Genomic DNA, 72,089 nt, shown 5'->3' on the forward strand with positions numbered 1-72,089 from the left:
TCTTGGAATAAGACAGGATCGGTTGCAAAATCTGTTTTATTTACAGGAAACGACGAGTTTCGCCATTTTGGGGGCGTCATCAGATTGGCGCAAAAATTAATTTGGAAAATTGACGAAACGCATCAATAGTGTAAATGAAAAAGATTTTGTAAGCGCCGGCCGCTGTGGCCGATCGGTTTAGGCGCTTCAGACCGGAACCACGATGCTGCTACGGTCGCAGGTTCGAATCCTGCCTCGGGCATGGATTTTTGTGATGTCCTTAGGTTAGTTAGGTTTATGTAGATTTAAGTCTAGGGAAATGATGACCTCAGTTGTTAAAATATAAAGTCCCATAGTGCTTAGAGCCATTTCAACCAGTTTGTAAGCGAGCCTGTTTTATTTCAATAAATTCGTAACCTGTTGCCGTATCAAGCCCCGAGTATGGAACGCAATCAATTTTGCAATGCAAGTTGTCACACAGCTCTCAGTGTATGTGCCGTGTCGCTCGAATAACACCAGGACGAGTTTACCGGACCACCAAACTCCCCGGAATTAAACCCTATCGAGAATCTATGGGACCAACTCGATCGGGCTGTTCGGGCCATGGATCATCAACCGAGAAACCTAGCGCAGCTGCGCAGAGCACTGGAGTGAGCATAGTTACACACCCCTGTCGGTATCTTCCAGAACCTCACTCACTCTCTTACAGCATGTATCACGCAAAAGGTGGTTATTCAGATTTGTGACTGGTGGTCACATTAATGTGACTGGACGGTGTGTATCCTATTAGGCCTGGTAACAGAACACTAAACACGCGCAGCACTGACGCACTCACGTGGTAGTCCTCGCTGTCAGAGGGAATTGCAGCTATAACCATTTACCTACCCGCCTATAGCGTGTGCCAACGGCCTTGCCGCAGTGGTAACACCGGTTCCCATCACATCACCGAAGTTAAGCGCTGTCGAGCTTGGCTAGCACTTGGATGGGTGACCATCCGGTCTGCCGAGCTCTGTTGGAAAAGGGGGCTGCATTCAGCCCTTGTGAGGCAAAACTGAGGAGCTACTTGCTTGAGAAGTAGCGGCTCCGGTCTCGGAAACTAACATACGGCCAGTGTACTGACCACATTCCCCTCCATATGCGCATCGAGTGACACCTGTGGTCTGAGGATGACACGGCGGCCGGTCGGTACCGTTGGGCCTTCATGGCCTGTTCTGGAGGAGTTTAGTTCTATAGCGTGTAGGTATAGCAAGTTACATTGACATCCGATTGTGACTACTGCGTGCTTCACTTCTTTCATCATGCACAACACATGTATGATGTTACGTACTCACGATATTTAACAGTAATCTTGTAAACGGGTGCCAAGTGTTTTTTGTCTATCTTTTAGCCATTATGCTCCACTTAACGATATTTAAAGCAAGCTGACTTGCATTGGATCGAAGTGTCGATTAAGGGCAAGACGGATGCCCAACGTTTTGGCTGACGGTTCGGTGACAGAGGAGAAAGGCGAAACAAGACAGGAGCGCAGTGGCGGATTATCGCTGAGTAGTGGAACACCGCTGAGCGAGGCCCTCCATCGAGCATCCTGCTGACCCCCGTGTGCCGGGGAGAGCCGGTGCTTTCTCCGTACGGAGGAATGCTCGGCTCATCTGCCGGCCCGGCTGGCTTTCCCACAGGCCCGGGGCCAGCAGGCGCGCGCGCCTTTCCCACTGCGGTCGCCTCTGGCCACTGCTTGCAGTCCCGCCGGCCGGCAACGCACCGCGCAGCGCAGCACGGCGGCGCCGAATTGCATTCGACTCGGGACCTCGCGCCGACCCACATGCTGCGCGGCGGCGGGCCAACGTACCGCTGCCCTAGATAAACGGACCCGCGCTTCGGCCGTCGCCTCTAGTGCAGTGGTTCCCCATCTTTCTTAGACCATTACCCCTGAGTGCAATCATACATTAGCTAATTAAAACTGTGTGCCGGACCGAGACTCGAATTCGGGACCTTTGCCTTTCGCGGGCTAGTGCTCTACCACTCGGTAGAGCACTTGCCCTAGAAAGGCAAAGGTCCCGAGTTCGAGTCTCGGTCCGGCACACAGTTTCAATCTGCCAGGAAGTTTCATATCAGCGCACACTCCGCTGCAGAGTGAAAATCTCAGCCCTCTCCCTCACCCTCCACACCCCCCGCCAGCCGTCTGTTGCCTCTTTCCCTACCCCACACTATCACCAACTTCAGCAACTAACCAAACAGTAGAATGAAAGTCTATTCTTGGGACACTTTTATTGATATTTAGTATTTGTATAGGGGGGGGGGGGGGGGGGAGGAGTCGGTGACAGAACGAATGACCAACATCGCGAAGGAACTCGTGGTTCATCGTAAGTGCTACCCACAACTCCTCTTCAGAGAAGAAAGCTAACTATCTACAGTGAGGGCAGACACTTGTTGCAAAACATACCACCCCTTGCATTACTCATCGCCATTGCAGCACTTGCTTGACCCGCAAACTACAATCCCATTTAATATCAACAAACTTAAAGTTTGTGCACTATACTTAATGTTCGTAAATCACTTGATTGCTACACTCTTTACTTCTAAACTGGCAGAAATTTGAAGACATCAGGCTGTTAATGCATTATGTCTGATCATAGCCATTAACAGCAACGGTTGTTGTTGTTGTGGTCTTCAGTCCTGAGACTGGTTTGATGCAGCTCTCCATGCTAATCTGACCTTTGCAAGCTTCTTCATCTCCCAGTACTTACTGCAACCTACATCCTTCTGAATCTGCATAGTGTATTCATCTCTTGGTCTCCCTCTACGAGTTTTATCCTCCACGATGCCCTCCAATGCTAAATTTGTAATCCCTTGATGCCTCAGAACATGTCCTACCAATCCGTCCCTTCTTCTAGTCAAGTTGTCCACAAACTCCTCTTCTCCCCAATTCTGTTCAATACCTCCTCATTAGTTATGTGATCTACCCATCTAATCTTCAGCATTCCTCTGTAGCACCACATTTCGAAAGCTTCTATTCTCTTCTTGTCCAATCTATTTATCGTCCATGTTTCACTTCCATACATGGCTACACTCCATACAAATACTTTCAGAAACGACTTCCCGACCCTTAAATCTATACTCGATGTTAACAAATTTCTCTTCTTCAGAAACGCTTTCCTTCCCATTGCCAGTCTACATTTTATATCCTCTCTACTTCGACCAACATCAGTTATTTTGCTCCCCAAATAGCAAAACTCCTTTACTACTTTAAGTGCCTCATTTCCTAATCTAATTCCCTCAGCATCACCCGACTTAATTCGACTACATTCCATTATCCTCGTTTTGCTTTTGTTGTTGTTCATCTTATATCCTTCTTTCAAGACACTGTTCATTCCGTTCAACTGCTCTTCCAAGTTCATTGCTGTCTCTGACAGCATTACAGTGTCATCGGCGAACCTCAAAGTTTTTATTTCTTTTCCACGGGTTTTAATACATACTCCCAATTTTTCTTTTGTTTCCTTTACAGCTTTCTCAATATACAGATTGAATAACATCGGGGAGAGGTTACAAAATCCTGTCTCACTCCCTTCCCTACCACTGCTTCCCTTTCATGCCTCTCGACTCTTATAACTGCCATCTTGTTTCTGTACAAATTGTAAATAGCTTTCCGCTCCCTGTATTTTACCCCTGGCACCTTTAGAATTTGAAAGAGAGTATTCCAGTCAACATTGTCTGAGCACTATGGGACTTAACTTCTGAGGTCATCAGTCCCCTAGAACGTAGAACTACTTAAACCTAGCTAACCTAAGGACATCACACACATCCATGCCCGAGGAAGGATTTGAACCTGCGACCGTAGCGGTCGCGCGGCTCCAGACTGTAGCGACAAGAACCGCTCGGCCACTTCGGCCGGCCATTGTCAAAAGCTTTCTCTAAGTCTACAAATGCTAGAAACGTAGGTTTGCCTTTCCTTAATCTATTTTCTAAGCTAAGTCGTACGGTGAGTATTGCTTCACGCGTTCTAACATTTCTACGGAATCCAAACTGATCTTCCCCGAGGTCGGCTTCTACCAGTTTTTCTATTCGTCTGTAAAGAATTCGCCTTAGTATTTTGCAGCTGTGACTTATTAAACTGATAGTTCGGTAATTTTCACATCTGTCAACACCTGCTTTCTTTGGGATTGGAATCATTATATTCTTCTTGAAGTCTGGGGGTATTTCGCCTGTCTCATACATCTTGCTCACCAGACGGTAGAGTTTTGTCAGGACTGGCTCTCTCAAGGCCGTCAGTAGTTCCAATGGAATGTTGTCTACTCCCGGGGCCTTGTAATGCAACAGTAATAATAATAATAATAGCGTGCTCAGCGCTATAGTAACCGTTACGTAGTTACTGCAGTGTCGTGCTATTAATGAATTCATTTTATGTTTCGAAGCGAGTAATGAAGCAATGCAGCCTTAGGTAACCGCGCGGTCTTGGGGCCCTGCCACGATTCGCGTGACTCCCCCTGTCGGAGGTTCAAGTCCTCCCTCGGGCATGAGTGTGTGTGTTGTCCTTAGCGTAAGTTAGTCTAAGTTAGATTAAGTATTGCGTAAGCCTAGGGACCGATGACCTCAGCAGTTTGGTCCAATTCGAATTTACCACAAATTTCAAATTTTTCCACCTTCCTTGATGTTTTTCTTTTTCTTTTTTTCTTTTTTTTTAATCGTAATTTAATCTGCTTATATCCTGTTTAAGTATCTTGTTCCACACTCTGTGTGGTTTCCGCATTTTTGTTACCATTCACGTCTCCAGCAGTTAACGATGTAATTTCCTTTGCTCTCCTCAGAATGTTACTTAGATCACTTTTTAAAGGAACACACCGTCATTTATTGTTTATTTGAGTACAAACCAGGTTTCGGCCTTTAACGTCATTTTTAAGTATTCGATTTTATGTCTTAAACATATACTGCAGGACACTTTACATGGCGGTATGTTCCTTTAAAAAATATTGGGAATAAACAGTATCGTCAAAAGTAACTGGTCGCTGTTATCTCCTCTGTAAGAAACAACTTTTCTTGTCGTGCTGCTTTATCGAGTGGAAATTTATGTCACATACTAAGGTATCTGGTCTCTTCGTTCTGTACAAAATACAAGCTCCTACGTCAATCCAAGCGACAAGTACGACATATTACAGCTCATCTCTTGGTTATCGAAAACTCACTTATTAACGGTTTTAGGTGCCATACATTTGATCTAGGACCTTAATATTTGGCAAGAGACGAGGTGTAGCAGCAGTATTACACGAGAAAAAGCGAAAAGTATTTATCTGTATTACACTACTGGCCATTAAAATTGCTACAGGAAGAAGAAATGCAGATGGTAAACGGGTATTCATTGGACAAATATATTATACTACAACTGACATGTGATTACATTTTCACGCTATTTGAGTGCATAGATCCTGAGAAATCAGTACCCAGAACAACCACCTCTGGCCGTAATAACGGCCTTGATACGCCTGGGCATTGAGGCAAACAGAGCTTGGATGGAGTGTACAGGTACAGCTGTTTATCCAGCTTCAACACTTCATCAGGAGTAGTGACTGGCGTATTGTGACGAACCAGTTGCTCGGCCACCATTGACCAGACGTGTTCAATTGGTGAGAGATCTGGAGAATGTGCTGGCCAGGCCAGCAGTCGAACATTTTCTGTATCCAGAAAGACCCGTACTGGACATGCAACATGCGGTCGTGCATTATCCTGCTGACATGTAAGGTTTGGCAGGGATCGAACGAAGGGTAGAGCCACGGGACGTAACACATCTGAAATGAAACATACACTGTTCAATGTGCCGTCAATGCGAACAAGAGGTGACCGAGACCTGTAACCAATGGCACTCCACACCACACCCGGGTGATACGCCAGTATGGCGACGACGAATACAAGCTTCCAATGTCCGTTCACCGCGGTGTCGCCAAACACGGATGCGACAATCATGATGCTATAAACAGAACCTGGATTCATCCGAAAAAATGACGTTTTGCCATTCGTGCACCCACGTTCGTCGTTAAGTACACAATCACAGGCGCTCCTGTCTGTGATACAGCGTCTCCGAGCTGATAGTCCATGCTGCTGCAAACGTCGTCGAACTGTTCGTGCAGATGGTTGTTGTCTTGCAAACGTCCCCATGTGTTGACGCAGGGATCGAGACGTGGCTGCATGATCCGTTATAGCCATGCGGATAAGATGCCTGTCATCCCGACTGCTAGTGATACGAGGCCGTTGGGATCCAACACGGCGTTCCGTATTACCCTCCTGAACCCACAGTTTCCATATTGTGCTAACAGTCATTGGATCTCGACCAACACGCGAGCAGCAATGTCGCGATACGATAAACCGCAATTGCTATAGGCTACAATCTGACCTTTATCAAAGTCGGAAACGTGATGGTACGCATTTCCCCTCCTTACACGAGGCATCACAACAACGTTTCACCAGTCAACGCCGGTCAACTGCTATTTGTGTATGAGAAATCGGTTGGAAACTTTCCTCATGTGAGCACATTGTAGGTGTCGCCACCGGCGCGAACCTTGTGTGAATGCTCTGAAAAGCTAATCATTTGCATATCACAGCATCTTCTTCCTGTCGGTTAAATGTCGCGTCTGTAGCACGTCATCTTCGTGGTGTAGCAATTTTTATGGCCAGTAGTGTAAAATCTTAAGGAAAAATAATTAGCATCGATTGCCTGAGCGTGCTTGCTCTTTGCGTGCCATATGTTTCCCTCACTACGTTTTTCCTACTTTCATTAATCTTATTGCGCTTTAATTGTAGCTATTAATTATTTCATTTGACGAATCAAGCACCGGCTGCTCAGAGCGGCTATCGCCCACTCATTCGCGCAGTAAGCACCATCTACCATAGTTTACCTACTGCCAGCGCCCGCTCATGTTAGTCAGTTGGCTTATGTCACTAAACAAGTACAGTGACGGGAAAAAAATCTCAACACCAAGAAGTGGTTGAACGACAAACAGAAAACTGTGGAGCGTTTCTACATCTGAAAGATGATGACTAAATACACGCTGTAACGGTCGGTAGCGTTACTTAACTTTAAGACTGGACGTTGTCAGTTGTTGATAGTCGAGAATGCCTACAAGGCGACAAAGACTCAGTCATCACCAAATGGTTCAAATTGCTCTGAACATTATGGGACTTAACGTCTGAGGTCATCAGTCCCCCAGAACCTAGAACTACTTAAACCTAACTAACCTAAGGACATCAAACACATCCATGCCCGAGGCAGGATTCTAACGTGCGACCGTAGCGGTCGCGACGTTCCAGACTGTAGCGCCTAGAACCGCTCGGCCACTCCGGCCGGCAATTATCAACACCTCACTGAGTTTGAACGAGGTCTTGTAATATGGCTACGAGAAGCTGGATGTATCTTCTAAACCAAGACTTGGCAGAAATACAGCCACTCTACATGTTTGCTGGCAGCGGTGGACACGGAGATGTACTGTCGCAAGAAGACCGGGTTGCTGATGGCCACGTGGCACTACCGAAAGGGAAGATCGTGTTTGGCATGTGGCTCTGCATCTGAACCAGCAACTTGAGCAGCTAGTGTCACCACAGTGACACAACGAAAAGCCCTGTAGCGTGCGTTCCACTGACCCCAAATCACCCACATTTGCGTCTTTAGTGATGTCGAGCGAGAGCTCATTGGAAGGCATGCTGTAGGTCTGTTGTGTTTTCTGTTGAAAGATGGTTCTGTCTCTGTAGCACTGATGACCGTTGGTTGGTTAGAAGGGAACCAGTCGAGGGCCTGAAACCAATCACACTTGATGATATGGTCTGGGGTGCAATGTCTTATGACAGCAGGAGCAGTTATCCCACTCACCCTGACTGAAAAACTGTACGTCAGCCTGGAGATTCGACCTGTTGTATAGCCATTTATGAACAGCATTCCAACAGGATAACGCTCGACCACATACCGCTATTGTAGCCAATGTGCTCTGCAGAGCAAAAATGGGACATCACAGGACGGTAGCTCTAGTGTCATCAATAAACAGCATTAACCGTTCCAGTATTGATCGACCAAGTGCAACGGGCATGCAATTCTAGGCGCTTCCGTCTGGTATCGCGCGACCGCTACGGTCGCAGGTTCGAATCCTGCCTCGGGGCATGGATGTGTGTGATGTCCTTAGATTAGGTAGGTTTCAGTAGTTCTTCTTTCTAGAGGCTGATGACCTCAGATGTTAACTCCCATAGTGCTCAGAGCCATCTTGAACCATCCCACAAACTGGCATACAGCACCTGTACAACACAACGCATGCGCATCTTGATGCTTGATTCAACATTCTGCCAGTTACACCAGTTAATAACGCAATCTTATCTCACGCTTATATCACTTAGATATGTTACCTAGCCAAATATATTGTCGAAATTTCATTACTCTAATTAATTATTTTTGTGACTTTTTTTTTCGTCTGTGTATGCGCTGTACCAAATGTCAGCTGGATCTATTGTCATGAGGACCGAACTGCACAGTAACCCTGGGTTCGGTGTGGGGCAGCGGTGGGGTGGGTGGACTGCTGTGGCCTGTTGTGGGGTTGTGAACAACCGAGGGCTACGGCGGTATGAAGCCTCTCTGCCATTTGGTTTAATACGTACATACATACCACAAATTTCAATAACGCGCTGGTCCGCCTCTGACCCTTATGCGAGCAGTTTTTCGGTTTGGCACTGACTGATAGAGTTGTTAGATGTAACTCTGAGGGATATTGTGCCAAATTCTGTCCAACTGGCGCTTTCGATCGACAAAACCCATAGTGGGTTGGAGGGCCCTGGTCCTAACGCTTCACACGCTGTAAATTTGGAAAGGATCCGGTGACCTTGCTGGCCAAAGGAGAGTATGACAAGCACAGCGACAAGCAATAGAAACTTTCGTCCTGTGCGGGCCGGCGTTCTCTTGCTGAAATGTAAGCCCAGCATGACTTGCCATGAAGGGTAAGAAAACGGGACGTAGAATATCGTCGACGTACCGCTGTGCTGTAAGGTTTCAAAGGATGAAAACTAAAAGGGTCCTGTTATGAAAAGAAATGGTACTCCAGACCACCACTCATAGTGTCGGGCCGTATGACGGATGACAATCAGGGTAATACGCCACCGCTGTCCCTGGCGTCCCCAGACACTTCTTCGCTACTGTCGGGGCTCAATTGGAGGGGTCCCATCAATGAAGACTAGTCCAGTCAACGACATTCCAGGCCAAATGTACCCGACGCCAGTGCAAACGGGCTTTTTGGTGTATAGAGGTCAATGGCAGTCGGCGCAAGGGGCGCAGTGAGCTCAGCACCCTTTGTGGGGGCCGCCAGTTAATGGTCCTCGTGGTTACTTCGGATCGATGATAATGATGAATCCGCGGCTGTGAGTGCCTCTCTGACGTCTCTCTAGGTCGCCCGCTTTCTTCTTGACGCTGTGTTCGGCCATGGTTCACCCGTTACTGCCAACAGTGTCGAATAGTAGCATCGGTACTGTTCAAATGTCGAGCGATTCGCCGATTACTCCGATCGGCTTCATTGAGCCCAACTACACATCCTCTCTCAAATGTTGACATCTGCGTATATTGTTGATTCACCTGTTTGCGATGCATAGTTACTGCCCTACTTAGTGCACGGACTGAAATTCACAAAGAATTTATGTCCTGGCATACACATGTCCACTGTTTATCATCCTTGCCAACTGCGCGATAAAACTGCGCTGCAGTATCACACATTATTCCATCTGTCGCCAAGGTTTACATCCTTTTTTTTTTGTCTTAGATTGTACATCAAACGAATCTGTTCCGTGAAATGACTACCAAACTGAAAGCTTTCGTCTAGGCAAATTATAACATTACAGGAGTTATCGAGGTATCTTCATCGATGTTTTAATTAATAAATAATAAATAAAACCATCGTCTTTCAAGTAATACTGACCTACGCAATAAATTAAGGGAAACACTTTTATGAAACCCAGTCTTTGGGGTGTCCATTTACACGCAATTAGCGATCGAAACCGACAGTTTCCAGCGTGATGTACAGCAGAATAACCTTCTTGACAACCTTATACGCTCCAGTCACCCTCCGGACGATTCAACCCTTCTCTAAGTACACTATGGGCCTGCAACCCATCGAACAAGGCCTAATCCCTTTGAAGTGCAGCGCGACCACAATTTTTGTACTGGTATACAGCGTAATTAGCAGTGGCGGTCGAAGACTTCCTAAGTAAGAAGTCGCCATCGTTATTCTGCCTACGGCCTTGTCGAAGAGGGCGGAAGCGAGGGCAGAGGTTCAGGTCACTCTCTTGTCCTTGGGATGGGAAATTACCATTAAAGGAGGAAGAATTAGCATTGATTAACGCCATGTTGATGCAGAAGGCAATGGCAACCACTTTCTTAAAAACACATAATGTGTCTCACAGGACACGTGGCTTGTAGATGAAAAAGTGTCATGATGATCTCTCAATTGGCAAATGATTCCAGACTAGTGCTTCATTCGGATCTCCGGGTAGGGGGGGGGGGGGGGGGGAGCGACTGCACTGCCAAGGGGGAGATTCCCATGACAAAAAGATTGAATAACCAACGGAAAGATAACGTTCTAAGATTCTGGGCGTGAAATATCTGAAGGCTGAATGATGTCTGAACTGAACGTGATAGGGAAGCTAGAAAATCTTAAGAGAAATGCAAAGCCTCAATCTAGATATAGTGGGCAACGGTGAAGTGAAATGGAACAGAGACAAGTATTTATGGTCAGACGAATGTAGGGCAGCAGAAAAAATATATTGGGCATAGTGTTCGTAATGAATAAGAAAGTAGGACAGAGATTAGGTTTATGTGAACAGTTCAGTAACAGGGCTGTTCTCATCAGAATCGACAGCAAACCAAAATCGAAGCAATAGTTCAGATATACATGATGACGTCATTAGCAGCGATGAAGAGATAGTATATGAGGACATTTAACGGGTGATTTAGTGCGTAAATGGAGAGAAAAATCTAATAGACAGGGAGGATTGGAATGCGGTCGTAGTGGACGGAGTAGAAGAACGGGTCGTAGGAATGAGAGAGGTGAAAGACTAATTGAGTTCTGCATTAAACATCTATTTGTAATAGAGAATACGCTGTTCAAGAATCGCAAATAGGGGAGATATACTTAGAAAAGGCCGGGAGATAAGGGAAGATTTCAGTTAGATTACAACATTGTCAGAAAGAGATTCCAAAATAAGATAATGGATATTAAGGCATATCCAGTACCGGACATGGAATAATGGATTCTAAGGCATATCCAGTACCGGACATGGACTCAGCTTACAAATTAGTAATGATTAAGAGTAGGCTGAAGTATAAGAGATAAGTCAGGAAGAATCAGAGATCGGAAAAATGGGATACGGAAATACCGAGGTATAGCGTGATGCGCTTGAAGTTCTATGAAGCTATAGGAACTGTGATTACGAACAGTTCAGTAGGCAGTTCAATTGAAGAGAAATGGACACCTCTAAAAAAGATAATCACAGAAGTTTGGAAGGAAAACGTAGGTCCAAGTAAGGTAAATCAGAAGGAACCATAGATAACAATAGAAACCTTCAATTGATGAACGAAAGAAGAAAGTATATAAAATGTTCAGAGAAATCCCGGAATACGGAAATAGAAGTGACTAAGGAATAAAAGAAATAGGAAGCGCAGGGAAACTAAGCCGAAATGATTACATGAAAAATGTGAAGAAATCGGAAAAGAAGTGATCGTCGGAAAGACTGACTCAGCACGTAGAAACGTTAAAACAACCTTCGGTGAAATTAAAAGCAAGTACAGTAACATTAAGAGTGCAATGGAAATTCCACTGTAAAATGCACAGCAGAGAGCGGATTGGTGGAAAAAGTACATTGAAGGCCTGTGTGAGTGGGGAGACTTGCCTGACGACGTGATAGTAGAAGAAACAAGAGTCGATATACATGAGGTAAGGGATCCAGTACTAGAATCAGATTTAAAAGAGCTTTGCACAACTTAAGATCAAACAAGGCATAAGGGATAACTAACATTCCATCAGAACTTCTAAAATCATTGGACAACTATTCACATTGGCGTGTAGAATGTATGAGACTTGCGATATACCATCAGGCTTTCGGAAAAACGTCCTCCACACAATTCTTAAGTTAGAAACAGCCGAAAAGTGCGAGAATTATTTCACAATCAGCTTAACAGCTCATGCGACCAAGTTTCTGGCAAGAATAATATACAGAAGAATGGAAAAGAAAACCGAGAGTCAGATAGACGACAATCAGTTTGGCTTTAGGAAAGGTTAAAGGCACCAGAGAAGCAGTTCTGACGTTGCGGTTGGTAATGGAAGCAAGACTGAAGAAAAATCAAGACACTTCACTGGATCCTTCAACCTGGAAAAAGCGTTCGACAATGTAACATGCTGCAAGATGTTCGAAGTTCTGAGAAAAATAGGGCTGTGGCTGCAGGGGAAGAGAAGAAATATACACTGCATACAAGAACCAAGAAGGAATAATAAGAGTGGATGATCAAGAACGAAGTGCTCGGATTAAAAAAGGTGTAAGACAGCGATGCAGTCTTTCGCCGCTACTATACAATTCACACATCGAAGAAGCACTGACGCTAATAAAAGAAACCTGCAAGAGTGGGGTTAAATTCAGGTTGAAAGTATATCAGTGGTGAGATTCGCTGATGACGCTGTTGCCATCAGCGAAAATTATGAAGAATTACGGAAGTTTAAGAATGGAATGTACAGTCTAAGGAGTACAGAACACAGATTGAGAGTAAATTGCAGGAGAACGAAAGCAATGATAAGCAGCAGAAATGAGAACAGCGAGAAACTTAACATGAGAATTGGGGATCACGGAGTGGAAGTAGTTAATACGTCCTGCTACCTAGGCAGCAAAATAACCCGCGATGGACGGAGCGAGGAATACCTAAAAAGCAGATTAGCGCTGACAAGAAGAGCATTCCTCTTCTAGAAAAATTTAGTAGTATCAAACAGGAGGAAATTTCTGAGAACGCACGTGTCGCGCGCAGCGTTGTATGATAGTGAAACATGACCTGTGGGGAAAACGTGAACAGAATAAAATCTAAGTGTTTGAGATGTGTTGCTTTAGAAGAATGTTGAAAGTTAGAGCGACTGATAAGGTAAGGGATGAGGAGGTTCTTCGCAGAATTGCCGAAGAAAGGAGAATATGGAAAACACTGGCAAGAATAAGGCACAGGATTATAGGACGTAAGACATCAGGGAATAACTTTTGTGGTACTAGAGGGGGCTTCACATGGTAAAAAGTCTAGAAGAAGACAGAGATTGGAATATATCCAGCAAATAACTGGTGACGCAGGTTGCAAGTGCTACTCTGAGATGAAAATGTTGGCACAGGAGAGGAGTTTGTGGCGAGCCGCATCAAACCAATCACAAGACTGATGACCCCAAAATAAATAAATAAATACAGGGTGGAATCACTAGGGATCGTTCAAATCGGTTCGACGAAATTTGAACGTGATGCGAAGCAACAGAGCGTGTTTATACATTTTAATCCCTCCTGTTCCTCCGAAGAGTCGGTGAAGAAAGGAACATACGAGAAATACTGACAAGAAGAAAGAACAAGATGATAGGACGTATGTTAAGACATCAGGGAGTTCTGGAGGAAGCTTTTGAGGCTAAAAACTGTAGGGAAAGACAGAGACTGGAGTACATCCAACAAATAATTGAGAACGTAGGGTGTAATACAACTCGAAGAGATTAGCGTCGCAAAAAATACAGTGTGGCGCACGAAATGTGTTACCATTTTGTTTTTGGATATAAACTTTATTGTCAATACAATCTGAAAGGAACATATACTACAATGAAGAGTCGTCCATGGAGATTTGTTCTAACTCAGCACCTGCTCAATATGTCCACCATTTCGTTTCCTAACTTCGTTCAAACGAACACTGAAATTAGTGATTACCCTAGGTCACATGTGTTCCGTAATTTCACTCCAAGCTTGAAGAATAAGTCTTCTGAGCTCCATTAAATCACGTGGATTGAGGTCTGGACTATTGGGTGGGGGGGGGGGGGGGGGAGGGGGGCAATTTTGCCCGTCATTGAAGCAACCTGGAAACCTGAGTGAAATGATCCTCATGTCGAAATGCTCGTGTAAAAATTCCAACACAGTGTTTGCAGTATGTGGCCTTGCTCCATCTTGCATGAACCACTGCGAGTTGAAGGGCAAGGAATTAGCAAAAAGATGTGGAATGAAGCTATTGCGAAGCATGCTCAAATAACGCTCGCTATTCACAGTTTCTTCAAGGAAAAAGGGTCCAATAAGTCCGTGACTGGAAATTCCTACCCACGCTGTAATCCTCGGAGCATAATGTTGTCGTTCATGAAGCACTTGTGGGTTTTCAGCGGCCCGAAAGCGTACATTTTGTTTGTTAACCACATCGTCTAAACGAAAATGCGCCTCGCCTGAAAACCAAACGTTGTTGAGAGTTTCTTCCCTATCCTCCGCCCACTGAGCAAACAGTACTCTCTGCTGCTTGTGTTCTTCAGTGAGCTTCTGTGCACAGGTCATCTTGTATGGGTACATATGGAGGTCACTTTTAAGAATGCGTTGAACTGAGCGTCTGGATATTCCCAGTTGCACTGCTGCCCTTCTACACGATTTCCCGGGACTTCTCTGTACAGCAGCTCGTACCGCTTCAATATTCTCTGGCGAACAAACAGGCTTAGGCCGAGGTCGCTTCACTTCCAATGTTGTTCCTTGCTGTACAAAAATGGTTTAAATGGCTCTGAAAACTATGGGACTTAACATCTATGGTCATCAGTCCCCTAGAACTTAGAACTACTTAAACCTAGCTAACCTAAGGACATCACACAAAACCCAGTCATCACGAGGTAGAGAAAATCCCTGACCCCGCCGGGAATCGAACCCGGCAACTCGGGCGTGGGAAGCGAGAACGCTACCGCACGACCACGAGCTGCAGACCCTTGCTGCACAAATTTATCGTACAACCTGTGGGTCGTCTTCTTGCAAGGGACCCATCGTGCGCTAAACTGTTGTCGAAAACGCCTCTGAGTCACAACAAGGCTTTTCGTTTCATGAAAAAGTAACACAATTGCCGATCGCTGCTGTGTCGTCAGTCTTCCATTGTCAGCCATTGCTGCTTACTAGTCTCCTAGTGGCAGTATCGTGAATTACACGTCATTTCGTAGCTCATCTGTTTTACCAAGCTCTGCTGGTACTGCTGTAGTAATCCCAGCGGGATATGTAATGTGCGTGGTAAATTGTGAAAGAAACAATTGGTAACACATTTCATGCGCCACCCTGTATTTAGGGCAAGAGCGGCGATTTCAATAGAATTGCATCACAGCCAATGGGAACATCATCCCTACTGCTTTGAAACACTTACCCACTCGCCCCATCATTTCAGACTGCGTCATACGTCCTTCCACTTTATGCTCTGCTGACAGCGAGTTTGTTCCAGGAACGAAGAACGCGAGGCACAGAGGAGAGTAGGAAAGCGTACGTATAGGCGCCCCGGGTGGCCTACCCGACGCCTTCCTGTGGAAAGCAGAATGGGAAATTAGCGCCAGATGGAGATACGAGATGCCAGATTCTCGGATACAGTTCCCGTGCGTGTAGGCTCAGCATCTCGCGAAGCCGAATTTCCGGACTCGTTATTTCGGGAGTTTATGCTCGGGGCTGGCGCGGCGGAGCGGACTAGAGAGAAAGTAAGGGCTCAGCGGGCGGCTTCTGATACCAGATCTGGCAGCCAGGCGGTTCCTGGGCGATAAGACGGAGCGAGCTGCAGGCGGAACACCACGTCCCGCTGTGTGGGCACTCAGCGAATAAAGGAGAGGAGAGGCTCTGATACGCAAATACCGCAGCCAGGCCTAAGAACCGAGGCAGCCTACAGACCGAGCAAGTTCTCCTAGCGACTCGTAAGGGTACAGGATCGATACCGCTACAGTGTATCGAATCTTACACTCACCCATCTCCGCTGGATGCATTATCACAGGTGAAATGGGGATGGCCCGTCAGCCAGACAATGCAGCGAGCTATTGGCAACAACAGAAAAGGCACTAACGTAGTCAATCTGTGGGGTCGACACATACCGAGAATGAACTGGAATGGGACCCCACTGGTGCGAATGGGGCTACATAGAAGGTTTTTATGGTTAATATTGTGTTAATATTGTGCAATCTGAGTATATACAGGATGGTCTATTGATCGTGACCGGACCAAATATCTCACGAAATAAGTGTCAAACGAGAAAAACTACAAAGAACGAAACTTGTCTAGCTTGAAGGGGGAAACCAGACGGCGCTATGGTTGGCCCGCTAGATGGCGATGCCATAGGTCAAACGGATATCAACTGCGTTATATAAAAATAGGAACCCCCATTTTTTATTACATTGTCGTGTAGTACGTAAAGAAATATGAATGTTTTAGTTGGACCACTTTTTTCGCTTTGTGATAGATGGCGCTGTAATAGTCGCAAACGTATAAGTACGTGGTATTACGTAACATTCCGCCAGTGCGGACGGTTTTGCTTCGTGATACATTACCCGTGTTAAAATAGACCGTTACCGATTGCGGAAAAGGTCGATATCGCGTTGATGGATGGCTATTGTGATCAAAATGCCCAACGGGCGTGTGCTATGTATGCTGCTCGGTATCCTGGACGACATCATCCAAGTGTCCGGACCGTTCGACGGATAGTTACGTTATTTAAGGAAACAGGAGGTGTTCAGCCACATGTGAAACGTCAACCACGACCTGCAACAAATGATGATGGCCAAGCAGGTATTTTAGCTGCTGTCGCGGCTAATCCGCACATTAGTAGCAGACAAATTGTGCGAGAATCGGGAATCTCAGAAACGTCGGTATTGAGAATGCTACATCAACATCGATTACACCCGTATCATATTTCTATGCACTAGGAATTGCATGGCGACGACTTTGAACGTCGTGTACAGTTCTGCCTCTGGGCACAAGAGAAATTACGGGACGATGACTTTTTTTTTTTTGCACGCGTTCTATTTAGCGACTAAGCGCCATTCACCAACAGCGGTAACGTAACCGGCATAATATTAACTATTGCGCAACGGAAAATCCACAATGGCTGCGACAAGTGGAACATAAGCGACTTTGGCGGGTTAATGTATGGTGCGGCATTATGGGAGGTAGGATAATGGGCCCCCATTTTATCGATGAGAATCTAAATGGTGCAATGTATGCTGATTTCCTATGTAACGTTCTACCGATGTTACTAAAAGATGTTTCACTGAATGACAGAATGGCGATGAACTTCCAACATGATGGATGTCCGGCACATAGCTCGCGTGCTGTTGAAGCGGTATTGAATAGCATATTTCATGACAGGTGAATTGGTCGTCGAAGCCCGCACGTTCACCGGATATGACGTCCCGGATTTCTTTCTGTGGGAAAAGTTGAAGGATATTTGCTATCGTGATCCACCGACAACGCCTGACAACATGCGTCAGCGCATTGTCAATGCATGTGCGAACATTACTGAAGGCAAACTCCTCGCTGTTGAGAGGAATGTCGTTACACGTATTGCCAAATGCATTGAGGTTGACGGACATCGTTTTGAGCATTTATTGCATTAATGTGGTATTTACAGGTGATCACGCTGTAACAGCTGTATATACGAGTATACACAGGGTTTATTTCGTGAACGGTTACACATACCGAAATGCGGTTTGCGGCAAATGTCAGATCGTTGAGGGGCACGTATGTTTCTGGTAGGTTGATGTTTCTAGCGCTGGTATCAACTGAATATTGAAGGAAGTCCTTTTTTTTTTAATTAGGTCGTGTACTTTTTCTAACTGCATCCTATAGTTGAACTGACAACGGCAGTGATACAGCGTTTGTCAATGTTGATGTTGAAACCTGTCGTAAATGTCCCATAATGTGATGGCCGGAAACTGCATTGCGGTGCAAGCACTGCCAAACAGGCGTCCCTGACTAGGCTGCGTAGTTGTATACCGTAAGGTAAGCCTGCACTAAGACAATGAAGCTTCATCTCCCGCTGAACCAACTTACGACCTAGATGCTGGTTCACCGACGTATGTTGTATATGCAGATACGACATAGGCCAACATCTACCGTATCCCAAAGGACTTGGGAAAACTGTTTCACATTCGTGTATCCTCCCAGATTTACGTGAGCTGAAACAGAGAAATCAACTGTTCATTCTCCAAAAATAAAGATATCTTACACGCTGCAAAAAGCAACTACTGTGTTAAATATCTAGATGTTAGAAAGAAGATTTCACCTATCTTTTCCTGTGCGCGGCTGTGTTCTTCTTGGAGGTAAACTACATGCTGTCGGACAAATGTATCTGCCTACACTGCTTTAAATTATATCATATGGGACACATTCTTTGAGCTAAATATTTTATTAAAAACACTTTGGTGACAACCCTACACCGCAAAATAAATGCTCTTCTTAACGAAACGTCGCTTCATGCTGAACGTAAGTGCTTAATGACAGTGTTACCAGCTAAGTTCAATGCACGCTCTCGACTTATTTGACACTGCAATACAATTCTGCACACACATAAATGAAATAAACAATTTACTAATAATGGTTTGGTAATCATCCAAATCACATGATATAAATTTTGTCTAAAAAAACTTTATCCTTTATTTAAGCACGTGTTCAAACCGTTGACCATGAAGTGAAAGGCACATTTGCAATCGCCTTTCGAAAGAACGATGAACAGATGTAATTGCAATGGATGATGTGCTGGAGCAGGCACTGGCGATTCGACGACACATATCGCCTGGCAAAGTTGGGTGATCATCATAGACTTCATCTTTGAGTGCTCCCCAAAGAAAAAAAATCGATAGGAGTCAAATGGGGGTACCCCGCAGGCCATCTGACAACAAATATTCGTCCTATCCAACGTCAAGGAAAGTTCTCATTCAGCATTTGCGTTACAACCACATATACTGTCGAATAGCCAGTGTTGCCTCTTCTAGTAGAACCGGCAGAATGTTCGTCAGAAAGTGTGCGTACGAATGTCCATTTAGAACGCATGAGATGAAGTAAGGTCCCACAAAGTAATTTCCTATGATGCCGCACCATACCTTTACACTCAGTGGCCATTGATGTTGCACCTAACAAAGACTGTGTACCTGCCCAGTAGCGCATGTTACGCAAATTTACATTAGCGTCGTTAGTAGAGGTTGCTTCTCCCGTAAAGAGCACGCGTTGGAAAAACGTAGCTTCGTCTCTCAGCTGCTGAAGTGCAAACTGACAAAATTTTGTACGACGTTCGAAATCACGGTCGTCGAGTGCCTGATGTAGCGACAGATGATAAGGGTAGAAATTATGTCAATGTACGACGCGAATTTTACACGTCTGGTTGATTCCACACTCTTTGGCAATGACTCGTACTACGGTAGCCAGAACGGCTTCATCGTGTTCTCTGTCAGCTGCAGCCTTCCTTCTAGTCTTTTTTGACGTTCAAGCAACCTCTCCGCACTGGCGTCTTAACAATTCGTGCAATTGCCTAGCGCGTCGGACATTGGCGTTCCGGATAGATAGCCCTACACCGCTGTGTACACATACACCATACAAAAGTAGTGTATAAAACTTCTCGTCATTGGTGTACATGTCTGCACAAAATGTAAGTTGAAGCAGAAATGAGTGAGCTGCTATGCAGACAAGTAAACAGGCAAATGAGTAGACATTCTGACACAGTGTAGTAAGAGAGGTCTGCTTGGCGGTGTTTGCACCTCTAATACCCATTCTGGCCACCGTGCTCTCAAATTGTAGGACATATCTTTAGTTTTTTACTACTGATTTCAACGTCAACATTAACAAACCCTATATCACTTTAACTATCTTCTCAAGAGCTATAGAATGCAGTTATAAAAAGCAAAGGGTCCCATTTAAGAAAAACGTACTTGCTTCTATGTCTCCGTTGATAGCAGCGCTAAAAATATTAACCAAACAAAAACATACGTGCCCCTCGACGCTCCGCTTCAGTATGTATAAGCGTTCACGAAATAAAAGGGGTGTTAACGCTTCCGACGCTCTTTCTTAAAATTTGAAGCTTTCTTACTAAACACTTACAAAAAATTTATGATTTAGAGTATTGGCCATCTCTGCCCACTGTTTTCTCCCGTCTCTCGGACAGCATACGAATCCCGCGGCGAAGGAACTGGCATCTTTTGAGGAGATCCATGAATCGATCCAATTTTCCAGATATCAAGATGACCGAATGCGCTGGTAAGCCGGGCCCTTGCCAATTATCACAAAAGATGCTTCACAGAGAGAGCAATGTCTGGAGATTACGGCGAGTGAGGTAGGATTTCCCATTCCTACGTTTCCAAGTATTTTTTACTTATTAAGCGACACGTGATTCAGCACTGTCATGCTGCAAACCACCTTTTCATGTCTGTCGCTTTATTGTGCCTTCAGTGCTCAGCTCAAATGCATCACTCGCTTTCGATAACGATCTCCTATGCTTGTTTTTGTCGGTGTCTGTAGTTTCGATAACCTTCTCTCTTCGACGGAAAAATCACTGTTCCTGAAGCGCTGAAACCAGTCTCTGCACGTTCTTTCACTAATAGGTACCTCACCATAGGTCTTACCCAGCAATTAGCCTCAGCCGCAGATTTCTTCACGTGAAAGTAGAAAGTTAAAACCTTCAGCAGATGACCAGAACTGGAACCGTAAGCTGACATAATCAGTGGATGATGCAATTACAAATAGATTAATATTTCGATGGCGTTATGTCTACAAATGCCTAAGCATACTGCGCGACACTTACGACCTACGTCCTGCATCATCATTTGCCGTTATTACTATCCATTGCAAAACGTCAGAAGCAAAATTTTAGACCTAATATACATTCTGAGTTCGCAAAAATGTCCTTATGTCGATCTAAACTCCACTCAGAGTACATACAACCACACTATTAAAATTGTCACTTCTGTTAGCAACTGTCCTTTCAGATTCCAGTAGAACAGTTTAAAATATATACCAGGTCTAATTGGACCCTCAATGTGTGGAAAATGTCACGCAGATGTAGACAGATGGGCGAATGTATACTGCAATTTTTAAAAATGAACAGTTATCCGTGAGCGCTACGTACACGAACATGTGCTTCTTAACTGTAAATATTTTAATTCCAACAAACCTTTGTATGAAATTCTATGTTTTTTCCACCATAATGACAACATGGCGTGAGACTTAAATTCACAAGCAACACATTTAGGAACAAAAATTTTTTGAAGACGAGAAGATGGCAGTTACTTCGATCGAAACCGGTTGTCCAAAACAAAGAGGAATTCAAGCGATCTTTGCTATTGGTAGATTTTTTTTTACCGAGTGAAGGAGGTCGCTCCTTCTAATTTTTCAACATAAAAAATTCCATCAAAACTTAATTGGTGATGTGAGGGAAGAGAAACATTTCGCAAACGGCTGCTGCTAGCTACGTAAATGAAGAAATTTCATGCCCTCAAGGTCTAGCTGTTCTGCGCACAAAATGTTAAATAGGTGTATAAACTGGAATTTCATCTTTCATGCTGGAAAAATAAAATAAATATCTAATTAAAGCATAAATTGAATACTCTGTTTTCTCTTTAATAATAGAATTCGATCGATATTTAAATGTGAGGGGTGTCCGCAAAATAAGGTTCCCATTTTTTTTCACAGTGTAAAACATGTTTATTTCATGAATGCGTACATTTGTGGAAAGTTCAGACTTTAACCTATTTTTCTACATAGTCGCCACTGAGGTCAGTACATTTTTGCATGCGGTGTACGAGTTTTGAATACCCGAGTCAAAAAAACTCTGTTGCTAAGCCGCGCAGATACCTGAGAACCGCTTCTTCCAGGTCTTCTCTGTCGCCGAAATGCGTTCCACCCAGGTGTTTCCTCATGTCAGGGAAGAGATGGTAGTCACTTGGGGCTAAGTCCGGGGTGTAGGGTGGGCGTTTGACAACACCCCACCCAGATTTTGCGATGAGCTCGTTGGTGGCTGTAGCGGTGTGCTGACGAGCGTTATCCTGAAGCAAACGCACCCCCTTGGACAGCATACCCCTCCTCTTGTTTTGAATTGCACGGCGCAAATATTTGCAGTGTCTCGCAGTACCCGGCAGCGTTTATTGTTGTACCGGTGAGCAAGAACTAGCACAACAATACCCCCCTTCCTGTCCCAAAACACTGTTGGCATCACTTTGCCGACACTTTGCGTTTGTTTGAATTTTCGCGATCTAGGCGACTCTGGGTGCTTCCATTGTTTGAACTGTTCTTTCGTTTTGGGTATGCGGTAGTGCACCCAAGTCTTGTCTCCAGTGTCGATGGAGTCGCGGTATTCCTCGCCAGGAGTTCCATGATCTTAAAGAAGTTCTTGGGCCGCTTCAACGCGTTGACGTTTGTGGTCTTAGGTCAACATTCTTGGCATCCACCTCGCGCAAACCTTAGCACACCCTAGATGCTCCGTCAAAATCTTGTCAACAGAGGTTTTGCTGACATCAGGGATCATTTCGGAGAGCTCACGAACCGTCACTCTTCGATCTGAGAGCACCGCTACCTCCACTTTTGCTATTGTTTCGTCAGAAACAGATGGCTGTCCGGACACTCCTCATCGTGGACGTCAGTACGCCCGTTCTTGAACTCTCTGCACCATTTGCGCACGTTTCGTAGGCTCATACACTTGTCTCCATAGATTTCGCATAGCTTGTAATGGATTTCTGCCGGAGCAATGTTTTTTTGCAGACAGGAAACGGACCACCGAGCGCGGCTCATACCTGGCTGGCGAAGCGAGGGGGAGATCCATCACGTACGGCTGCCAAGCCAGGACTCAGCTCCGCAGGCAGTTCGCTAGGGAGTGGATTTGGAGTGGGGGAACCCAGGTACACTATAGAATCGCAGGATCCACCGTAACAGCGCTTTTCAGAACTGTACTGCCATGGGAACCTTATTTTACAGACAACCCTCGTATTTTCTATTACTTGCTTCACGAAAAAACGTGAAAATAATAAAATGAAAAGACTTTCAAATGCTTTGTGAAATGATTTGTCTAAAATTAAGAAATAAAACAAATTAAAGGATCATTTGACGCATCTCATTTCCTGTACGTGATTTCGAGCATCATTCAAAGATGTATCATTATTTTCAATAACCTGATGAATTTCATATGTTAGAGAAATCATTACACAAAACATATGACAATTTGTTTTCATTTTTTTGTTCAGCATAGTATGTTTTGTGTTACTTATATTTAATAGTTTCAGTAGTATGGTTGGTTCAAATGGCTCTGAGCACTATGGGACTCAACTTCTGAGGTCATTAGTCCCCTAGAACTTAGAACTAGTTAAACCTAACTAACCTAAGGACATCACAAACATCCACGCCCGAGGCAGGATTCGAACCTGCGACCGTAGCGGTCTCGCGGTTCCAGACTGCAGCGCCTTGAACCGTACGGCCACTTCGTCCGGCTGCAGTGGTGTATTGAGAGGATACGTGTAATATAAGGCAGACTGTTATGGAAGTTACGACAGTGACACGTATACCTCAGGAGTAAGTTGCCCGCAGATGCTGTATGCAGATAGTGTGAGGTCCAACTAATACGACAGCCAACGGCAGGTAGAGCTAGTGAACAGTCTGTAAAATTATGATAAACTACGGGGCAGCTCAAAGACTCTAATGGAACTGGCTATCATACCAGGACGTAAAAAGGTCATCTGATACTATTTAACGTTAGTACTGAAGCCTCTATGTGTTGCGACACTGTTTTTTTGCATTACCTTGCATTACCTAGAACTGGCATTTTAATAGAACGCCACTCCAGCGGTTAAAATGTTCCGCATACAGTTTACTTTCATATATGTTGGCACATATTATTCAGCTAGGACCAATATAACGTTAATTTAAAGCTCACTCTTCATATTACAATAATAATACTTCTCTACACAGTGCATCAGGTTACACTGTTCTTAAAGTTTTTTATGTATTTCGAATTTCGAGAATAAATATTCCAGCTCAAAAAATGGTTCAAATGGCTCTGAGCACTATGGGACTTAACAGCTGTGGTCGTCAGTCCCCTAGAACTTAGAACTACTTAAACCTAACTAACCTAAGGACATCACACACATCCATTCCCGAGGCAGGATTCGAACCTGCGACCGTAGCAGTCGCGCGGTTCCGGACTGCGCGCCTAGAACCGCGAGACCACCGCGGCCTGCTATTCCAGCTCATCTAGAAGCCATTATAATCACAACGTAATAATAATATCTTTTCTGTCTACATTCGTTTCGTATCCCAAATCTAAAAATTAATATTATCCAAAAATTTGTTCATTGTAGTCATTTTACCACTTTTTCCTAAACTTCGTATTTTGGCAAATTTGATGTAAGATAACGTTACCACTATTCTTTCTATACTTTTTGAAAAATGATCAAACCGTCTGTTCTCCTATTAACAATAGAATTAAAATTTTATTGATGTCACTTTCACTTACAATGTTAGCATGAGTGCACCTGAGCAAAATGTATTTCTTGTGATACTACTGTAAAAATTTATATTTAAAATTGTCAACGTACAGGTCACTTAAATCTTCAAGATGGCTTACTTCTACACTCCTGGAAATTGAAATAAGAACACCGTGAATTCATTGTCCCAGGAAGGGGAAACTTTATTGACACATTCCTGGGGTCAGATACATCACATGATCACACTGACAGAACCACAGGCACATAGACACAGGCAACAGAGCATGCACAATGTCGGCACTAGTACAGTGTATATCCACCTTTCGCAGCAATGCAGGCTGCTATTCTCCCATGGAGACGATCGTAGAGATGCTGGATGTAGTCCTGTGGAACGGCTTGCCATGCCATTTCCACCTGGCGCCTCAGTTGGACCAGCGTTCGTGCTGGACGTGCAGACTGCGTGAGACGACGCTTCATCCAGTCCCAAACATGCTCAATGGGGGACAGATCCGGAGATCTTGCTGGCCAGGGTAGTTGACTTACACCTTCTAGAGCACGTTGGGTGGCACGGGATACATGCGGTCGTGCATTGTCCTGTTGGAACAGCAAGTTCCCTTGCCGGTCTAGGAATGGTAGAACGATGGGTTCGATGACGGTTTGGATGTACCGTGCACTATTCAGTGTCCCCTCGACGATCACCAGTGATGTACGGCCAGTGTAGGAGATCGCTCCCCACACCATGATGCCGGGTGTTGGCCTTGTGTGCCTCGGTCGTATGCAGTCCTGATTGTGGCGCTCACCTGCACGGCGCCAAACACGCATACGACCATCATTGGCACCAAGGCAGAAGCGACTCTCATCGCTGAAGACGACACGTCTCCATTCGTCCCTCCATTCACGCCTGTCGCGACACCACTGGAGGCGGGCCGCACGATGTTGGGGCGTGAGCGGAAGACGGCCTAACGGTGTGCGGGACCGTAGCCCAGCTTCATGGAGACGGTTGCGAATGGTCCTCGCCGATACCCCAGGAGCAACAGTGTCCCTAATTTGCTGGGAAGTGGCGGTGCGGTCCCCTACGGCACTGCGTAGGATCCTACGGTCTTGGCGTGCATCCGTGCGTCGCCGCGGTCCGGTCCCAGGTCGACGGGCACGTGCACCTTCCGCCGACCACTGGCGACAACATCGATGTACTGTGGAGACCTCACGCCCCACGTATTGAGCAATTCGGCGGTACGTCCACCCGGCCTCCCGCATGCCCACTATACGCCCTCGCTCAAAGTCCGTCAACTGCACATACGGTTCACGTCCACGCTGTCGCGGCATGCTACCAGTGTTAAAGACTGCGATGGAGCTCCGTATGCCACGGCAAACTGGCTGACACTGACGGCGGCGGTGCACAAATGCTGCGCAGCTAGCGCCATTCGACGGCCAACACCGCGGTTCCTGGTGTGTCCGCTGTGCCGTGCGTGTGATCGTTGCTTGTACAGCCCTCTCGCAGTGTCCGGAGCAAGTATGGTGAGTGTGACACACCGGTGTCAATGTGTTCTTTTTTCCATTTCCAGGAGTGTATACACACTCCATACGAAAATAGAAAGTTCCAGCCGGTTTTTAGACTCTGTGTGGGGAAGGTGTATATTATGAATTATGTGACGTTGTCGGGACTGGCAGTAGTGGAATGTATTAAAATGGAGAAATGCGTTATGGACGAATAAATCAACAGTTAAGTGACAGATCATACGTCAATAGCTCATTTACAAATGGCGCTGAGTATCTAGAACCCGAATGTTTACGGGAGACGATCTTAGACCTGGACAACGAACTTCTTAGTGAATTTTAGCCAAATTTTAGCTTTTATTTTTCCATGACTATTTTATGTGATTCTCCAGACTTATTTCATTCATATGCTATAATCACAACAGTTTCATGTGAGGAAGCATTATTATGCTCCTGGAAACAATAATCCCATTTATTTTTATTTATTTATATTAGATGTAGCACCTCTGCCTTTCAGACAGAGGTAATACATCTGTTAGAGGACTTGCATGGCAGATTTTATTAATCCAAAAGTAGACCAAAAATTTTCCTAGTCCATTGCCGGTCATATGTAACACTGAAACTGAAGCCCACAATTTGAGAATCCACATGCAATCTGTACCAGTCTCATGGCAACTTTCACTAAAATCAGTGGGCAACTCTGAATGAAGTACACGTGTCCTATGGAGCATCGACAACCAAAGCGGAAGCGTGAAACCAGTAACCGATATCCATCACCCACGTGCGAAACGTCGACATCTAAGAGAAACTCAACTCCCTGTGTTATGCCATGATATGAAATGCGTCGTAGATAACGGCGTTTGGGCTGATGACTATAGCCGGCCGTTGTGGCCGAGCGGTTCTAGGTGCTTCAGTCCGGAACCGCGCTGCTGCTACGGTCGCACGTTCGAATCCTGCCTCGGGCATGAATGTGTGTGATGTCCTTAGGTTAGTTAGATTTAAGTATTTCTGAGTCTAGGGGACTGATGACCTCTGATGTTGAGTCCCATAGTGCTCAGAGCCATTTGACAACTATATTCCACGATTTCTGGAATTCGTTTCTTGGCTAAAAAGGTACGATCTTGTCAGATACTGGACCATCTCTGATTCTGACTATCAGGGATGCGACAGGTTGTTGGTAGGTTTGTGGAGGAACGTGGCATTAGATGTCTACGCACAGGTCATGTAATTCGCGTGAATAACGGACCGCTAATTCGCGTACGCGGTGATGGCGCCCAATAGCGACCCAGATGGGTTCCGTAGGAATTCCGTCAGGCTACTTCAGTCGCCCAGACACCAACGTGAATTCACTATAAGGCTCCTCAAACCACTGTAGCACGATTCTGGCTCCGAAACACGAACCATTATGCCGCTGAAAGATGACATCACCAGCGAGGAAGACATTAAGCATGAAGGGAGGCAGGTGGTCCGCAGCTGTCAGCGTGTCTTCGATTACTACCGCAGTTCCCATGAAAGTGCAGAAGAATGCCTCCCATAGCATAATACTGCTCCCACCAGCCTGCGTCCGTGACACGCTGAACGTTACAAGCCTCCGATCGCCTCGATGAGGCGTTTGTGGAGACAACCATCGACCTAGTGCAGCAAAATTGTGATTCGCCCGGAGAGCCGACATGTTTCCATTGATCGACGGTCTAATCCCGATGGTTCCGTGTCCTCTGCAATCATAATTGCCAATGTCTTTGCGTCACCATGTGAACACTTTGGGGTGATCTGCTGCAGAGCTCCATGTTCAACAATGTACAATGAACGGTGTGCTCCGAAATACTTGCGCGTGCACCAGCATTGTGCTCCTTCGGCAGGTCTCCATCTATCCTACGTTACAGAGAGTAAAAGCCTCCGAACGCCACGTTCTGTGAACAGTCGTGGACGTCCAACCATTTAGCGTGTAGTGCTAGTTTCACGGTCCTTCTACCTCTTTCTGTGTATCATCAAGGCAGTAGCACGTGAACATTCGACCAGCTTCACCGTTTACGAGTACTCGTTCACAGGTTCTGCGTAAAAATAATTCGCCCTTTTTCAAAGTCGCTTACAGACGCTTGTTACCGTTTGGCATTTACCGTCGTGATGTACGGCTTATGAGCAGTTTTCTCTCCTCCCACCTGTCATAGTACTTGCAGTGGATCCTGATGCAATTTAGAATTCGTGTGTGATGGATCTCGCGTTCAGACGTACGACGCAAGTGACACATCACCTAAACACGTTCGAAGTCCGTGAGTTCAGCAGAGCGCCCCATTCTGCTCTCTCGCGATGTCTAATGACTACTGAGAGTGCTGATATGGAGTACACAGCAGTAGGTGGCAGCACAAACCTAATATGAAAACCGTACGTTTTTGGGTGTTTCCGGATACTGTTGATCACATAGTGTGCATCACATGTTTGCTTGTGCTAACGTTCGCCTACTATGCTTTTAACGGATGACAAATGCAATATATCTTCTAATGGCTAAAAGATATTCTACATGTGATAAGGTTACAATTTAAAAAGTTCCAAACTGTTTTACTTAACTCGAATTGTAAAAACCCTGTTTCTTGCAGAATTTCGGTTCTAGTTCAACTATGAGTATGCTATAGATTTTGACGAGAGCGTTCGCGAGTTTCAAAGCATGTGACGTAAATGGCCGAATCTTTTGATTGAAGTGACCAAAAATGAAAAAATTTTACAGTGTCAAGGGACCAATGACTTCAGAGTATGACACAAATTTTATTCTGATACGCCAACCTGTTTCAAAGAAAAACGAATCCTAAAAGACGGGTAGAGAGACAGATAAAAAATAACAAAAGAAATAATTTCTCGTTTGATATATATATACAAATTAACAATTTTTGGATTTTTCATTTTACTGATATTGTAAAACTTTTCTTCTTGCCAAATATCATGATTCTAGATAAAAGAGAAGCATCCTGCAGTTCTTGATGAATGAGTTTCTGAGTATTAAAATAAGTGACATACGTGGCCGCATCATTTGATGTACACTACTGGCCATTAAAATTACTACACCACGAAGATGACGTGCTACAGACGCGAAATTTAACCGACGGGAAGAAGATGCTTTGATATGCGAATGATTAGCTCTTCAGAGCATTCACACAAGATTGGCGCCGGCGGTGACACCTACAACGTGCTGACATGAGGAAAGTTTCCAACCGATTTCTCATACACAAACAGCAGTTGACCGGCGTTGACTGGTGAAACGTTGTGATGCCTCGTGTAAGGAGGAGAAATGCGCACCATCACATTTCCGACTTTGATAAAGGTCGGATTGAAGCCTATCGCGATTGCGGTTTATCGTATCGCGACATTGCTTCTCGCGTTGGTCGAGATCCAATGACTGTTAGCAGAATATGGAATCGGTGGGTTCAGGAGGGTAATACGGAAAGCCGTGCTGCATCCCAAAGGCCTTGTATCACTAGCAGTCGAGATGACAGGCATCTTATCCACATGGCTGTAACGGATCGTGCAGCCACGTATCGATCCCTGAGTCAACAGACGGGGACGTTTGCAAGACAACAACCATCTGCACGAACAGTTCGACGACGTTTGCAGCAGCATGGACTATCAGCTCGGAGGCCATGGCTGCGGTTACCCTTGACGCTGCATCACAGACAGGAGCGCCTGCGATGGTGTACTCAACGACGAACATGGGTGCACGAATGGCAAAACGTCATTTTTTCGGATGAATCCAGGTTCTGTTTACAGCATCATGATGATCGCATCCGTGTTTGGCGACATCGCGGTGAACTCACATTGGAAGCGTGTATTCGTCATTGCCATACTGGCCCATCACGCGGCGTGATGGTATGGGGTGCCATTGGTTACACGCCTCGGTCACCTCTTGTTCGCATTGACGGCACTTTGAACAGTGGACGTTACATTTGAGATGTGTTACGTCCCGTGGCTCTACCCTTCATTCGATCCCTGCGAAACCCTACATTTCAGCAGGTTAATGCACGACCGCATGTTGGAGGTCCTGTACGGGCCTTTGTGGATACAGAAAATGTTCGACTGCTGCCCTGGTCAGCACATTCTCCAGACCTCTCACCAATTGAAAACGTCTGGTCAATGGTGGCCGAGCAACTGGCTCGTCACAGTATGCCAGTCACTACTCTTGATGAACTGTGGTATCGTGTTGAAGCTGCATGGGCAGCTGTACCTGTACACGCCATCCAAGCTCTGTTTGACTCAATGCCCAGGCGTATCAAGGCAGTTATTACGGCCAGAGGTGGTTGTTCTGGATACTGATTTCTCAGGATCTCTGAACTCAAATTGCGTGAAAATGTAATCACACGTCAGTTATAGTATAATATATTTGTCCAATGAGTACCCGTTTATCATCTGCATTTCTTCTTGGTGTAGCAATTTTAATGGCCAGTAGTGTAAGTGACTTAGAACGCGTAAATTTTTACATCGACCAGGGACCATAGACTTTAATACGTGACATAAATTTCAACTTGATACGTCTAACAGTTCTTGAGAAAAATGGTTCTTAACGATCGGACATACAGACTGATGGACAACAAAGCCATCCCATAAGTGTCCCGTTTTTACAGACCTAGGCACGGAACCCTAAAAACACTAAGAAAGTTGCTAAACGGTACATCTCCAATAGTCTCCAAGTTATCATTTTTGTGAAATATTAGTGCGACCTTATGGGCACACTGTATTCCTTTCTTACACTTATGCCTCGCGTTTTAGTTACGACGAGAAAATCAGACAAATTAAATTTCGTACGGTGTTTTACCGACAGCCATTCTTCCCACGCGCTATTCGCAAGTGGAACAGGACTAGGGGTGAATGATAGTGGTATCAGAGGAACCCTCGTAAAACTTCGAAAAGTATCTTTCGGAGTATCTAAGCAGACGCATAACAGTGACAAACCTTATTTTCAGCCGAAGTGTTGCAAAGTGATGTTGTGGTTATTGAGACACATTTTTATGGCTCTCCTTGACTTATAAGTTATGAATGTCTTTGTTAGTGACACGCCGTTTCCGGCCACAATATTTTGTTTTCCTATATTCTAATGTGTTTCGAAAATGAATGCTATTTTCAAGAATCTCATTGTTTCTGGCCTTAACATCTGCTACAGTTTATCACAGTCACTGAGCCACGAAATGTTTATTTCCTGCTTCGGTGAAATACTTCCGTAGTTGCACCACTTACGCCTCCAATCGTGTAACAAGTTTATGTACGTATTCTATCGGAATAATATAGCACAACAATAAACTTGTTACGTTACTGCAAGTGTAAATGCAAAATCGAAGTTTTTCACCATAGCCTTCAAACGTATAGGACTAAAACAAGAACGCGGTGTGTTGCCATTAAAAAAATTTCTAATTTATATTGTGGTTATATCTGTCTCGATGATACGTTTTAAATCAACAGTGCGTCAGGTGTGTCCGTGCTAATGGCTACGTCATAATGTATTGAGCGTCAATTAGCATGCGAGACTAACTCCCTCTGTTAGCAGCATCTTCGCATACCAAAAGACACTCAATATATAATCACGCAGTTAATGCCCAAGATTAATCAAATGGACTATTCCTACTGAAAGCAGCATCGAAAGTGATCTACAACATCATTTTGCGAGTGTCTGGCTGCAAATAAACATTACCGTTTAAAAATGCGCTCACGATTGCTCTCGCCAAACATAGCAGACATGAACAGAATCTGCAAGAGGCCGAGATTGGCAGAATAATGGATCTCCATCCAAATCTATCACGACAGTAACATCGATATATATATACAGGGTGAAAAATATTTAAACTGACACCCTCTGGGAGGTTGTAGGGGACATTGTGGTATTGCTCACGCTGCTAAATACTGCATTTTCGGGCAACAACAGTCATATTATGTGGCAGGTGTCATTAGAGCACAGTTAATAAAGTCATTTCATGTAATAATGAAAAAAAACTAGGCACTCATCTTTTTGTGTTTCCCACGGTGGTCTCGTCGTAAAATCATGGCTCAATCGTTGGAAATCTAGGTGGTTATGATTCCAAGCTCGGATGCAAAGAGGCTTAGGTTTTATCCTGCTATATTCAAAAGTTTTGTAGATGCGCTTCACAAAACATTCTTCAAGATTAAACCTTTCAAGCGCTGATGACCTCGATGTTGAGCGCCCATAAGCCCCCCCCCCCTAAACCTTTCAAAGTTAGCACAATGGTGATGTAAAAAAAATAATCAGTACTCCGAATTTAAGTTACACTTCCTTTTAATTGCTTTTATTGTAGTATCACGCAACGCACTTCACAATACAAAACATACTTGAAAACATCTTCCTCACAGTCACTGTTAAAGTTCACATTTTATAAGCTGACGACAATATTTGTCTTTCGAACATGACGTCCACGACTTGACTTTCTCAAAGTCCGACTCTCTAAGTTAACAACTAACTGATAATCGCTTACGTGCCCAAAAATCAGAGTTACAAGTACGTCAAAGATCACAGTGACAAAAGAAAGACTACACATAAGAATAATATCATTGCAATATAAACATATCGATGTATCAAAAATCAAATCAAATCTGAATGTTTTCTCAGAAATATGTTAAGTAGTTAACAGAAACACAGTAGAATATAGCTGGTATCGAGAGGTTCAGGTGAGCTGCCGTAATGGTTACGTAATTCAAGTACCATTACAACATCAAAACAAATATTTTTCTCTAATGTTATTTTTTCCTATGAGGAGTATTTGAACCGGCAGAGGAAGACTTCTCGCCGGCCGAAGTGGCCGTGCGGTTAAAGGCACAGTCGGCTCGCAGCCGTGCTAGCGTGCGGAGCTGCTCCGCGCGTGTTCCGACGCTCCGCTCTCGGCGGTGTTTACTTCCGCGTCGCGGTGTTTGTGTCTATCGAGTCCAGTACTAACGTACACCATGGCGCACTCGTACCGCCGTGCAACGATCAAAGTAACGTGTCAGGCCGAACATCGACGACCCAGAGCTTTCGAAGTCGAACAGTTCATACGTGAGGATCTACGTTTGAACCCCCAGGACGTAATCCCTCAAGAACGTCCGTCGATGTACCACCTCCTTCAGGAAAGACAACGACGACGACGAGCTCTGATCCAAGTCCTCACTGATGTGGCAGGGCGCCGGCACGACACCCAACAAAGCATCGGTCGTGCTCTCCATGCTCATTTTGCCGGGCTATACGCAGCCGTACCGCATTCTGCAGCACTGATCACAGAAGTCGCTCAGCTTACCACGAACACTCTTCCGGAGGATGCAGTGCATGACCTCCAAGACGACGTAACCACAGATGAAGTGGTAGATGCTATCAAGGCGGGTTCCGATAACAGATCTCCAGGACCTGACGGTATACCCATCGAATTTTATAAAAGTTTTCACTATTTGTTGGCTTACACGTGGCCGGCAATCGCACAAGAGCTGATGTCACCGATGACAGTGGTCCCGAGCGCCTTTCTAGAGGAATTATTATCCCCGTACATAAACCGCGCGGGTTATCGAGGGTCCAGGACTATCGACCAATTACTCTGCTCAACAGCGACATGAAAATATTCACACGGCTACTGGCATCGCGACTCAAGAAGGTCGCGCGTTACGTCACCTCCTGCGACCAGACTTCCCTAGGAGGCGACAACAACATCCGTACGGCCCTTTGCCGTTACAGAGACATGATAGCATTAGCGCATCATCAGCGTCTCCCTGGCGCCTTGGCTTCACTGGACTTTAGCCAGGCTTTCGACCGTGTTGACCACTTCTATTTACGGACAGTTCTTCAGCATATGGGTTTTCCTGGCGGTATTGTAACAGTGGTTATGCGCCTGTTGAGTAGTGCAACCTCTAAAATCATGTACAATGGTCGTCTTACACCGTCCCTGGTCATCGCACGATCTGTACGACAAGGATGCCCTCTTTCCACGATTATGTATGCTTTCGCCTTGGAACCCCTGCTCCAGGGCATGCGTCAACGTTTGGAAGACATGGCTGTGCAAGGCCACCGTTTTTGTTGTACAGCCTACGCAGACGACATAGTACTATATCTGCGCTGTGAAGATGAAGTACGAGCAGCACTGACATGGGTGGCGACTTACGGCGAAGCGTCGGGGAGCTGCCTCAACGTGTCAAAATCCAAGGTCCTGCACATTGGTGAGGGCTTGCCGGAGATATGCGCTGCCCCCCCTTAGTGTCGCCGCCACCATACGGTGTCTTGGACTTGATTTCACAGCAGACCTGCGCCGCTCAGCGACTATCAATGGTAGACGCTTGCTACAGACAATCACAGCAAATCTCGCAGATCACCGGCTACGAGCTCTCGACGTTATCCAACGCGCGCACTACGTGAACATGTATCATGCTTCCCGTATACCACACGTGGCTCAAGTACTACCAGTCCCAAATCTCCTGGCGCGACGACTGTTGATGGCTTTCGGCTCCTTCGTCAGCTCGGGGATGTTATTCAAGGTGCAGTATGAATCCCTTGCACTGCCACGAGATCGTGGCGGGGTGGGACTCATCCACGTGCCGACTCGTGTCATGTCAAGGCACTATACGTCAGCTCCCAACTAAAACTTCGGCATCGTTGCCCGCAGAGCCTTACTAGCCTCCTGCTTCACAACTTTGCACCGGCCTCCTTGTCCGCCCCAGTGCTGGTATCGACCATTCCAACCCCCTTTTATTACATCCAATGATTTTTCCTGGAGTTCAGTTATGTCTACCGGTCCTTACCACTTACACGTTTGTACCTCACGAAAACAGTCTCCGAATTGTTACAACAGTGCCGCCCGTCCAACCCCATCGAACGTAAGTATCCACAGTATGTGTGGCGACACATATGGAAGGCGATCCATGCGCGTTTTCTCGAATCAGACGTTCAATCAGCGTGGTACGTCACCGTGAATGGCAAACAAGTTAACCGAGATCGTCTGCACCGCATCCATCTCGCCGATTCATCCCTCTGCACCTACTGTGGCGTGGATGACACGGATGTCCACCGGTTCCACTGTGGCACAGCGCTAGACGTCTGGACACTTGCGCGGCGAATTTTGGCGTTTCTTACTCGCGAGACACCGGCTCAGATCGACGTCCACATGCTTTTGTACCCCGATAAGACTTTCTACCCCTCCGCCAAAACTAACTCTGTGAATTGGATCTGTGGCCACACGATCCGCTATCTTTTTACTTCTGGCGACAAGTCTACGCTAGGATATTGGACTTATCCCAACGAACGACACTGCGTCCTGATACACAACCCACGCTATAAACAATATTTTTCCAATTTCTTACGGAGCACTTTCGATGACCCACCTAGTAGCTGGAACGTCCAAGCCCTGAGAAGCTGAAAACTGTATAAAACGAACCGAACTGAATAGATCCGCTACCCAGAACCCACTCCTACGCCATGAGAAGACACGTTTGGACGAGCTGGCATGCTGTAGGCGGATACACTTCAGGAGCTCCTGTAAGAACTAGACTTTAACTACAAGTCGCACGACGACTTAAAAAGCTTTTCCTTATTTCTTCCTCATAGTTTGTTCTTAAAGGGGAAAAAAAATTGATTTTGGCTTTGAGAAACTTTTTTTTGTTCCAAAAGATTGCTTCTTCGCCAACAAGACGAAGGAGACTCATTTTTGTTTATTGGAAGGAGAAACCAGTATAATCGGAGTCTTTGTTTTCTTTTGAACAAAAAAAAAAGTTTTCCTTATTTATTCCTCACAATTTGTTCTTAAAGGAAAAAGAAATTTGAGTTTGGCTTTGTTTTACTAAAAAAAAAAAGGCGCCTCAGTCTGGAACCGCAAGACCGCTACGGTCGCAGGTCCGAATCCTGCCTCGGGCATGGATGTTTGTGATGTCCTTAGGTTAGTTAGGTTTAACTAGTTCTAAGTTCAAGGGGACTAATGACCTCAGCAGTTGAGTCCCATAGTGCTCAGAGCCATTTGAACCATTTTTGAAGACTTATCTGGCGACAAATTAATTAAACCAACAAATACTTTTCAATTTTGACCAAGAGACAAAACATTAACACAACCCATTTTCAGTTACAGTAGATTTTCAAAAATACCTCCATTGACACGTAAACAAAGATTACACCGTCGAACGTCGAATCATGTTCTGTCTGACACGGCCAAAAACCTCAGAAGAACCCTGCATTGTTCTTGCTGCTGCTACTATCCGGGCAACCAGATCCTCTTCTGATGCAACAGGAGTTGCGTAAACAAAGTTGTGCATCTCTCCCCACACAAAAAAGTCCAGAGAGGACATATCTGGGGATCGAGCAGGCCATGGTACAGGACCACCTCTGCCAATCCACGTTTCTGAGAACCGTTGGTTCAGGAATCGACGCACACGACGACTGAAATGTGCCGGCGCCCCGTCATGTTGGAACCGCATGTGTTGTCTTGTGGGGAGCAGGACGTCTTCCAGCAGTTCTGGCAATGCTCTGGAGAGAAAATTGTAATAGTACCTGCCATTTAATGGCCTAGGTAGCAGATACGGCCCAATTAAACAGTCCCCAACAACACCGACCCACACATTAACGAAGAACTGCACTTGATGAGCGCTAGTAACTGTGGCAAGTGGGTTATCCTCACGCCAAACATGTGAATTGTGCATGTTGAAGACTCTATCACGCCCGAACGTTGATTCATCGGTAAACAACACAGAGGATGGAAATGTAGGATGCATTTCACACTGTTCCAGGTACCACTGCGAAAACTGTGCTCTGGGTGGATAATCAGCTGGTTCTAGATTGTGGATACGCTGTAAGTGAAATGGACGTTACAATTGCTCTCGAAGGACTGTTCTTACAGTCGTCTGATTCGTCCCCATGTTACGTGCAATTGCACGAGTGCTGATTGAAAGATAGCACTCCACATGCTGCAAGACAGCTTCCTCGAATTGCAGCGTTCTTTAAGTATGACAGCGTCCCTGTCTAGGTAATCTGCTAAATGACCTGGTCTCACGCAGACGTTGGTACACAGCAGCAAAGGTCGTATGATGCGATATACGGCGATTAGGATATTGTTGTTGACAAACATGCTGTGCAGCTCGTCCGTTGTGGTGCGCTACGTAGTACGCACCAACCATATCAGTGAACTCACTCCAGGTGTATCGCTTCATTATTAAACAGAGACAATGCACTACTAGACTGGTGGACAGCAGTTGCCTACAACTGAAGAGCGTAATACGCTCTCTAACCACTAAAATCCGTAATATGGCCTCTGACAACTGAAGAGCGTAATACGGCCTCCACTGGTTTAAATAATCCCAATGGGAAAAAATGACATTTGGGAAAAATATTTGTTTTGATGTCCCCTACAGCCTCCCAGAGTTTCACCCTGTATATATAAATATCTGAAATCTTTTCGGTATACAGTGCTCCACATCCGCAAATTATTTTATGACATTCATGCTGGAAAACACATTTAATTAATCTTTTTATTGCTCTGTTAGTTTCAATAATGTCCTTCGCCTTTACCAGTATTTCTATTTACCGATGGAATAGTTGTAAAGCGTGAGTGTAATGCTAGGGCCACGAACAGCATCTACAAACAGTTAAAGGGCTTAACGTTAGTATAGAAAGGAGGACGCTACGGAGTGTACACATGTATTCGTTAACCTGTCAAATTATATTAAATGTATTATTGGAAATTTGGTGGCGTTTAAGACTGAATTGAAGATCTTTCTATAAGGAAACTACTACACTGAGCAGTTCCTTGACAGAATCTCTTAAATTAATTTTTGGTTATTTTATATGGCGCTGTAATGCCATAATAATGATAATCTTAAGTCGTATCATTGTACTGCTAACAAACCGTAGTTGATTGCTTTACATATCCCAGTGAAACTCCTCCACGCGGTGTGGGGTGTTTTTGAGCAGGGGTGCGCGCGGCCTTTTACCGCTGCTGACAGCCAAACTGTTCTGCACAATACCTCGGCCTGTAAGGTCCTCAGACCTTTCTCTCACTGAGAACGTATCAAAGATATAGGACGAAAAATTCACGTCTTGTCATCGAGTCAACCACCTGACCCGGCTGGAAGCTCAACAAAATTTTATCAGTTCATATCGCAGCGATACCATGCATTTGTATAACTATTTGGAAAGTGGGAAAGGTACAGCATAATTAAAACTGTGAGTGTGGTTTGTGAGGCTTTCTTAGACGGCTCAGTCGGTAGAACACGTACTCCAGGAAGGAAAAACTCCCAGGTTCGAAACCCGGTCCAGCAAACAATATTGATCTGCGAGGAAGTTTATAATCAGCACACATCCTACCCGATAGTGAAAATTCATTCTGGAAGCATCAACCGTTGCTGATTTGACTGCCAAACTGCAACAGGCGTTTAACAATATCCGACAAAACGATATGCGGCACCATGCTTACACATTTCCATGCTCACATTCAAAATCGAGACGACTACAGTCATTATCGAGGTATCACTATTTCGCGTTTCTGCTCGCACGTACTGTAACCTGTGACCTATAAATTTGAATCAAATTCTTAATTTAAAAGTAATCCTTATGCACCGAAGGATCTTTAGTAACAATATTCAAGTATATTTGTGGATTTTAAAAAGGCCTACGACTCAGTTGATCGTGAACCTCTTTTCCACTTTTAAAGAAATAAGGGATAGATAATAAAACTCTAACACTGATTAACGAAACGTTAACCAACAATAAGTCTAAAGTTAAATCCGCAGGAGGAATTCCTGAACCTGTTGGTATAAAGACCGATATTAGGCAGGGAAATGGACTCTTACCATTATTGTTTAACCGTGTTTTGGAAAAGGTAATTACAGAATGGCAAGAGTAAAAGTCGAGTCAAAATGTAGATCAGTGAATCAAGTTAGGTAGAAGTAATATTAAAGTTGATTGTCTCACCTTTGCAGATGATCTGGCAATTTTAACAGCTCAAAAACAAATAGAAATTCTTAAAGAAGTCATGGAAAACGTAGGACCGCAAATATCATTCGAGAAAACGAAATACATGATATGCAACAAACAAGCACAGAAGTTTTTGAACTCGAAACATGGAAAAATAAAACGAGTTTCTCAGTTTAACTACGTGGGGGAAATCATACAAGTAAATGGCCTGGAAAAACCTGCAAACGAAATTAGATGTCAAATAATGGAAACTGCATTCGTATTAACACAAAATATTTATGATACAAAAATCACTTTCTGAATTCAGTAAATTTAGGCATTACAGCATTGTAATCAAACCGTAAAGTCTTTATGGAGCAGAAACTGTCATTTTAAATAGAAGGAGCGATATTGAAGAAATTCAAAATAAAGAAAGAAAGATTATTAGGAAAATATTATGTCTCAAAATTACTGATGGAGAAACTTATATACTGAGAAGTAACAAGGAAATGGAAGAATACACAGACATGCATGGTGACATGAAAACAAATAGTATAATTCTACGAAAACAGAAGTTAGGCAAAAACCGAGGCAATTAAATGGATTGTTGCTATTAGGGAGGATATGAAAGTAGCTGGTATAACTCAGGCAGCCGTTACAGATAGAGAAACATTCAGACTAAAGATATTTGATTCGATTGTTGGTCAGACGGAAACTAGGAAACGCATTGGAACATCGTGTCTGACGAAAGAAAGAATTTGCCCAGATATGTCTATAACATGCACTAAAGACGATATTTTGAAAGTCAATGACAAAGCAACCTACGTTGCTAATTACTGGGAAGGGAAGATATAATTGGAGCATCCGGATACGGAAGAAGAAGAATGAAAGAAAGAGACCTCATTCTGAAAGGATGAAACAAATTTGGATGCAAAGGAAGGTGAACCTTCAAAAGTGACATTTACTGATTGTATCTCGTGTGGTACTATTGAGCCCATATGCGAATATTAATAAATAAACGTAACTAGACAATATTGCTTAGCTTAAATTTTATTCCTCTGACCTAATGTCTTCTTTGTGTTGGATTTCATTTTGCGCCTGCGTAAAATGTGCCTAATATGTTCAGACATTTTGCTTTCCCTTCCACCGTGCAGTGTAAGTCAAATGACCTTCTCACACGTCGAGCAGACGCTTAACACGGAAGCGTGTAGCGTGAAATCGACAAAGTACAGCAGCCAAGATACTTGTTACGCCTAAGGTCAAAGATCACTACAACAGGACATGCATCAAAGGAAGAATGATTTGTTTTTCTACTCTCCTGCAACAAATAAAATTCTCTCACATTTTATGCTTCTAGAGCGCCATCTATTGCTGCGAGCACACCGCAGCTAATGAGTTACGCGCGGTCCGTGGCGGTGCATCACGTCTGCATGGAGAATTAATTGCCCTCCAGTGGAAAGCTGGGCTGGCTTTAATGTCTGGACCCCGCACCAGCTGGGAAACGCCCAACATATCCGACCGTCTCTTTTTTGTTTCACCCTCTCATCTGTTGTGTGTGTGTATGTGTGTGTGTGTGTGTGTGTGTGCGTGTGTTTGGGCGGGAGCTGGCTGAAAACGCCTGACTGCTTAAAGAAGGCAGCACTTTTACTATAACAATACACGGCTGCCCTCTCCAACTAACTCTGTTTAAGTTCCTTCCTCAGTGCAAATTAAGGAGGCTTTGTCAGACGAGATAATTACTTCATTCCACTTGGAAAGATTAAAAACTGACCGTCATGGACACAGTTAAATTTCTCTACAAATACGAACGCCATGATTAGCGTTCACAATTACTTCTAGTCAAAGTACATTCCAGAATCTCATAAAATAAGATGGCACACTAATCGGCATATCAAAGAGCGATTATTTGTTAATGGGATTCAGTATGTGCCACAAATACGTTAAAATACTCTCCCAATCGCCCAACCACTCTGCTACATCGCTACAGCGCTCTAAATTAAAGTTAAGACAAGGTCATATAGATCCAAAAAATATATATATCGCTTATATACACATATACACCTAACTTACAAATAAGTTCCTCGGCTTTTGGCAAGATCAGTTTGCAGTATGAAGAGACCCTATTGAATCCCATAATATGTTTTGGAATACCGTATAAGAGTTGTAAGGAGTGTGTCAGAACTGTCCATTACATGAAACAATATATCCAACTTAACGCTATTCTTTGCATTGTGTAAGCACTCAGATATCGATAATAACAATGTGAGGGCGAAACATGGGTGCGTGATTCTAAACATTGTTGTGAAACGAGGCCTGTCTGCGAGAGTGGAAGATGTTTCGGTCGAGAGCTCGAAGACAAAAGACGTCTCACGAAAATGCTTACAAGGGAACCTCCCCATCGCACCCCCCTCAGATTTAGTTATAAGTTGGCACAGTGGATAGGCCTTGATAAACAGAACACAGATCAATTGAGAAAACAGGAAGAAGTTGTGTTGAACTGTGAAAAAATAAGCAAAATATACAAACTGAGTAGTTTATGGGAAGATATGCAACATCAAGAAGAGTTGGAGCGGAGGAGCGCCGTGGTCTCGTGGTAAAGTGAGCAGCTGCGGAACGAAAGATCCTTGGTTCAAATCTTCCTTCGAGTGAAAAGTTTAATTCTTTATTATCAGTTTATGTGACAAACTCTTATGTTTTCATCACTTTTTTGGGAGTGATTATCACATCCACAAGAAAACCTAAATCGGGCAAGGTAGAAGAATCTTTTTACCCATTCGCCAAGTGTACAAGTTAGGTGGGTCGACAACATATTCCTGTCATGTGACGCACATGCCGTCACCAGTATCGTATAGAATATATCAGATGTGTTTTCCTGTGGAGGAATCGGTTGACCTATGACCTTGCGATCAAATGTTTTCGGTTCCCATTGGAGAGGCACGTCCTTTCGTCTACTAATCGCACGGTTCTGCGATGCGGTCGCAAAACACAGACACTAAACTTATCACAGTTAACAGAGACGTCAATGAACGAACGGACAGATAATAACTGTGCAAAAATAAAGAGAGTAAAATTTTCACTCGAGGTAAGAGTTGAACCAAGGACCTCTCGTTTTGCAGCTGCTCATGTTACCACGGGACCACGGCGCCCCGTGGCTCATGGTGTCCATGATGTTGCTTATGTCGCCCATGGACTACTCAGTTTGTATATTTTGCTTATTTTTTCACAGTTCCACAAAACTTCTTCCTGTTTTCTCAATTGATCTGTGTTCTGTTTATCAAGGCCTATCCACTGTGCTAACTTATAATTAAATCTGAGGGGGGTGCGATGGGGAAGTTCCCTTGTTAGAATCGCGCTCCCATGTTTCGCCCTCAGATTGTTACTATCGATATCTGAGTGCTTACACAACGCAAAGAACAGCTTTAAGTTGGATATATTGTTTTACGTAATGGAGAGTTCTGACACACTCCTTACAGAGTATCAGCAATATTTTTTAATTCGTGTATAGACTCCCTGTTTAATGAATGAAAACGACAAGCAACTTCAGTGAGAGTTTCAAAAGCACTGATTTTACTAACACTTCCGTATTCGCCTGCGACTTGCAAGGAAACACTCTCAAGTTTCGGTAAACAATACTGATAACACAGGTCTGCGACTTAAAAATTGTTTCAAATTTATTAAGTGATTTTTATAGTGTTTTCAACGCTAATTTCGGGAAAAATAGTACAGTTATCAGTGTTTTCAACGCTGATCTCGGAAAAAATCGTACAGTTATTTCACAAACTGCTTGTCTAGTTTTTTTGATATTTCAGCACTCTAGTGAATTTGAAATTTGATTTTTAGGATCTCCGTAAACTGTTCTTTAGCCGTTTTTATACTAGATATAGGTAAAATAAAGAGTAGTTAGGAGAAACCAGCAGTATTTTCATGTCAGTGCCTGTCTGTCGCGCTGCCCCTTCGCCCGCCATCACCGAGCAGTGAGCTTCTGCTCTTTCCCTTCAGTACACAGTACCTCTTCACTCTGTGCTGTTCACGTGTTGTTGTTACTGGTGCTTCAAAGTAGTGACTGTTTTCTTGTGTTGTGAAGTTGTTTTATGGAAAATGAACAATGGTTACCATACAACGTATAAATTCGCCAGATTACTTCTGCTACATTTGTGTTAACTATACCATTAAAAAGCAACAAAGAAACATATCCGATTTTGTTAAAAAATTGTATTTCGCCTATTTTGGTATAAAGTCAGGCGATCAAGATAAGCCTTGGGCCCCACACGAAGTTTGTTCAGTATGTGTTGAAGAACTGAGGCAATTGTTTCAACGTAAAAAGCAGTCCTTACATTTTGGAATACCATTGGTTTGGAGGGAGCCCAAAAATCATAGCGATGACTGCTATTTTTGTTCTTGCAAGGCACGAGATTTCAATTTGAAAAACAGAAAGGATATCTCTTACTAGTGTTTTGCAGTGATGTTCCCGGAGTTAGGAGACGTTTCAAAATAGTATGTGCTCCTCATATCTTCGCTACTTCCCTGCAAACCTTGGTGATGTGAGTGAAAAGCAGGGCGAAAGTTCCACCAAGACATCAAAGAAATGGCAAGAAGATATCAAGGAAGATGGAACGTCAACATGATAGCGGGCTATTGCTAGATGATAAAAAAGAGATGATCCTCAACGAGTCCACAGCCGGAAAAGCAATAAAAGAAGCTTCGACAGAGAGACCTCTTACCTGCCCTCCAAATGAGCTCTCGCTTGACACCACTGAAGTCTCAAATGGCGGCGGTTTGGGGTCAGTGTAACACACATTACTGGCGTCTGGCTCGAAGCTGTCCTTGAGGTGACCTACTTGTAACACTTCATTGGGTCACTGCGGTATGAACTGTTGATCAGATTGTTACTCAGATGCAGTGCGATGCGCCTGAGCAGTACGCAGAATACGCTGATATGATTACATGATAGCGGAACAAACACTGGTAGCAGTTGCTTCTGTAAAATATTTGAGAGTATGCGTACGGAATGATTTGAAGTGGAATGATCATATAAAATTAATTATTGGTAAGGCGGGTTCCAGGTTGAGATTCATTGGGAGAGTCCTTTGAAAATGTAGTCCATCAACAAAGGAGGTGGCTTACAAAACACTCATTCGACCTATATTTGAGTATTGCTCATCAGTGTGGGATCCTTACCAGGTCGGGTCGACAGAGGAGATAGAGAAGATCCAAAGAAGAGCGGCGCGTTTCGTCACAGGGTTATTTGGTAAGCGTGATAGCGTTACAGAGATGTTTAGCAAGCTCAAGTGGCAGACTCTGCAAGAGAGGCGCTTTGCATCGCGGTGTAGCTTGCTGTCCAGGTTTAGAGAGGGTGCGTTTCTGGATGAGGTATCGAATATATTGCTTCCCCCTACTTATACCTCCCGAGGAGATCACGAATGGGAACCATACGTGACTGGAACAGGAAAGGGAGGTGATGACAGTGGCACGTAAAGTGCCCTTCGCCACACACCGTTGGGTGGCTTGCGGAGTATAAATGTAGATGTAGATGTAGTGCAATGTTGCCGTCCGGAGCCTGATCTTCTTGCAACCATACATTCTTCGGAGCACCTCTGCCAGCAATCATGTAATGTGGCTACATTTCTGCAAGTCTTCCTGCCATATCGCAGTAAGAACATCTACTTCTCGTAGTCCTATTACAGGACCTCGTTCAAACTCAGTGAGGTGCAGAAATTAAATGTCGTGTGACGAGGGAATCCCGTCGGGTAGACCGCTCGCCTGGTGCAAGTCTTTCGTCTTGACGCCACTTCGGCGACTTGCGCGTCGATGGGGATGAAATGATGACGATTAGGACAACACAACACCCAGTCCCTGAACAGAGAAAATCTCCGACCCAGCCGGGAATCTAACACGGGCCCTTAGGATTGACAGTCTGTCGCGCTGACCACTCAGCTGCCGGGGGCGGACAGTGAGGTGCTGATATGGTGTCTCTGTCGCCTTAAAGGCATTCATGCCTAACATCAACTCACCAGGTACAATCTCGAAGATAACCAACGCTCACGGCCGTTGCAGCGCTGTATTTAAAGAAAATCTGATTTGCATCCTCATAGTGACGTTGTTAGCGCCACTTTTACGTGACTGGCGGGAAATTTAATAGACATCATCTTTCGGATGTAGAAACACGCCTACCATCTTTCGTTTATGTCGCACAATTCTTTCTTTGTGTAGCAATTTTTTTCCGTCAGTGTATAAAAAACGTTTTTCATATAATAGTTAAGTAATTAACGTTTTTGAAAATTGTATAATCAACTTTTGTAGCAGATTAAAATTTTGCAAAATACCCCGCAACCATTAATTAATTTTTGAAAACTAAAAACTTTTGTTACAACATACGTTAAAGAAGCTTTCAAGCCACAGACATCCCTAGGTAATGAAGCGCCTTTCTGAAATAGAACTCTTGGAAAATAAGCTGAACACAATGTTTTGTCGGAGTATTTTCAACATACCTAATTAAATATCTAAACATTCGTTACTATTTTAATTATTTATTTTAATTTTATTTTTAATGTTTTACTTTGTTATTTTACGTTTTTTCTTTTCGTATACCGTTTTATATTCGTGTATTTTGTTGATTTAAAATTATAAGTGACTCATTGTTATGATGGATAATAATTACAATAATGATAAGACGTAAGGAAATGCGTAAAACACAACTTTTTTTACATTATGCACATAAAATGTACGAGGTTTGTTCAAGACGGAGAATAAAACAAAATTCAGCTGGATTTCCAATTTTCGATTTCCAGTTGTCACGGGTAATCGTCTAAAAATGCTCATTGGTATCAGGCGTATATCAGTGCATTCGTAAATCTTGGCGAAGAGAATTGATTATGTACTAGTGACTGCAGCTGGACTTTATTATGTCTCAAGTGAGGGTTGATATGATAATCGTTCAACAGAACTAGATCTGAAAGTCTTCTCATAAAGTTCTTCCAACATCAACAGCTGTGTACGTACCACGGCTGTATCTGCGCTGTCGAGTCCTTTGGGATCACCAGATGATCAAGTTCCTTGTCCTCAGGAACGATGCTCTAAACGATTCCCGCACACTGACCACCGCAAGAATGTAAAATAATACGGATATATCTCCCTCGCTTAGAAAGAAAACATCTTTCAAATATCTTTTGAGTCGGTCAGAGTTTTGTTTACAGATTTCGATGCTGTCTCTGGACATTTGGGATTCAAAATGAGATTCTCAAATTCGTGGTCCTCCGAATTAGTTTCTTTCAAAATTTTGAAAATGCAGGTGGTCACTGTGAAAAAAGAACGTTTTGAGTTTCTTACCACGAGGACTTTTCATACATCACCGTTTCAAAGACATTTCCTCTAAACATAAAATGCCAAATTACTCTTCTGAGTACGTTTTGTCCCTTTAGTGGAATCGGAAACAAACAAGAAAATACGTATTGCACTATTTTGCTCCCTCTACATACCCGCCAAGTTTCATCAAGAATGTTTATTGACACTTCCGAATATTTCCTGGTCATTTCTCCTAGGTGTAACGGTAGGGCAAGCCTAAATCTGCATCTATACTCCGCAAGCCACCTTATGGTGTCTGGCAGAAGTTACTTTGTCTACCGCTGTGACATCGGCCCTTTTCCGTTCCAGTCGAGAGAGGTCAGCAGGAAGAACGATTGTTCGCATATATTTCTAATCTCGAATCCCTCTACCTTTACCTTCATGGTCTTTTCACGAGATAAACGAAACAGGATCCAATGTATTTGTTTGCTCTTCTGGGAACGCACACTCTCCGAGTGTTAACAGTAAACCACGCAGTATACACAAATGCACAGCACCTCCAATTCGAACTACACAAATTCACTGTAATTCAAAAAGACTATCACTGCAAGGTATCAGCTGTAAAAAAGAAAGTATGGTATTCCATGGTCAGAACCAGTCCGGCAAAAATTGTGTTGCAGAATAAATCCATACAATAAGTGGCACCTTTTACATACCTCGTACTTGTGTTGTGACATCTGTTCTCAAAGAAGATTCGTAGAAAAAAATTCTGTAATGATAGCAAGCACGTGACATAATTACCAAAAATTAAAAAAAAATGCAAGCACTGAAGAAGTTTCGAATTCTATTCGACAATAACCATATCGACACTGACATGTAGCATGACGTAAAAGAAGCAGTGGTGTATACAGGGTGAACATCAATAACACCGACAAACTGCAGAGACTGATTCCTGACTGGAAATGCAGGAAAAAAGGTACTGTGAACACGTGTCCGGAAATGCATCGTTGCCACGGTAGATAGCACTGTCGAGTGACAGTTCCTCTGACCATGTCCGCAGCTCGTGGTCTCGCGGTCGCGTTCTCGCTTCCCGAGCAGTGGGTCCCGGGTTCGATTCCCGGCGGGGTGAGGGATTTTCTCCTACCTCGAGATGACTGGGTGTTTGTGTTGTCCTCATCATTTCATCATCATTCCTGGAAGTGTCGAGTTGGACTGATCAAAGGTTGGGGATTGGCACGGGCGCTGATAACCGCGCAGTTGAGCGCCCCACAAACCAAACATCACCATCATCATCATCCTCTGACCATGTGCCGTGAGTTCCTCGTGTGCTGCAAGCTGTGTGATTGACGCAGCGCACTGTAAGCAGCAGAATGCGCCAGTATTCATGTCGTGAACAAGCCGAGATGGTGTTTGTATACGGCCAAGCAGATGGAAACAGTCGAGGGTCAGCACGGCTGTACCAAAACAAGAACCATCACAGACACCAACGACATCACACAACATTTCAAGCCCTTTTTGGGCTTATTTGTGGTCATGGTTCCTTTGAGACAGACGAACGCGCAGGGAGACGCGGACTATGCGTCCACCAGATCTGGAGGACCGGACATTGTAACGACCCCAGTACAAGCTCCAGGCAAGGCCCTGCCAACATGGTATTAAGCCAAATTACGATTATGTGTACCCTGCATCACATTGCATCCCATGAAGGCCACTGTGAACATCTGTTGTGACGTGGATGCAATGCAACTCTGTACTGTGTTCCGGGACGATCTGTTGTCGTTGCATGTACATCGTCCAATCGCGACACATGTCTATAGGACCTTTTTTCCTTCATTTCCAGTCAGGAATCTGTTCCTACAGTTTGCAAGTTTTTATTAATGTTCATTATGTATAAACAAGTAAATGAGATTCCTAAGAAGACAAGGCCGTAAAACGGCTTGATCGACGCAGAAACGAAGATTCCAGAAGACAATTCCACACAACTGCAGTTAATGAAGTAGTAAAGAATTACTCAGAATATGGCTGGTACATGTGAGACGCATAAAAAAAGACAGGTTGTCATTACACTTAAATAAATAGAGACTCCAGGAAAAATGTGAAGTGTGAACAAAGAGACAACGTTGGGGGAAGAGGTAGCACACGTAATCTGTGACTGATGTTGAGGAAACACATGAAAATTTTGGCAGCAGCAATTAGATTTAAGCGGTGATCGTGGTGGTGGTGGTGATGGTGGTGGTGATGATGATGATGATGACTCTTCTGCTCATGAAGCAGGCCAACCACTGCCCTTTCCATAGACTCTCCCCAGTTTTCTGCCATTCTTCCCGTAGCTGTTGTTGTTAATTAGATGATCTCTTCCTCTTCCTCTGGCAGTCTTCCCAGTCACCATTTCTTCTTGAGCAACCTTTATTATGCAGTCTTTTCCCATCAAGCAGTGTCCTAGGCAATTTTTCCTTATTATGTCGAGCGATTTCATTCCTTCCATTCTTCTCCAGATCCACATCGCAAAACCTCCAAGTCTTTCTCCTTTCCTCGCCTCGGTGTCTATCTTTCGACACAATACAGATCATCGCTTTATACAAAACTCTCTGTTAATGTTTTCCGTAAGTATTTATTTAATAGATCGCAGGAAAATGCTTCCCTTTCTGCAAAACATTTGTTTTGCAATAACTGCCCTCCCTTTTACTCTTGACTAGCTAAGTACTCGATGTTGCCCGGGTGTATATTTGTTTCAATCTTCTATTAGTCCATCTCCTCATTCCCCCTCTTTCTTCCCATCTCCTTCTCCCATTCTCTATTCCTCTCCTTCCTCCTCTCCCTGTCCATTTTCTCCTTCATCTCTCTGTACATTTCCTCTTCTTCCTTTTTCCTGTCCATTTCCTCCTCCCCCTCTCTCTGTCCATCTCCTCCAACTCACTTTGCCTATCTCTACCTCCAACGCTTTCTTTTCTCTGTCCATCTCCTCCTGTCCCCTCTCTCTGTCCACTTCCTTCTGTTCCCTTTCTGTCCATTGTCTCCTCCCCATCTCTTTGTCTCCTCCCCCCGTGCACCCTTTCTGGATCCATCTCCTCCTTCCCCACTCTCTCCTTTTTCATCTTTTCCTACCCTCTTCTCTCTCTACGTTATCAACCCTACTCCAATAGGAAGTTGGTGGTTGTTACCTCCACAGTATTTGTTTCAATATGGTAAGTAGTATGTGCACCAACTTCGGTTCAAATCGATCCAGGGGTTTAGGCGTAAATTTTTACCCGTGACTTCGCCCGCGTACGCACATTTCACGTATATGTAACATATTTCACACGCATTTGTGCTCGTAGCTCACCCGTATCTCTATCAAATTTAACCCTGCAGTTTCGCTTTCACGCAGCTCAATGTTTATGACGTCAGGTTTCCTGAACTATGTATCGTACAATGATATAGCTTAGTAAGTACATTCAGCAGCATATGTGCATACTGCCTGCAAAATGTGTTGCCAATATAATTAGTAGCAAAGAATCAATGAATTTAAACGCCATACATGATGCGGCAGTTTTTCACATACAAAATTTCAGTGTTTACGGCATCATATCTCCTGAAAAAAATGTTCAAATGTGTGTGTAATCTTATGGGACTTAACTACTAAGGTCATCAGTCCCTAAGCTTACACACTATTCAACCTAAATTATCCTAAGGACAAATAGACACACCCATGCTCGAGGGAGGACTCGAACCTCCGCCGAGATCAGCCGCACCGTCGATGACTGCAGCGCTTTAGACCGCTTGGCTAATCCCGCACGGCATATCTCCTGAACTATTAGTTGTACAATGATATAATTTTCTAGATACATTCACTGGTACATGTATATATTGTCTAAAAACTGTGTCGTGAGTACGGTTAGTATTAAATAAGTAATAAATTAAAACGCCCTGCCTGATGCGGCAGCTTTAAAGCACGAACATAAAAATGTAGTAAGCGATAAACTTTACTCCTTCACTTTGTGGGGCTGTCAGCAAGAAAAGTTTCGTAAAGCTTTGGAATTATATGTAAAGTTTGTTCCAAGCCACAAAGTGGTCTCATTCTCAAATACTGGTTGCTTAAAATCTGGGCTGTACATCTTTTGCATCCACATCCCCTTTAATAGGTATGTGGTGCTTACCCCCTCCCCCCTTCCCACACACAAACACACACACACACACAATATATATATATATATACATCCCCATGAACCATGGACCTTGCCGTTGGTGGGGAGGCTTGCGTGCCTCAACGATACAGATACCCGTACCGTAGGTGCAACCACAACGGAGGGGTATCTGTTGAGAGGCCAGACAAACGTGTGGTTCCTGAAGAGGGGCAGCAGCCTTTTCAGTAGTTGCAGGGGCAACAGTCTGGATGATTGACTGATCTGGACCTGTAACACTAACCAAAACAGCCTTGCTGTCCTGGTACTGCGAACGGCTGAAAGCAAGGGGAAACTACGGCCGTAATTTTTCCCGAGGGCATGCATCTTTACAGTATGGATAAATGATGATGGCGTCCTCTTGGGTAAAATATTCCGGAGGTAAAATAGTCCCCCTTTCGGATCTCCGGGTGGGGACTACTCAGGAGGACGTCGTTATCAGGAGAAAGAAAACTGGCGTTCTACGGATCGGAGCGTGGAATGTCAGATCCCTTAATCGGGCAGGTAGGTTAGATAATTTAAAAAGGGAAATGGATAGGTTAAAGTTAGATATAGTGGGAATTAGTGAAGTTCGATGGCAGGAGGAACAAGACTTTTGGTCAGGTGAATACAGGGTTATAAATACAAAATCAAATAGGGGTAATGCAGGAGTAGGTTTAATAATGAATAAAAAATAGGTGTGCGGGTAAGCTACTACAAACAGCATAGTGACGCATTATTGTGGCCAAGATAGGCAGGAAGCCCACTACAGTAGTACAAGTTTATATGCCAATTAGCTCTGCAGATGACGAAGAAATTGATGAAATGTATGATGAGATAAAAGAAATTATTCAGGTAGTGAAGGGAGACGAAAATTGAATAGTCATGGGTGACTGGAATTCGACAGTAGGAAAAGGAAGAGAAGGAAACATAGTAGGTGAATATGGATTGGGGCTAAGAAATGAAAGAGGAAGACGCCTGGTAGAATTTTGCATAGAGCATAACTTAATCATAGCTAACACTTGGTTCAAGAATCATAAAAGAATGTTGTATACATGGAAGAACCCTGGAGATACTAAAAAGTTTCAGATATATTATATAATGGTAGGACAGAGATTTAGGAACCAGGTTTTAAATTGTAAGACGTTACCAGGGGCAGATGTGGACTCTGACCACAATCTATTGGTTATGAACTGTAGATTAAAACTGAAGAAACTGCAAAAAGGTGGGAATTTAAGGAGATGGGACCTGGATAAATTGAAAGAACCAGAGGTTGTACAGAGTTTCAGGGAGAGCATAAGGGAACAATTGACAGGAATGGGGGAAAGAAATACAGTAGAAGAAGAATGGGTAGCTCTCAGGAATGAAATAGTGAAGGCAGCAGAGGATCAAGTTGGTAAAAAGACGAGGGCTAGTAGAAATCTTTGGGTAACAGAAGAGATACTGAATTTAATTGATGAAAGGAGAAAATACAAAAATGCAGTAAGTGAAGCAGGCAAAAAGGAATACAAACGTCTCAAAAATGAGATCGACAGGAAGTGCAAAATGGCTAAGCATGGATGGCTAGAGGACAAATGTAAGGATGTAGAGGCTTATCTCACGCGGCGTAAAATAGATACTGCCTACAGGAAAATTAAAGAAACTTTTGGAGAAAATAGAACCACTTGCATGAGTATCAAGAGCTCAGATGGAAACCCAGTTCTAAGCAAAGGAGGGAAAGCTGAAAGGTGGAAGGAGTATATAGAGGATCTATACAGGGGTGATGTTCTTGAGGACAATATTATGGAAATGGAAGAGGAGGTAGATGAAGATGCAATGGGAGATGTGATACTGCATGAAGAGTTTGACAGAGCACTGAAAGACCTAAGTCGAAACAAGGCCCCGGGAGTAGACAACATTTCATTAGAAATACTGACAGCCTTGGGAGAGCCAGGCCTAACAAAACTCTACCATCTGGTGAGCAAGATGTATGAGACAGGCGAAATTCCCTCAGACTTTAAGAAGAATATAGTAATTCCAATTTCAAAGAAAGCAGGTGTTGACAGATGTGAAAATTACCGAACAATCAGCTGCAAAATACTAACGCGAATTCTTTACAGACGAATGGAAAAACTGGTAGAAGACGACCTTGGGGTAGATCAGTTTGGATTCCGTAGAAATGCTGGAACACGTGAGGCAATACTGACCCTACGAGTTATCTTAGAAGAAAGATTAAGGAAAGGCAAACCTACGTTTCCAGCATTTGTAGACTTAGAGAAAGCTTTTGACAATGTTGATTGGAATACTCTCTTTCAAATTCTCAAGGTGACAGGGGTAAAATACAGGAAGCGAAAGGCTATTTACAATTTGTCCACAAACTAAATGGCAGTTATAAGAGTCGAGGGACATGAAAGGGAAGCAGTGGTTGGGAAGGGAGTGAGACAGGGTTGTAGCCTCTCCCCGATGCTATTCAATCTGTATATTCAGCAAGCAGTAAAGGAAACAAAAGAAAAGTTCGGAGTAGGTATTAAAATCCTTGGAGAAGAAATAAAAACTTTGAGGTTTGCCGATGACAGTGTAATTCTGTCAGAGACAGCAAAGGACTTGGAAGAGCAGTTGAATGGAAAGGACAGTATCTTGAAAGGAGGTATAAGACGACCATCAGCAAAAGCAAAACGAGGATAATGGAATGTAGTCGAATTAAATCGGGTGATGCTGAGGGAATTAGATTAGGAAATGAGACACTTAAAGTAGTAAAGGAGTTTTGCTATTTGTGGAGCAAAATAACTGATAATGGTCGAAGTAGAGAGGATATAAAATGTAGACTGGCAATGGCAAGGAAAGCGTTTCTGAAGAAGAGAAATTTGTTAACATCGAGTATTGATTTAAGTGTCAGGAAGTCGTTTCTGAAAGTATTTGTATGGAGTATAGCCATGTATGGAAGTGAAACATGGACGAGAAGAGAAATATGGTGCTACAGAAGAATGCTGAAGATTAGATGGGTAGATCACATAACTAATGAGGAGGTATTGAATAGAATTGGGGAGAAGAGGAGTTTGTGGCACAACTTGACTAGAAGAAGGGATCGGTTGGTAGGACATGTTCTGAGGCATCAAGGTATAACACTCCACTCTGCTACTGCTCTACCCTAACCTCAAAACTGGAGGCAGTTTGCAAAACAGAATTATTTTGTTATAGCAGTTATGCTATAAAGCAACAGAGCAGTGTTACCCTCTGAGAGGAATTTTGTTATGTTGACCGTGTCGTTCCTAACGGAGGTGGCTTATCGGAAATGAAAGTCAAAATTACGTAAAATTGGAATAGTAACAAACAAAATTTTGCCTAGCTATATTGTTTACAGAATAAGTGAAACGGTCGCCAGCCTAATTAGGCAAGAGAAAGAATAACGTTCTCGTTTATGAAAGTAGGTAAAGTAACTATAACGGACAAACACAACCTAGACTAGGTCACACGCGAGTGCAATGAACTCTGACACACATATGCTTTAAGATTGAAGCTAACAACTGGGGCAGCACAAAAACTATTTGCAAAATTATAACACGTACAGAAAAACACTATCACTTTCAAGGCTTACACAAACTGAGTGGTCTTTACACTGTTAATATGCACACAAAAGAGACAAACACTTAGTAATCATGAACATATAATTTCCTACTATGCAGTTTTCCACTTTTACTACCATGAGACACAATGTTAACAAAATTTCAAGAAACTGACTCACCTTTTAGAATTTACTACAGATATCAAGGTGATCATAGCTAAGCAAAACTTTAGAAACCTCAGTCTTAAGAACTTTTAATTTTGCAGTTGGCGACAGCACTTTAATAAGCAGTTTTAATAGGAAAATTATTTTCGGCAAACAACATTTACTTTAACTCATTCTATTGCCACATTAACTTTAAATTTCCTTTTACTAAGTTCAAGAGGTTTTAATTAGCATAACATTGGTCATAAAAGTTCTTTCAGTAGGGACACTCGGTGATTACTTTAGTTCAAACGGAAAGGAACCTGAGAGGTGTTATGATGAGGAGCAAAATCAAGGTTGGTACATAAATTCAGATATAAATTACCTTATATTTGCGCACAATAACACCTCCATTAAGCTGATCCTTCACTGTACATCATTATAGTATTACGTTACAGTGATTGCGCAACGTGGTGGCAACTGCATGTTGGTAGGTGGAACCGCAGACTGAATTGCTGGACTCTGTCATTTCTTGGTGGCGATGATAGATACAAACTCCAGAATAGTTCCAGCTATTTATCCATCCACCCGAGGCCTTGGAAAGAAGCAGGAAAAGCCTCTCTCGGAATCAACACAATATGCACACTTTGCATAGCAGTGCACAGTTTGGTAGCTCATCCCCGACTGACTATCAGTTCCACCTTTTCCACCTAGGCCAACCACAATTTGCGCGCGCTACACAGATCCGTTCCCGAGGGGAACCACTACACCTTTTACATATGAACTAACTAAGAGCCCTAAGTGAGGATCAGCAGCTTACCTAACAGCAAACAAATACATTAAATAAAACAGAACATTTTCACATATTGACACTTCTACAAAAAATTATTCACACAAAATTACAATTATATACAATAAGTTTTGTTCCCTCCAAATGGGACTAAGAACTTTAAATTACAGATACACTACTTTGCATAGAATCAAATCAAGACTCCGAAGTTTTTAACAAAGAAAAGAGTACACAATTTTATGTAATCGATTCAAACACATTTACAGAAGATCAACAATGTGACATTAAATAAAGCAAAAGCAAAATAAATCCATACAGCATAAGAGCTGTGGTGTTACAAAGGGATCACCAATTTGGTACTGGAGGGCAGCGTGGAGGGTAAAAATCGTAGAGGGAGACCAAGAGACGAATACACTAAGCAGATTCAGAAGGATGTATGCTGCAGTAGGTACTGGGAGATGAAGAAGCTTCCACAGGATAGAGTAGCATGGAGAGCTGCATCAAACCAGTCTCAGGACTGAAGACCACAACAACATATATATATATATATATATATATATATATATATATATATATATATATATATATATATATATATGAGTGGATTACCTCTCATTTCACTGGTTATCTTGCTTCCCAGGTACTTGAAGGTTTTAGTCTGTTCAACTACCTCGTCATGAATTATGGCTTTTATATTCTTCGATTGCCATGTAAAAAAGGGTTACCTTAACGTTTTTCACGTTTATCTTCATTCCAGCTCAGTTCTTTCAACATCGTGTTAACCGCCTTTTCATATTCATTTAGTAATACCTTTCAACAACAAATCCTATTTGATTACTCTTTGTCCTGTCGTCATATCACTCTTTTTTTTTGGAACGTGGCTGTCTAAACTGATATTAAACAGAGTAACTGAAAGACAACGGGCTCGTCTAATCGTCCAGTTTTAAGCCCTTCTGTTATGACACCCAAGTCTCACTTTTGCTTAGTGTGTCATAAATAGATCGCCATTACTCTCCTTTCCTTCCAGTCAACTCCAAACGTCTTGGGGATATGTAATCCTTTAGTTCACTGAATTCAATCAAAGGCTTTTCTCAAGCCAACAAAAATTGCACAAAGGTGCCTGGTATCTTCTCCAATTATCATAACCGTCCAGTCTATCTCTTGTACCTTTGCCCCTTCTGAAACCGAACTGTTTTCTCACAACTTTAGATTGTAGTAGTCTATCATTATTCCTGATAAATTTTTTCTCGAATGTCATATCAGACTTAATGTCCTATATTCCATATGTTTCGTGGCGTTGTTCTTTTCAAGTTAGCGAATAATTATAAGCCCACCAATAATAATAAAATGGCCTGTTACAGACTGTGTGCTGTGGCAGCAGTGGAACACGAACGAGGCGGACACATAGTAGAAGAGTACAAGAACACAAAGAAACTAGTAATTAAGCATTACCTTCAGATACGTAGGAACACTGCATGTGATATTATAGTGTCGTACCACGCAAACTAAATTAAATTTCCATTTTTTTTTTTTTTGATCGCCATCGTGAATCACACCATAACCAAAGTTTATCAGCTTAGACGTACAAGAGATGGATAACATGTGATTTTATATTGAACTTTTTGTCTGTATGTGCATGTTCAGCTCTTTGCATCCTGTTCTAAGTTACTGTCAAACTTAATACCTATATTGTACCAAACTGTACCACTTGCGTCTTGCTTTCTAAATTAAGTGATAGCTTTCTAAGAAGAAATTAATCAGTATTACTAGAAAACTTCTAATAGATTACGTTTTCCATTGTTACATATCTGAATAAGTCATAAAAATCCAAGTAGCAAGTGATGGAACGGGCTGTAAAATCTATAAACGAGAAAAACTGTTGAAACCGGTGCACAGGGGGGTACATCGCAATATACAAGCAAATAAAAGCAAGTATGAGTACTGCAGTAAACTATAAAGCGTTCTTTCTTCACAATTAGTTATCTTTTTATCAGTAATCCACGCTGTTTCCTCGTTCTATCCACATTGAGTTGCCCACCGTTGAGCGACGAGAAACTGAATGCGAATGAGCCGAGACCTCCGCAGAGAGCATCGCGGCGGAAGACTTAATTAGAGTAATAACTGCCCGCTTTCTCCAATACACGACTGTAATAAACTGGACAGGGCACTAAGGATTTCCCCGAGCGGGTCATTACTCATCTGCAGGACAGCACCAGTAACTAACATTGCAGGTGTCTCCGAAGCCAGTCACGAGGAAGCGCATTCCTTCCCGCTAACGGCGCTAGCCACTGGAACAAGAATTCAGCTGCAAAATGGAAAAGAAGATCGCGGTTTAACGATTAGTGCACGAGTAGGTCATCAGACCTAAGGTTCGGATGAGTCAAGGATGGAGAAGGGACCTGGATGTCTCCTTTTCAAAACGATCATACCGACATTTGTCATACCTTCTTACAGAGCTTTATCTTGCACGTTAACTAAAAGAAATAATAGGGCACGTCCTTCAGCAACAAGGAATAGTGAATCTGGCAATGAAGGAAAGTGGGGGCAGGGAGGGGTGGATAACTCCGTACTCATTTTTAATGTTATAGTTGCTGATGAGCTTTCGGCGTTGTATGATCAGTAGAGATAATCTTCGTCTTAATTCATGACTGTATAGAGAAACCATCGAAATATATAAGCATAGAGATAGTTTTGACAGAAAAAAACCATGAAAATGATACGTGACCAGTGGCTCTGCAGAATCTAACGATAAGTTGTTACCCTCGACAGGTGCATGTCTGAATAAGAACACTGACTGATTACCTGGCCTTTAGACAAGATAGAGGTCTAAGCAGCAGTAAAATCTATAATCGAGAAAAACTGCCACATCAACTTGATTGTCATCCAGTTGAACCACACTATACTATTAATAACTGGGACAATCCGGCCGCCAGCAGTTTATTGGCTTCCTTTGCTGAACAACGTATATCCACCCGCAATCCGTCGAAGCGAGGCCTTGCTTAGGGAACACTGCAAGCTACAGAAGAACCTGGAATTACCCGTACAGGAAAACATATCGAGTACACGACGAAACAGACTCCGTTCAAGAAACCCACCATTACGGGAAGCAGAACAGATAGACGCCAGTAATATCGGGATGAGAGGCCTGTGAGATCAGAACTGTCAATTTATTGAAAATCCTGAAGAGCGTGAGTGGTTCTGAAAGTATATCTGTGATGCTGCTGGCACAGAACTCGACAGGAAACCATGGTTCAAACTGAACAGGACTCGCACTGGGCATGGACGATGCGCAGAGTCTCTTTACTAATGCTGTGTTACAGAGTCTCTGGTTTGTGACTGCAGGGCTGCAAACCAGACAGTCAAGCCCATTACAGATGAATGTCACTTGCGTTCCTATCAGAGGAATTTGAGCGATCTCATGAAAGCCGATGAATGGTCCAAAGGGCTCTAAGCACCATGTGCCTTAATATCTGAGGTCATTAGTTCCCTAGACTTAGAAATACTTAAACCTAACTAACCTAAGGACACCACATCCATGCCCGAGGAAGAATTCGAACCTGCGACCGTAGCAGCAGCGCGGATCCGGACTGAAGCACCTAGAACCGCTCGGCCACAGCGGCTGGCTTAAGCCGATAATTACAGCTCTTATAATGATTTGGAATTTTGATACTGACGTTTAGATAGTTTTATATGTACTTTTGTCTTCCTGTATTCTTATTATATACATATACTAGTTTTATATACCCGTATTTTTTAAATGCATATGAGCCACACGAATAAATAAATAAAAATACCCTTGACAGGCGAAAATCGATAGTTAAGTTTTATCTCTGACAGTGATTATCTCTGCTGATCACATGTAGACTAGACCACGCACATTTTGCTCTTGTTTATGTCGCTTTCCAACGTCCAAATCGTCAGTCGGTAAGATTCACCGTCGCCAGGAACTCCTCCGAAGATGTCCACTGCAGCCCTGGACGAAACGATATGAACCGAAAAGTTTCTTCGACCACGGCAATAGAGCCCGAAGACTCATCAGCGACTGTGACATCTAGTCGTGAAAGCCTTCATTGTATGACGCGTGTAGTATTATACACTGAAGCACCAAAAAGACTGGTGTAGGCATGCGTATTCAAATACAAAGAAATGTAATCAGGCAGAACATGGCGCTGTGGTCGGCAACGCCTGTATAAGACAAAAAGTGTCTTGCGCCGTTGTTAGATCGGTTACTGCTGCTACAATGGCAGGTTCTCGAGATTTAAGTGAGTTTGAACGTGGTGTTATAGTCGGCGCACGAGCGATGGGACACAGCAACTCTAAGGCAGCGATGAAATGGGGACTTTCCCGTATGACCATTTCACGACTGTAGCGTGAATATCAGGAATCGGGTGAAACGTGAGATCTCCGACATCGATGCGGCCGGAAAAGGATCCTGCAAGAACGAGACCAACGACGACTGAAGAGAACCGTTCAGCGTCACAGACGTGCAACCCTTCCGCAATTTCCTGCAAATTTCACTGCTGGGCCATCAACAAATGTCAGCGTGCGAACCATTCAACGAAACATCATCAAAATACGCTTTCGGAGCCGAAGACGCATTCCTGTACCTTTGATGACTGCACGATACAAAGCTTTACCGCTCACCTGGGCCCGTCGACACCGACATCGGACTGCCGATGAGTGGAAATACGTTGCCTGGTCGGACGAGTCTCGTTTCAAATTGTATCGAGTGGATGGACGTGTACGGGTATGGAGACAACCTCATGAATCCATGGACCCTGCATGCCAGTAGGGGGCTGTTCAAGCTGGTGGAGGCTTTGTAATGGCGTGGGACGTGTGCAGTTGGTGTGATATTTGACCCCTGGTACGTCTAGATACAACTCTGGCAGGTAGCACGTACATAAGAATCCTGTCTGATCAGCTGCATCCATTCATGTCCATTGCATATTGCAACGGACTTGGGCAATTCCAGCAGGACAATAGGACAGCCACACGTCCAGAATTGCTTCAGAGTGGCTCCAGGAACACTCTTCTGAGTTTAAACACTTCCGCTGGCCACCAAACTCCCCAGACGTGAACATTATTGAGCATATCTGGGATGCCTTGCAACGTTCTATTCAAAAGAGATCTCCACCCCCTCGTCCTCTTACGGATCTATAGACGGTCACACAGGATTCATGGCCTCAATTCCCTCCAGCACTACCTCAGACATTAGTCGACTCCGTGCTACGTCAAGTTGCGGCAATTCTGCGTGCTCGCGGGGGCCCAACACGATATTGTTTAGGTGTACCAGTTTCTTTGGCTCTTCAGTGTAGTTCGTTATTACATAGTAGTATATAGGTATCCGCCTAAGTGATGAGATTCACAGTGTGCCGTGAGCATCGATGCTCGACAGTGCAATTTATTTGCAGTTCGCTGTCATTTAATCATCGATGTCAGTCCACGTATCACTTGACACAATAATTTGTGTGAAGTTTGTTTCTGGTATTTCGTTGCTTGGTAATAGCCGATACGTGTCAATAAAGTGTTTATATCAAGTGGATTCTTGTCATTTATCAACACGAAGTATTGCTAAGCCCGAATATGGGTAGAAGACGTTGCTGGATTGCGCGGGATAAGAATCATAAGCGCGCTTAGAGTGTGTGGTGTAACTTGTTTACCTTTGTATTTTCACTTCTAATCATTGGTAGCACAGTGGGTGTCTGATCACAATTCCTAAGACCCAAGCTTCAATCCTCAGTCGATTCTACCAACTTTATGTCACTTATCGCTTCTCTCACTTCGGGAAATGAATAATACATGTGAAAATTTTGAAAGAGCACCCGGATTTGGAGTCCATTGTAGAAGATTATTACATGGCGGTAATGAACTGCAAGAAACGAAGTAGGCATACAGCCTTTCGTCACTGCTTTTCGCTCTGTACATAAAAGAGGCAATGGCGGAAATAAAAGAGAAGTTCAAGAGTGGCATTATAATTCAGGATAAAAGAATACCAATGGTAATCTTTGGCGATGACATTGCCATCCTCACTAAAGGCAAAGAAAAATTAAAGGCTTTGTTGTATAAAATGAACAGTCTGATGAGTACAATATATGGATTGAGAGTTAACCGAAAAATTCTGTAATGTGAAGTAGCAGATATGAGAACAGTGAGATACTGAACATCAATAATCGAGGTCATGAAGTAGACGAAATTAAGAAATTCAGCGATTTTGGAAGCAAAATAAGTGATGATGGACTAAGGAAGGAGGATATTAAAAAGCGGACTGGCACAGGCAAAGAGGGTATTCCTGGCAAAGAGAAGTCTACTAGTATCAAACATAGGCCTTAATTTGCGAAAGAATCTCTCGGAATGTACGTTTGGAGCGCAATTGTATGGTAGTGAGTCATGGATAGTGGGAAAACCGGAACGAAAGAGAAGCGTTTAGATGTGGTCTATAGAAGAATGTTGAACATTAAGTGGGCTGATAGGACAGGGAATGTGAAGGTTTTCCGCAAGATCGGCGTACAAAGGAACATTGGAAAAACATTGACAAGAACAACGGACGTGATCATTGGACATGTGTTAAGGCATCACGGAGTAACTGACATGGTACTAGACGGATCTATAGAGAGTAAAAACTGTAGGGAAAGACAGAGATTGGAATACATTCAGGAAGTAACTGCGATTGATCGTTTCAATTCAGTGGCTACCACCATTCCAAGAAATGTGGCGTGTCCTCTTTGATTGTGATTGTGAATGACGTCATATACAAGGCTTACGACATTATCTTGATGGCATCACCGATAAGAAGGACGTGGCATTTGACGTCATGCGGTCAAGGTCAGTAACCACATGTGATGACATTGAAGTTCAAAGTCAGTCAGAATGTGCCTGAGCGCTCACAGCCACACTCATAAACGGTCTCAGTTGTAGCATTAGCTGATGACGCTATCCCCGGAGGAAGAGTTATAGTAACTGTTCAGTACAGGATATTTACTAAGGATAATACGAAGAAACGCGAAAGTAACGAAGTTAGCTATGATTTAAAATAAAAATTGGTGAGCATGAGCACGTTGTAGATGAAGTGACGGAATTCTGTTACCTTCGAAGCAAGGTAACGCATGATGAAATAGGCAAAGAGGGGTGTAACAAGAGGATATTCTTTATTAAAACAACCAGCAAGGAGAGGAATTTATGGTACTAGTAGGTGTCTTAGGGGCCAAAAACTGTAGAGAAAGACAGATATTACAATATATACAACGAGAGGGTGTCGTAGAGGGCAAAAACTACGGGTAAACGCAGAGATTACAATATACACATAAAACACTAAGATGAAGGGGTTAGCATTGGAAAGGAAGTCTTGGCGGGCTGAATCAAAACAGTGTGAATAGAGAACCTAAAATAAAAAGTAAATCCATTCGATGAGTGAGCGCACAGAAACCCACATACACACATGGAGAAAGAGACAGAGGAAGTAAGAGATAGAGAGAGAACGTAAGTGGGCACGTGTGCTCTGTGGTAACCATGTATAATTACGTGGCGCGAATTCGTCTTCACGCAGTTATCTCAGACACCGTATAGCGGCCGAACAGAATCGTTCTTTACGAACCGTGCAAATCGTGCCTATGGCTCTACATGCTATTACCGACTACAGATCAAAGAGCGCTTTTGCGAGGCTGACACGAATATACGGGCGTTCGTGAAATCGCGCTATCGGTGGCGGAGCTTTCACTGATTGCAGATTCCGTATCTCCAAACACACTACATCCTGAAACGCTTATAGAAAGTCTCAGGCGGACGTCAAATGGAATTTAAGCCACACGTACCACCTCACCAAAATACAAACACGGAAACGGGACTCTACTAAAGAAGTACACAGACAGAATAAACACCATGAACACTAGTACAATATTTGTCAAATTTTGTGGAGACGTTTGTGATATGACGGGTATTAAATGATAAAACTTTCATTCAGTTAGGAAAAAGAAAGGAAAGAGCGTTTGGATTTAACGTTCTGCCGGTAATGTCGTCATTAGAGACGTAGCACAAGCTCAGAATGTTTCAAGAATGGGGAAGAAAATCGATCCTGCCATGTCAAAGAAACCACCCTGGCCTTTAACTCGAGTGATTTGGGAAAATTTCGGTATTGATTTGGGAAAATTACGATGTTAGCAACGGGTGAGCATTATCTAGTTCAGTGTAAGGTGTGAGCCCCTCGGGTTGAAATGTACTCTGGTATAAGTCGTGACACGGAAGTTAACAGCCTCCCGATGTCATCTTGACGTTCATCTTCGCCATGCCTGAAACACATGCAATGTCAGTTCATGACGTCTGCACACTAGAGGCTTGTTTAAAAGTATACATAGCGGCACTGTTTGTGTAAATACGAGGGGCGTTCAGAAAATAAGCTCCGATCGGTCGCGAAATGGAAACGACTATGAAAATCCGATAAAGCTTTGCACAGATTTGTTGGGTAGTGTCTCTAGTATAACCCCAGTTAGCATCACGTCGCTCTTCTCATTTCTGAGCTCGCAGTGAGTGCGTAAAGATGTCTAGAAAATAGTGTCTGCCGCCAAGTACGAGGGCCTGGTGAGAAATTTCGCCTGAAGCTATGCAGCTAACATTACATAACTGTCGTGCTGTTTCTTCTTCAAGACAATTCTCAGCCGCATTCTGCAGGGGCAATGAAGATGCTCCTGCATCGTTTTCAAATGGAAATGTGAGATTACCCACAATACAGTCCGCAATTGTCTCCCCCTGAGTTTCATCTCTGGTCACATGAACCGCTGTCTTTGAAGACAACATTTTGACACAGACAACGAGGTGTAGGCCAGCGTGGAGAATTGGCGGAAAGCACTGGCGGCTGCCTTCTATGATGAGGCTATCGAAAAGTTGGTACAACGCTATGACAAAAGTCTAAGTCAGAACGGCGACTACGTAGAGAAGTAGCTGAAAGGTGTAGCTAATTGTTACAAGTAAAACATTTCTGATGTTCACTGTGGTTTCAATTTGGCAATCAATCGGAGCTTACTCTCTGAACAGGCCTCGTAAATAGCATTATCAATAGTGTCTAGTTGCTATTTTATTAAGAATCAACTTGTATTCTGTAAACAGCCACGTTCTCAAAATATCGTAACAAAATAGGATGAAAGAACATGTCTTTCCATCGCATCCGAGACATACTCTATGTATAAGGAATCAGGGGACCCGGAAGTCCAGCCAAGGTGAAGTATTGGGTGTTGCATTACCCTGCTGGAACATGCGATTTGATACCCTGTTCATGAAGGCTGTAACAGCTCGGCTTACTGTTCTTTTGTGAATGTGCATCTACATATGCATGATTGCCCAGCACTTCACAGTTAAGTACATCTACATCTACATGATTACTCTGCAATTCGCAGTTAAGTGCCTGGCAGAGGGTTCATCGAACTACCTGTAAGCTACTTCTCTACCGTTCCGTTCTCGAACAGCAGGAAAACGAACGCTCAAATGTTTCCGCTCGAGCTCTGATTCCTATTATTTTATTGTGATGATCGTTTCTCCCTATGTAGAGGGGCACCAACGAGTTCTTAGGAGAAAGCTGGTGTTTAAAATTTCATGAGAAATTCCTGCCGCAGCGAAAAACGCCTTCGTTTTAGTGACTGTCAGCCCGATTCTTGTATCATATCCGTATCACTCTCTCCCCTATTTCGCGATAATATAAAATGGGGAGCGCTACTCTTAACTTTTTCGATCTCTTCCGTCAATCCTATCTGATGCGGATCCCACACCGCAAAGCATTACTCAAAAAGATGGCGCGCAAGCGTAGTATAAGCAATCTCGTTGGTAGACCCGATACATTTTCTAAGTGTTCTATCAATAAATCGAATTATTTTGTTCGCTTTCGCTGCAAAATTGTCTATTCTAATTATATTCCAATATAAGTTATTCGTAATTGTGATCCGTTAGTATATAGTTGAGTTTACAACCTTTAGATTTGTGTGATTTATCGTGTAAATGGAATTTAGGGGATTCTTTTCAGTGCTTCACACTTTTCACGATTTAGAGTCAACTGCCACTTTTTGCAGATATCTTGTCTAAATCATTTTGCAATCCGTTTTGATCATCTGATGACTCTACGTGACGGTAAATGACAGCATCATCTGCAAACAATCTAAGAGGACTGCTCGGTTTGTTTCCTAAATCGTTTATGTAGATCAGGAACAACAGAGGGCCTTTGACACTTTCTTGGGAGACGTCAGATATTACTTCTGTGTTACTCGATGACTTGCCATCAGTTATTACGAACTGTAACCTGTCTAACAGAGAATCAGGAATTCATACAACTGGGACGATACTCCATAGGCCCATAGTTTAATTAGAACTTGCTTGTGAGGAAACATGTCAAAAGCCTTCTGGAATTTGAAAATATGGAATCAGTTTGACACCCATATCGATAGCACTCATTACTTTGTGAGAATAAAGATCTAGTTGTGTTTTACAAGAATTTTTTCTTAATCCGTGTTGGCTACTTGTCAACATATCATTTTCTCTAAGGTTATTCATAATGTTTGAGCACAATGTATGTACGAAAATTAGCGTTAGTGATATGGGTCTGTAATTCAGCCGCTTACTCCCATTTCCTTTCTTGGGTATTGGTGTGACTTGTGCAACTTTCCAGTCTCTGGGTACGAATCTTTCTACGTGCGAACGATTGTATGGTGTGGAGCTACTGTATCAATATACTCTGACTGCTATACAATCTTCACCGGAAGACTAATCTTTCTTAAGTGTTAAAAGTAGCTTCGCTACCCGAAGGGTATAACGTTGGCAGTTGTTCTGATTCTGGAGTATTTACTTCGTCTTTTTTGTGAAGGAATGTCAGAAAGCCGTGTTTAGTAACTCTGCCTTAGCGGCGCTGTCGTCAATAACATCAACAGCGTTATCGCGCAGTGTAGTCTTAGCACTGGTGTACTTTACGTACGACCAGAATCTCGCCGGCCGGTGTGGCCGAGCGGTTCTAGGCGCTTCAGTCTGGAACCGCACTACCGCTACGGTCGCAGGTTCGAATCCTGCCTCGGGCATGGATGTGTGTGATGTCTTTAGGTTAGTTAGGTTTAAGTAGTTCTAAGTTCTAGGGGACTGATGACCTCAGATGTTAAGTTCCGTAGTGCCCAGAGCCATTTGAACCAGAATCTCTTTGGGTTTTCTGCCAGATTTCGAGACAGAGTTTCGATGCGGAAACTATAAGAGTAACTCGCAATGAAGATCGTGCTGAATTACGAGCTTCTGTAATACTTCACCAATCTTGGAGATTTTTAGTTCTTTTAAATATGGGATGCTTTTTTCGTTGTTTCTGCTATAGTGTTCTGGCCTGTTCTGTGTACCACCGATGATCAGTACCATCTCTTTTTAATTTATTTGGTTGTTATCGTTCAACTGCTGTCGATACTACACTGAAGTGCCAAAGAAACTGGTACAGGCATGCGTATTCAAATATAGAGATAGGTAAACAGGCAGGATACAGTGCTACCATCCGCAACGCCTATATAACACAAGCGTCTGGTGCAGTTGTGTGATCGGTTACTGCTGCTGTAATGCCAGGTTATCAAGATTTAAGTGAGCTCGAATGTGGTATTAAAGTCGGCGCACGAGGATGGGACACAGCATCTCCGAGGTGGCGATGAAGTGGGGATTTTCCAGTATGACCATTTCTCGAGTGTACCGTGAATGTCAGGAATCCGGTAAATCATCAAATCTCCGACATCGCTGCACCCGGAAAAAGATCCTGCGAGAACGGGACCGACGACGACGAAAAAGAATCATTCAACAGGACAGAAGTGTAACCCTTCCGCAAATTGCTGCAGATTTCAATGCTGGGCCACCAACAAGCGTAAGCGGGTGAACCATTCTTACTTACTCGTTCGGCATCACAGAGGCATAATTTACAATATTCTTATCACTATATGCTAAAAAAGAAAACAATATAATTCTACACTATATTAGATATGTTTTTGAGCCACTCTATGGCTGAGTCACTGAGTCTATGTATGTCCATGAGTTCACCACCATAGCCATACACTTTGCACACGAGTAGATGGCCCGTTGTCTGTATTTCACCGCACTCACATACAGCGCTGTCTGCCAGGCCCCACTTGTTCATCAGGTGTTTACATCGCCCACCACTCGTTCTGACCCGGTTTAGAGCTGTCCACACTCTTCTTGGTAGGTTGAAGCCATCAATCTTCTTGTTCGGATCGTGTACTAAATTTTTGTTCTTAAATTCACTTGCCGACCATACTTCGTTCCAGGCCGTTCTCGGCTCAAAGGCTTGTAGTTCTTCACCGATTTTCCAAAAAGGTGATCTGGATTTAAGCCTGTTTGTCGGTGTCAGATCTTGGTGGATAGGGAGGTCCGGGTTGTCTATAATTTTCCTGTAGGTTTTTAGGGCTAGCTGTGATCGCCTGATTTCTGGAGGCTCTATGTTCGCTAGTACAGGAAGCCATGCACAGGGGGTGGCCCTGAGTGTTCCCGAGATTATTCGCATTGTGAACCATTGGCTTGTTTGGGGAAGGAGACCAGACAGCGAGGTCTCATCGGATTAGGGAAGGATGGGGAAGGAGGTCGGCCGTGCCCTTTCAAAGGAACCATCCCGGCATTTGCCTGGAGCGATTTAGGGAAATCACGGAAAACCTAAACCAGGATGACCGGACGCGGGATTGAACCATCGTCCTCCCGAATGCGAGTCCAGTGTCTAACCACTGCGCCACCTCGCTCGGTGTGAACCATTCAACGGAACATCATCGAGATGGGCTTTCGGAATGGAAGGCCCACTCGCGTCTCTTGAAGACACGACACAAAGCTTTATACATCTCGCCTGGGTCCGTCAACTCCGACATTGGACTGTTGATGATTCGAAACAAGTTTCCTGGTCGGAAGAGTCTCGTTTCAGACTGTATCGAGCGGATGGACGTGTACTGGTATGCAGACAACCTGACGAATCCATGGACCCTTCATGTCAGCAGGGGACTGTTGCCGGAAGAAGTGGCCGAGCGCTTCTAGATGCTACAGTCTGGAACCGCGCGACCACTACGGTCGCAGGTTCGAATCCTGCCTCGGGCATGTGTGTGATGACCTTAGGTTAGTTAGGTTTAAGTAGTTCTAAGTTCTAGCGGACTGATGACCTCAGAAGTTACGTCCCATAGTGCTCAGAGCCAGGGGACTGTTCAAGCTGGTGAGGCGTGTGCAGTTGGAGTGATATAGGATCCCTGATACGTCTAGATACGACTCTGACAGGTGACACGTACGTAAGAATCCTGTCTGATAACCTGCATCCATTCATGTCCATTGTGCCTTCCGACGGACTCGGGCAATTCCAGCAGGACAATGGGACACCCACACGTCCAGAATTCCTACAGAGTGGCTTCAGGAACACAGTTCTGAGTTTAAACACTACTGTTGACCACCAAACTCCTCAGTTATTGAGCATATGTGGAATGCCTTGCAACGTGCTATTCAAAAGAGATCTCCACCCCCTCGTATTTTTACTGGTTTATGGACAGCCCTGCAAGATTCATGGTGTCAGTTCCCTCCAGCACCACTTCAGAGATTAGTCGAGTCCATGCCACGTCGTGTTTCGGCGCTTCTGCTTGCTCGCGGGGGCCCTACACGATATTAGGCAGGTGTGCCAGTTCTTTGGCACTTCAGTGTACAGTGTATTTCTCTGAATTTAAATCACATCAGGTCTACGCTTAAATGGTCAGACTGAAAGGAGGGGAGACCGTCTCTTAGGAAGGAGTCAAGGGAATTTTTATCTGCTTCTTTAAATAGATGTATTCTGCGTTTATATAAGACCACTTAAGATTTTACTTTATTTCCTGTTACTGCTGTCGTTAGGTATCAAAAAGCTTAGAACTTGGAGAACAAGTTTCACTGTCAGTATTAAAAACCATTCTCTTCACATAATGGCAAGCGTTCAGTTTGTCACATCCAACAGCTTCATATACCATTATTGTGGGAGATGGAGATATTTGGGTCTCGAGAGTCTCTGCTTCCTGTAACGTGTCAAAGCTGTCGGACGCGAATCTGACCGCCTCATACAGAAGCGAGACTCATGCTGAACAGCACAGAATGCCACTCAATATCCGAGTTTGCTCTGGCTCTGCGTCATGCAAGTCTCTGTTCTCGGAGGTGTGGTGTCACCGGTTAACGATGCATAGTAACTCGATCTCGACGCTGCTTCCAGTTATCTGTTCCCGACTGTTCCAGGTATACTCTGACTGTAATCTCTGCCCGGATTTCAGCTGTTGTGATCAGTCAGTTCACCAGAGCAAGGGCAAACAACTGATCTAATTTTGTTAGTGTATGGGATGCCTGATCATCTTAATGCCCTATTGTCCGAAGACCATCTAGTCGGCATTGTTCTGAAGTCATTCCACTACAGACGACTTCGGTTGTTATCTGCCGATATAAGGTTTCCTTATTCCTCTTGCTAATGATTCTATGTCTTTCGAAGCCTGAAAGGTGGTGGGTAAGCTGGCGGAAGTAAACAGCCAGCCACAGAGAGTGAGGAACATAATAAAAACTACCAGGAAACAAACGAGACAGCACAACAAGCATTCCCCCTCTCTATCAATATCTGGCTTCAGTATTTACCCAATGAGGACGGCCCACCAAAATCAGCCTGAAGATTTATTGGTCAGTAAGTCGAATTGCGCTAAAATAGTCTTTTAAAAGTGAACGCGGCACTGTATTTCGACAGTGATAAACTGATCAAGATGAAGATCCGAGCAGAGGGCTCGCAACGTTGAACATTGAAAGAGTTTGAAGAGGAATAATATGGCATGGCCTAGCGATGCAGAAGTGATTTTTTTTTTGAGTCATCAGTCTTCTGGCTGGTTTCACGCAGGCCGCCACGAATTTCTCTCCTGAGCCAGCGTCTTCATCTCAGAGTAGCGTTTGCATCCTACGTTCTGAATTATTTGCTGCATATAATTCAATCTCTCTAGCATTGTCAACATTCAGGACCGAAGGTAGCGGTTGTCAAGGTAATCTCTATAAACACTTTAGCATACAAACACTAATATTAGGAACATTTTCCACAGGAACGTCAAGCTCCCATCATCCGACAGTCTAAGTTACTCCTATATAAACATGCACTTCAAAATCATTCAAGGTCAAAATACAAAAATAAAATTATCTATATATTTAAAATCCAGTCTATGTCTTCTCCTACAGTCTTTGTTCTCTACTGTTGCCTCTGGTACCATGCAGGTTTTCCCTAATCTCTTAATACAAGTCCTATCATCCTGTCGCTTCTTCTTGCCAGTGTTTTACGTATCGCACAGCGGCAAGAAAAGTGAGACAGGTCGAAAAACGTCAATTTTTAATCATTAAAAAATACGTGTGAAATGCCACAACATGCGACAAAAATGTACTGCCGGAAAGAATCTAGTACGCCAGGAAAGATGAAGTCGGTTTTCATCCGATGACGGCGTACTTCACCTGGGGGATATTGGATGTACTGATAAGCGTTGGAACGTCATCCGCCAACACATAGCATAGTGGCATGGCTGCAAGAGCGCCATCTGTGTATATCCTTTAATAGAAAACGCTCATAGATAGAAGGCTCAGTGTGGTGCAAACGTGGGAAGCTAGCAGGCAACCAAGCCACGGAGACACACTTGTGCTTCCTGTGGTGTCACAGCCAGACACCACACTTGCTAGTTGGTAGCCTTTAAATCGGCCGCGGTCTGTTAGTATACGTCGGACCCGCGTGTCGCCACTATCAGTGATTGCAGACCGAGCGCCGCCACACGGCAGGTCTAGAGAGACTTCCTAGCACTCGCCCCAGTGATACAACCGACTTTGAACCGACTTTGCTAGCGACGGTTCACTGACAAATTACGCTCTCATTTGCCGAGACGATAGTTAGCATAGCCTTCAGCTACGTCATTTGCTACGACCTAGCAAGGCGCCATTACCAGTTACTATTGATGCTGTAAAACATGTACCGTCAAGAGCGACGTTCTCCATTTACGGATTAAAGTTAAGTATTCCAACAGCTACGTCCTTTTTTGCTAAAGTCTAATTTCCTTGTCCTGTTCCAGACCTCACGCCAGCCTGCGTGAGCTAAAACGCGTGCCTTTCGGCTTCCTCTAATATTACGGTGTTGGTCTCCTGCCAACCCACAACACTTCCTACAGTCAACTGAGCGAGTTTGAAAGGGTCAAATTGTGGTATTCCGAGTGGCTGGATGGTCCTCTCGGAGAATTGCCACATTTTTGTACGTGCTGCGCCAGTTGTGCAACGATGCTGGGGCATCAGTGGTCACGAGAACATTCTCACATCCGTACACGAGGTTCTGAACGTCCACACAGCACAGACTCCCGCAAGGATAACCGTATTGTAAGGGCAATAGTGCCAGATCATACAGCTGCTATAGGACAGATAAGAGGGCGTGTGAGCCCAGACGTGTCAACACGAGCTGTACGAAACCGGTTATTATGTGGGACTACAGGCACGCACACCTATAGCCTCTCTTCCATTCACGCCACAGCACCGTCGTGCACGGCTCTACTGGGGCAGGCAGAGGATCACTTGGAAGATGGGATAGTGAGTCGTCGCCTTCAGCTATGAAAGCAGATTGTACCTGCACTCAAGTCATGGTCGTTTGCGCGTACGATGTAGACCCAGTGAGCGATGTCTCATAGGTAACAATCGTCCAAGAAACACTGTCCTCCCGCCCCCTCCCCCTTCCCACAGGCCTTAAGGTCGTTCACCTTTGGTGTCACTGGAGGCGGCGCTAACCAGTGCTAGGTATGAGCAGAGTATTGTTAGATCCATTATTTTTTTGTTCTTGCAACGGGCAGGTGATAAGGATGGCCCACATACTACTCGTGAAACTCAACGTGCTCTGCAAGACGTGAAGCAACTTCCCTGGCCAGCAAAATCTTCAGACTTGCCTCCAATCGAAAACGTGTGGGATGTGATGGACGAGAAGTGACTCATGAGACTCGTCAACCAACAGCTCTTACAAACAGGTCGAGCAGGCTTGAAATAACGTATCCCAGGCCAATATTCGCCATCTGTACAATCGGCTGGATGCTAACATCAGTGCATCCATTGTCACCCGCGGAGGTTTCACCACATACTAATATTAGTGTTTCAGCACGGCACAGGAGAACCCCTTGTGCTATCGACCAGTAAATGTCATCATTTCATCTATTCCACATGCTCTGTTGCAACAACAAATTCTGAGTGAACTGGAAATCTCTGAAAGGGTGCACAGATGTTTTTCCAGCAGTGTATTTTGGAATTTCTTGCTAACAGTATTTACCTGAAATTTAAAGGAAGCTTATACTGTAAGTTTTATAGACTGCATTCTTTACGTCATGTTTTCTCAAGTATTGCATTTTTCAGCTGTGTCACTATTCTT

Source organism: Schistocerca piceifrons, chromosome 1 (genome assembly GCF_021461385.2).
Source record: "Schistocerca piceifrons isolate TAMUIC-IGC-003096 chromosome 1, iqSchPice1.1, whole genome shotgun sequence".
Classification (NCBI taxonomy): domain Eukaryota; kingdom Metazoa; phylum Arthropoda; class Insecta; order Orthoptera; family Acrididae; genus Schistocerca; species Schistocerca piceifrons.